Here is a 61,527-nt window from a genome sequence, read left to right as displayed (position 1 = left end):
AGTACTACATGGCAATGAGAGGGAATGACATATGGCCCTTTGTAGGAAAGTGGATGGACCTTGAGGGTGTCATGCTGAGTGAAGTAAGCCAGGCAGAGAAGGACAGAAACCATATGTTTGCACTCATAGGTCTAGCAGGAAAACAAGAGAGACCTAATGGAGAACCAGGGGGAACGGAGGAGGGAGAGAGAGTTGGGGAAAGAGAGGGATGCAGAACTTGAGAGACTATTGAAAGCTGAGAATGAACTGAGGGTTGGGGGGGAGGGGGGAGAGGGGAAGACAGGTGGTGGTGATGGTGGTGGGCACTTGAGGGGAAGAGCACTGGGTGTTGTATGGAAAACAATTTGACAATAAAATATTATGGAAAAAAACCAAAAAAACAAACAAACAAAAAAAATAAATACATACATACATACATAAAAAGAAGGTATGGGCACCCATTTCTTCATTATAGCATTATTCATAATAGGACTTTGAACTTTTGAGGTCATCACATTCAGCATTCATTTAGAAGAGAAGAAATAAAGGTGCATGGAAGTAATGTGACTCAACCAATAAAGTACAGTAAATTAATGACAGAACTGGGAGTAGAATAAGATTTTACCATTATCAGTTTAGGGATTTTTACACTGATAAGTTATAATTTATTAAACTATCATAAACAACTTTTTCAACATAAGTCCTTATGTTCAAAATACCCTATTTGAAGAAACTTATACTTAACCTAAACACATGGCACGTTGTTTTTTTTAGTTGATTTTTAAAAATTTTTTATGAGTTTATTTTCAAATTGGTTTCCATATAACACCCAGTGCTTCTCCCCACAAGTGCCCCCACCATGACAATCACCCCCTTTGCTCTCTCCCCCCTTCATTCCATGTTTTGTTTTCAGTATTCAATAGTCTTTCATGATTTGTGTCCCTCACTCTCCCCAGCTCTCTTTCCCCCTTCCTCTCCCTATGGTCCTCTGTTAGGTTTCTCCTGTTACACCTATGAGTGCAAACATATGGTATCTATCCTTCTCTGCCTGACTTATTTTGCTTAGGATGACACACTCGGGGTCCATCCATTTTGCTACAAACGGCCAGATTTCATTCTTTCTCATTACCATATAGTACTCCATTGTATATATATACCACATCTTCTTGGTCCATTCAGCAGGTGATGGACATTTAGGCTCTTTCCATGATTTGGCTATTGTAGAAAGTGCCATTATGAACATTGGGGTACATGTGCTCCTATGCCTCAGTACTTCTGTATCCTTTGGGTAAATCCCTAGCAGTGCTATCGCTGGGTCATAAGGGAGTTCTATCGATAGTTTTTTGAGGAACCTCCACACTGTTTTCCAGAGCAGCTTCACCAGTTTACATTCCCACCAACAGTGCAGGAGGGTGCCCATTTCTCCACATCCTCAACAGCATCTATAGTCTCTTGGTTTGTTCATTTTAGCCACTCTGACCGGTGTGAGGTGATATCTCAGTGTGGTTTTGATTTGTATTTCCCTGATGATGAGTGATGCTGAGCATTGTTTCATGTGCCTGTTGGTCATCTGGATGTCCTCTTTGGAGAAGTGTCTATTCACGTCTTCCATCCATTTCTTCACTGGATTATTCATTTTTCGTGTATGGAGTTTAGTGAGCTCCTTGTATATTTTGGATACTAGCCCTTTATCTGATATGCCATTTGCCACTATCTTTTCCCATTCTGTCGGTTGCCTGTTTCCTTTGCCTTGCAGAAGCTTTTTATCTTGATGAGGTCCCAGTAGTTCATTTTTGTTCTTGATTCCCTTGCTCTGGGGATGTGTTGAGGAAGAAATTGCTGTGGTTGAGGTCAAGAAGGTTTTTTCCTGCCTTCTCCTCTAGGGTTTTGATGGTTTCCTGTCTCACATTCAGATCCTTTATCCAGTTTGAGTTTATTTTTGTGAATGGTTTCAGAAAGTGGTCTAATTTCATTTTTCTACATGTTGCTGTCCAGCTCTCCCAACGCCACCTGTTGAAGAGGCTGTCTTTTTTTCCATTGGATATTCTTTCCTGCTTTGGCAAAGATTAATTGGCCATACACTTGTGGGTCCAGTTCTGGGCTCTCTATTCTATTCCATTGGTTCATTTGTCTGTTTTTGTGCCAATACCATACTGTCTTGATGATGACAGCTTTATAGTAGAGGATAAAGTCTGGGATTGTGATGTCTCCCGTTTTGGTTTTCTTCTTCAATATAACTTTGGCTCTTTGGAGTTTTTTGTGGTTTCATATGAATTTTAAGATAGTTTGTTCTACAACATCACTCATCATCAGGGAAACACAAATCAAAACCACACTGAGATACCACCTCACGCCAGTCAGAGTGGCTAAAATGAACAAATCAAGAGACTATAGATGCTGGCGAGGGTATGGAGAGACGGGCACCCTCCTACACTGTTGGTAGCAATGTAAACTGGTGCAGCCACTCTGGAAAACAGTGTGGAGGTTCCTCCAAAAACTATCCATAGAACTCCCTTATGACCCAGCAATCGCCCTGCTAGGGATTTACCCAAGGGATACAGAAATGCTGATGCATAGGAGCACATGTACCCCAATGTTCATAGCAGCAATGTCAACAATAGCCAAAACATGGAAAAAGCCTAAATGTCCATCACCTGCTGAATGGATCAAGAAGATGTGGTATATATACACAATGGAGTACGACATGGCAATGAGAAAGAATGAAATGTGGCCATTTGTAGGAAAGTGGATGGACCTTGAGGGTGTCATGCTAAGCAAAATAAGTCAGGCAGAGAAGGACAGAAACCATATGTTTGCACTCATAGGTCTAACAGGAAAACAGGAGAAACCTAATGGAAGAGGGAAAGAGTTGGGGAGAGAAAGAGATGCAAATCTTGAGAGACTATTGAATGCTAAAAATGAACTGAGGATTGAAGGGAAAGCTGGAGGGGGGAAAAGAGGTGGTGGTGATGGTGGAGGGAAGGCACTTATGGGGAAGAGCACTGGGTGTTGTATGGAAACCAATTTGACAATAAAGTAAAAAATAAAAATAAATAAGATAGTTTGTTCTAGCTTTGAGAAGAATGCTGGTGCTACTTTGATGGGGATTGCATTGAATGTGTAAATTGCTTTGGGTAATAATGACATTTTTAAAATATTTATTCTTCTGAACATGAGCATGGAATGTTTTTCCATTTCTTTGTGTTTTCTTCAATTTCCTTCATAAGTCTTCTATAGTTTTCAGCATACAAGTCTTTTACATCTTTGGTTAGGTTTATTCCTAGGTATTTTATGGTTTTTCATGCAATTGTGAATGGGATCGTTTCTTGATTTCTCTTTCTGTTGCTTCATTCTTGGTGTATAAGAATGCAACTGATTTCTGTACATGACTTTGTATCCTGCAACTTTACTGAATTTATTGATCAGTTCTAGAAGTCTTCTGGTGGATTCGATCGGGTTTTCCTTGTAGAGTATCATGTCATCTGTGAAAAGGAAAGTTTGACTTCATCTTTGCCAATTCTGATGCTTTTTATTTCCTTTTGTTGTCTGATTGCTGATGCTAGGACTTCCAACACTAACAGAAATTTCTTCTTCTATTACCTGCATGAAAACGTTTCTGTAGAGACCTTTAAATCATAACACCAACTGTGCCAAACAATTAGGTCATTTCTATGGCTCCACTTTTCTTTGGCATTATATCATATTGGTTATTAATATAAATATTAGAACCAGACATATATGGTTTTGAGTACCAACTCTGCTAGTTAAAACTGTATAGTCTTATTTATTTCCTTGTCTTTCTTGATGTTCATTAAGTACATTGTAGGCTGCTCATTCAATATACATTTTTAACAGTTATATTAAGATATAGTTCATGTATAAAACTTTGTATGTTAAAATTTAGGTTCAATTCTCAGGGCTGTGCAACCATGCCTTAAAAGAGTTTAAGAACATTTTTATCAACCAAAAAAGAAACACCATACAAGTTAGCAGTCACCTCTCCTTCCATCCTACCCATCTCCTCAGTCTTTGGCAACCACTAATCTGCTTTCTGTATCTATATGTTTAACTATTCTGAACATTTCAAATTAACGGACTTTTATGTTAAGTGGTCTTTGTGGCTACCTTCTTTCCCACAGCATTATGTTCTCAAGATTCATCCACATTGTAGCATTGTAGTATTACTTCATTCCTTTTACTAGCTGAATAATATTTCATTGCACGTATGTGCTACAATTTATCCATTCAGCTGACAAACATTTGGGTTTTTTACACTTTTTGGCTATTATGAATAATGCTGCTCTGAACATTGTGTACAAACTTTTGTGTGGATATATGTTGTACAACTGTCTGAGGTATATATTTAGGAGTGGAATTGCAAGGTCATTGTGTAATTCTTTGTTTTTATTTAAGGAATTCTGAAACATTTTTCAAAGTGGCTGTATAATTTTAAATTCCCAGCAGCAATGTATGAGGGTTCAAATTTTTCCACACATTTAATAATGTTCATTATTATGCCTCTTTTTTATAATAGCTACCTTTGCATGATAAAGTATCATATTGTGCTTTTGTTTTGCATTTCTCTGATGGCTAATAATAAGCATCCCTTAATGTGTTTATTGATCATTTGCATATCTTCATAGAACTGTATATTCTGTTCATTTACCTATTTTAATTTTTTTTGTCTTTTTACTGAGTTGTAAGAAAACTTTACATATTGCATATATAAATTTTCTTAATGTTTATTTTTTTAGAGAGAGAGCAAGAGAGAGAGCAGAGGAGGAGCAGAGAGGAAAGGAGAAAGAGAGAATCACAGTCAGGCTCTAGGCTGTCAGTGCAGAGCCTGAAGCAGACCTTGAACTCACAAACTGTGAGATCATGACCTGAGCCAAAACTAAGAGTCGGATACTTAACTGACTGAGTCATCCAGGTGCCCCGTAAATCCTTCATCAGGTATACAATTTGCAAATATTTTCTCTAATTATGTGAGTTATCTGTACAATGTTTTTGATGGTATCCTTTGAACTACATATATTTTTTAAATATGTATGAAGTTTTTGCTTTATTTCTTTAGTTACTCTGCCTTGGGTGTCATATGTAAGAAATTTTTAACTCAGGGTAGAGAAGATTTACTACTTCATTTTCTTTTAGAGTTTTCAAGTTTTGGTTCTTACATTTAAGTCTATGTTATATTTTGACTTAATTTCTGTCTATAATGTGAAATAAAGGTCCAAAATCCTTGGATATCTGGTTGTACCAACACTGTTTCTTAAAAAGGCTATTTCCCCATTGAATTGTGTTGGCACCTTTGTCAGAAATATGTTGACTCTAAATGTAAGGGTTTGTTTCTAGAATTTGAATTCTACTTCATTCATCTATATGCCTATCCTTATTCTAGTACCACACAGTATTATTATGATTACTATAGCTTTGTAGTAAGTTTTGAAATTAAGAAGTGTTGAGTCCAGCAATATTGTACTTCTTTTTCAAATTGTATTAGATATTATGGGTCCCTTGTATTTCCAAATGAATTTAGCACCTCCTTATCAATTTCTGCAAAGGGACAGCTGAGATTTTGATAGGAATTTTGTTGAAACTGTAGGTTACTTTGGTGAATATTTCTATCTTTACAGTATTGTCTTCTAATATTTGAACATGGAACCCCTTGCCATTTATTTAGATCTTTGTTGATTTCTTTCTACAATGTTTTGTAGTTTTCAGAATATAACTTTTATACTTCTTTTGTTTATTTTCCTCAGTGCTTTATTCTTTATGGTGCTAATGTAAGTAAGATTGTTTCCTTAATTTCATGTTCTGGGTTTTTATTGTTTGTGTATAGAAGTGAAATGTGTTTTTGTATATTAATCTTGTTCCCTAAAGTTTTAACTAGTTAATTATTTATTGTGTTTTTTTTAATTTTTGTGGGATCTTTAGGATTACCTGTACATAAGATTATGTTATCTTCAAATAGATTGTTTTACTTTTTCTTTTCAATCTAGATGCCTGGTTTCTCTCTATGTTCATTCTCTCTCTCTATCTCTCTCTCCCTCCCTCCCTGTGTGTGTGTATCTCTCTCTCTTTTCACTGTCTAGTACCTCCAGTATAATATTGTATAGAAATGGGACCAATAGGTGTCTTTTGTCCTGATCTTAGAGAGAAAGCCTAAATCTTTCACCATTAAATATGATAATAGCTGTACATTTTTCATAGATGTCCTTTATCATTTTGAAAAAGTTCCCTTCAGTTTCTAGTTTGTTGAGTGTTTTTTTTTTATCACAAAAGAGTATTGCGTTTGTCAAATGATTTTCATGTATCACTTGAGATGATCATATAGTATTTTCCCTCTTTCATTCTATTAATGTGTATAATGTATTACATTGATTTTTGTATGTTGGACCATTCTTGCATTCCTGAGATAAATCACATTTGATCATGGTGTATAATCATTTTAATATGCAACTGAACTTGCTAGTATTTTATTGATTACTTTTTACATCTGCATTCATAAGGGATATAGGTTTATAGTGGTTTGTGATTTCATTGTCTGGCTTTGGTATCAGGGTAATGTTAGCCACATAATATGAGTTGGTAAGTATCCACTGCTTTCTATTTTTAAGGAAAAGTTTATAAAGGATTGGTGATAATTTTTATTAATCATTTATAAAAACAATAACTTTCTTTAATATACAAGAAACACATGAGACACAAAGAAAGCCTAAGAATGTGCTCAGTTGCTGAATTGGTAGTTTAGGGGAATTGAAAGACAAAGACCCTTTCCAGTCTCCCAGAGAAAGAAGGGGTTGAGAGGATACAACATCACTAGGCCCCTGGTGAACCCAGTGCTGGTGCCACACATAGCCTAGCTCTCTACCAAGTTTTTAAAGTGCTCATTTTTCTTGTCCTGGTCCTGGCCCTCCTCCGACAACTTGACCTTCAGTTTCCAGAAGTCATCTAGCTCTCAGAATGACTCATTTCTTTAGTGCCCTAGTATTTTCATTTGGGGTGCAGTGGGGTGAGGAGGCCATTTACCCTGTTGTGGTGTCAGAGTTCCAGGGAAATTGTCATCCTCTAGGATGGTAAGTGTAGATCTCCCTAGTGTCTTTCCATTTGTCTTCCATCTATTGTCCTTAAGACCTGAAGATCAGGGAGTCTCAGGAGCTTTCAAGGGCTTGTTTGAGCCCTGGATGACGATGAGAGTTTCTGAGGGCTGTCCTGGTTCTTCCTTGGGGAACATTTGCTTGGAGGGAAGCCCAGTCTGGCTCTAGAGTGACATCTGGTCCTCAAGGGAAAACTAGGTTCCCAGAAGCAAGTCCAATTCAGAAGATGAATTTGCCTCTATGGGCAAAACAGGCTCTGGGGGATGATTTGATTTGGGGGCTTTGTTCTCAAATGCTTCACTCAGCTGTTTCACCAGTGGGTTTGGGAGCTCTCCACTGCTAGTGTTCATAGATGTCCATGAAATGTCAAGGGTAGAATAACAGGGATATGAGTGTTGGGCCTACATGGGAGAGCCCAGGATGCTGGCACTAGGTGAATGACAGGTGTGTGTGCGTTTGTGCATGAAAATCTGCCACTGGGGCCAGAAATGTGTCGTGCAGTAGAGGGACCAAACTAACTGGGGCACTCTTGGCTGATCCCCTCTTAGCCAGGAGGAATAAGGTGGTACTGGTCTATCCTTTGTGAGTAGTCTTTAAAAACTATCACTCATTCTACTTGTTTACTTTTTTTAAAAAATATAATTTATTATCAACTAGGCTAACATAGAGTGTGTAAAGTGTCCTCTGTTTTTGGGGTAGATTCCCATGGTTCATCACTGAAGTACAGCACCCAGTGCTCATCCAAACAAGTGCCCTTTTCAATACACGGGATCCATTTCCCTTCTCCCCCATACCTCCCATCCACCCTCAGTTTGTTCTGAGTATTTAAGAGTCTCTTGTGGTTTGCCTCCCTCCCTCTCTGTTTGTAACTATTTTTTCCCTTCCCTTCCCCCATGGTGTTCTGTTAAGTTTCTCAAGATCCATATATGAGTGAAAACATATGATATCTGTTCTTCTCTGACTGACTTATTATACTCAGCCTGATACCTTCCAGTCTATCTACGTTGTTGCAAATGGCAAGATTTTATTCTTTATCATTGCCATGTAGTATTGTACTGTATATAGAAACCACATCTTCTTGATCCATTCATCAGTTGATGGACATTTAGGCTCTTTCTATAATTTGGCTATTGGTGAAAGTGCTGCTATAAACATAGGGGTATGTTTTCACTCATAGGTCTAACAGGAGAACAGGAGAAACCTAATGGAGGACCATGGGGAGGGAAAAGGGGAAAGAGAGTTGGGGAGAGAGAGGGATGCAAAACCTGAGAGACTATTGAATACTGAAAACGAACCGAAGGTTGAAGAGGGAGGGGGAAAAGAGGTGGTGGTAATGAAGGAGGGCACTTGTGGGGAAGAGCACTGGGTGTTATATGGAAACCAATTTGACAATAAGTGTTAAAAAAAAAACATAGGGGTATATGTGCCCCTATGCATCAACACTCCTGTATCCTTTGGATAACTTTCTGGTAGTGCTGTTATTGCTGGATTGTAGGGTAGTTCTATTTTTAACTTTTGAGGAACCTCCACACTGTTTTCCAGAGTGGCTGTACCAGTTTGCATTCCCACCAACAGTGCAAGAGGGTTCCTGTTTCTCCACATTCTCATCAGCATCGGTAGTTTCCTGAGTTGTTCATTTTAGCCACTCTGACCAGTGTGAGGTGGTATCTCAGTGTGGTTTTGACTTGTATTTCCATGATGATGAGTGATGTCGGGCATCTTTTCATATGTCTGTTGTCTGTCTGGATGTCTTCTTTGGAAAATTGTCTATTCATATCTTCTGCCTATTTCTGTTGTTTACTTTTTATGTTTTTTTTTTGAGAGACAGATAGAGACAGTGCCAGCAGGGGAAGATCAGAGAAAGAAGGAGATACAGAATCTGAAACAGGCTCTGGGGTCTGAGATAGCTGTCATCACAGAGCCTGATGCGGGGATAGAACCCATGAACCGTGAGATCATGCCCTGTGCTGAAGCCGGACACTTACCTGACTGAGCCACCCAGGTGCCCCTGTTGTTTACATTTTTAAGTTTTATTTGGAACTTTTTTCTTGAGTTAGTTTAAGCAGATTTTTTTTCTTTTTAGAAATTTGTATATTTCATCTGGGTAATCTGATTTGTTGACATACAATTGTTCATAGTATTCCTTTATATTTATTTACTTGGGAGAGAGTGAGCACAAGTGGAGGAGATGGGCAGAGGAAGAGAGAGAAAGAATCTTAAGCAGGTTCCATACTCACTGAGGAGCCTGTCTCCGGGCTCTATCCCATGACCCTGGGATCATGACCTAAGTCTAAATCAAGATTCTGATGTTCATCTGAGTCACCCAGGTGCCCCCATAGTATTCCGTTGTAATCAATTCTTTTTGTTCCTGTGACATGTTTACTAATGTCCCTTCTTTCATTTAAGATTTTAGTAATTAGAGCATCACCTTTTTTTTTCTCAAAGTCAGTCTAGTCAAGCAAGGTTTGTTGATTTTGTTGTCCTTTCAAAGAACCAACTTTTAGCTTTGTTTTTTTTTCCTTGTGTGATTTATTTTTGTCCATTGGCTATTTAGGATTGTGTTGTCCTAATTTCACATATTTTGTGAGTTTATGGAGTTTTCTTTTGTTATTGGCTTGCAATTTTATTCCATTGTGATTGGAGAAGATGTTTTATACAATTTCAACCACTTTATATATATTGAGACATCTTTTATAGCTGTTACCACATCATCTCTTCTGGAACATGTTCCAGGTACACTTGAGAAGAATGTGTCATCATTTGTTCTTGGGTGAAGTGTTCTATAGGTGTCTGTTTGGTCTACTTGTTTTATAGTGTTGTTCAAATCTTTTATTTCCTTGTTGACCATCTGCATAGTTCTATCCATTTTTGAAAGTCTCCAACTAGTATTGTTGAATAATCCATTTCTCCCTTCAATTAGGTCAGTTATTGCCTCATGTATTTTAGAGATCTTGTTTCATGTGCATTTATGTTTTCATAGTTTTTATTTCTTGATGGATTGACTCATCTATCATTAGAAGATATCTTTTTTTTATCTCTAGTAACAATTTTTGTCTCAAAATCTATTATGTTTTGTATAAGTATAGCCACTTCAGCTCTCTTTTGGTTATATTTTGCATAATATATCTTTTCCATTTTTTTGCTTTTATACTATTTATGTTTTGAATCTCAGTCAGTATAATGTAGACAGCATATAATTAGAGTTTTTAAAGTGGTTATGCCAATCCTATTTTGATTAGAATGTTTAATCCATTTATATTCAATGTACTTACTCATACAAAGGGTTGTATGTCTGCCATTTTACTATTCATTTTTTTATTTGATATATTTATTTTCAATAATTCTCTATTACTGATTGATTCTTTGTTAAATAGATATTTTGTAATGTACCAGTTTAATTTTTGTCATTTCTTTTACTGGGTTTTTAAAAAGTTATTTTCTTTAAAAACATTTTTTTAACATTTACTTATTTTTAGGAGACAGAGACAGATCATGAACGGGGAGGGGCATAGAGAGAGGGACACACAGAATCAGAAGCAGGCTCCAGGCTCTGAGCTGCCAGCATGGAGCCTGACGCAGGGCTTGAACTCACAAACTGTGAGATCATGACCTAAGGCAAAGTTGAACACTCAACTGACTGAGCTACCCAGCTGCTTCAAAAGTTATTTTCTTATTTATTGTTCTGTGTTGCTTTCTGCAATCCTCAGGCCAAGGAATGAAAACTAAGAAAGAGTCAAGGAATGACAATTAAGAAAGACACAGACACAATAAAGACACAGACACACAAGAAGCTTGATGCAGCATCTGCCACCCAGTCTAACTGGGCTCCTCATTTATTCTCTCAAACTCCCCTCCTTACAAGCATGGAGAACACAGTAAATGTTTTAGTCAGCAGTAAATATTTAGCCAGAACAATAGATACAGATAGGAAAAGGACAGAGCAGGAACAGCTTGCAACTGCACGTGGGTATATCTCCAGTGCCGTGGTTTCTTGATGCACTTGGCTGATGACCAGGAAGGCTCTGTCCTGCACATCCTCCTGGGACTTCATCAAGTCCCAGGTTCCCAGGGCTCAGAGAGCAGGAGTCCGATAAAGATAGTTTATGGACAATGACAGAGCAGAGAACAGGAGTCTGATAAGGACAGTCTATTCTATTCCCAACAACCCCCAACAGCTCTGTGTATTAAAAATAACATTCCATACAGCAATCTAGTTTGGATTAATACAACTTAATTTCAATTGTGCATAATAAGCCTTTGCTCTTATATATCCCCATTCTCTGTACCCTCCTTTGTGCTATTATAAAATTCCATCTTTATGCCGTGTATACTTCTCAATCTAGATTTATAAGTATTGCTTTATGAATTTGTCTTTCAAATCAGAAAGGAGGAAATTGTTATAAACAAAATATTTTTATACCATCATTTATATTTACCTATGTAGTTACTTTTATCAATGCTTTTTATTTCTTCATGTAGAGTTGAGTTACTGCCCAGGGTCCTCTCTTTTCAGGTATCAGGACTTCATGGTGTTTGATGAGAAATCATTTATTAATCTTACTGAGGTTCCCTTGTACATGAGGAGTGTTTCGTCTTGTAGCGTAAGTATCTCTCAGTGTCTTTGGTTTTCAACACTTTGATTATGATTTGTTCAGATAGGGCGTCTCTTTGCATTTACACTATTCGAAATTTGTTGAGCTTATTGAATGTGTTGATTAATGCTTTATATAAAATTTGGCAAGTTTTCAGTCACTACTTATTTATAATATTCCTTTTGCATTTTTCTTTCATCTCTCTCCTTCTGCGATTCCAATCATGTATATGTTGGTATGCTTGATGCTGTTCCACAGGTCTTTGAGACTATATTTTTCCTCATTTTTTCCTATTTCTTAAATTGCATAATCTCAATGGATCTATCTTCAAGTTCTCTTATTCTTTTATCTGCCTGCTTAAATTGGTTACTAAGCATTTCTAGTTAATTTTTTATTTTACTTTATTAACTTTTCAGCTCCAGAATTTGCATATATTTTATAAATACTTTTTAATCCCCTAATTGATATCTTCTATGTGGTTAAAGTCTGTTCTCATACCTTTTTTTACTTCTTAAGCATAATACCCTTCAGTTCTTTATATACATTAATAATGTCCAATTTAAAATTTTGTCTACTAAATCCAATGTCTAGAGTTTCTGTTCACTTTGGCCTGTGTACATGACATAATTTGTTTCTTTGCATGTCACATATGTGTGGTTGCTCAATACTGTGCATTTTGGATAATATGAAAACTCTGGAAATTATGTTCTCCCCCCTCAAGGGGGGAAATTCCTAATTATTGTTTGCTGATTTAGTTACTTTTCTGAATTAATTCTGTAAAGTCTGTTATATGTGAGTTCTGAAGTCTCTGCTCAGTTCTTTTACTGATTAGCTAATGATTGGACAGAGATTTACTTAAATTTCTGGAACTATTGATACTCCCAGCCTTTGCTAAGTGGTTCTTTATGTCTGTTGAGGCCCTTCTTCAACATTTAGCCAGGAAGTTTATAACTTAATGTTAACATTCTGCTTATGCAGAACCTCAGGGTCATCTAGAAACGATGACTTATGGACTTGTTCGGTATTTCTTGAGCATGTATACAGCTTTGATATGCACATAGCCTTATGCATGAATGTGTTCTTATAGATTTATGGGAACATAGAGGAGCTTTTCAAAGCCTTCTATGGATATGTAGTTCCCTCATTTTTCCTTTTAAGCTTTTTGGTTGGCTATAATTTGTCCAGCTATTATCCACTGCATTAGGCAGCCTAGTGTTATACAATGGCTAGTAATAGTTTCAAACAAATTCCCCTCAGGAAAAGACTTTTCAAACTGAGTGATCTCTTAGGTCAATTAAAGACAAGGCTTACAAATGAGATACTTTAGAAAATCACCAGACAAGTCAAATAATGATAGTTCTCTGGGAACAGGTCTTTGATGGAAATCCTACCCCATCCTTGTCTCCCTCCAGTGGCTGTCCAGCTACTGATTTTTATTGTGATTATATATTGCTGGTATTTAAGGCTAACTGTGGGAGCTGGGGAAAGACGGATAGAATAGACTACGTTAAAACATCAAAAAGCTTACTGCTCTTATCAATATTCAATCATTTTTCTTAAGTAAATTCTCTTTAGATTATGGCAGCCATTTGCTTAATTTCTAGAGTTCTGAAAAAAATGATTCTTAAAATGTCAATGTTCTCATTGCTTTTGGAAGGGAGAAGATTTTCAAAGGTACTTATTTTGCTATTCCTGCTGATGTCATCTTTTTAAAATTTTAAAGTCATCACTAAACTCCACTTATGAGGTCTAGTCTATACAGTTTCTTGTTCATGTAACATGGTTACTACTCAGATGTTAATAAAAATAGATGACTTGGAATATTGACTATAAATAGAAGTTACATATTGTGTGGGTACAAGACATACAATATGATATGTAAAAATTAAATTATGAAAGAACAAGATTCATAGATGAAGTCTGCCAAAACTTCTTTCTAAAAACATAAGTCAAGGACACTAAGGCATGTGAATGAAGAATAAGGAAGAAAGAAAATTGAAGAAATAAAGCCACCTCCCAAAAAGTTAGTATCATTCAAATGTAAAGTTTCAGGATTCCTGGGTGGCTCAGTAAGTTGAGCACCCGACTTAGGCTCAGGTCATGATCTTGCGGTTCATAGGTTCGAGTCTCGCATTAGGCTCTGTGCTGACAGCAAGGTCAGAGCCTGGAGCCTGTCTTCAGATTCTGTGTGTCCCTCTCTCTCTGACCCTCCCTGGCTCATGCTCGCTCTCTCTCTCTCCATATATATATATATATAGAACATTGACAACACCCGAGAGATCCTCCTTGACTATTCTTTTCAGAGTGCATCACAAGTAATTTTATGAACTTATTTTGTATTAATTCAATAAATAAAGGTGTTTGGTCATAAAGGTTTCATATTATGAAACCAGATTTAGAAAATAGTATATTATAGAAGCTGAAATTGAGAAAAAAAACCTTGGAAACTTATATCTAGTGACAGAAAAAAATATACCAGTGTGTTGATAAAAGTGGCATAAAACGAAAGGAAAATCTTATATGCAACTGGGTATTGAATTTGCCCAATCCCACCCCAGGGAATAATAAAGATTCAGTTTCAAACTGTGGAAATCTCAATAGAAATGTGACAGATCAACATAAATTTACATTTTCTTAGTCTGAAACAAAGATAATGAGGATTTTACTGATACCTGTTAAAGTACAAGATGAGCAGTTGGCCTCTGTAAACTCATATCAAATGTCTCTAACAGTGTTGTGTGTGATACTCACACATGATCTCAATTTCAAATAATTTAGCAATCATATTAATAATTAGCACTGACATAGCACATACTGTGTGCCAAGCATGTTCTAAGCATTGTACATATATTAACCCATTTATTGCTCATAGCCCTTTAAGAAAATGGAGAAAATGAAGCCAAAAATGGTTAAGTACATTACCCATGGTCACTCTCGTAGGAGGTGTCCAAGATAGAACTCAAACCCAGGCTGGCTGGCAGCAGAGGCTGTTCTGGAACTATTAAGCTCTTCTGCCTCCATAGAAGAAATTTGAACACAGCTATTCCCTAGTATAAATATTGGCCTTTCTTTGGTCATTGTCCATAGCACATATGCACTGAATGGTTTAATTATGAATAGATCATTGTTATCATAGCTATGACTGTTAACTATACTTTAATGTATAGTAGGTGTCCATATAGAGAAGACTATATCTGAGATTCTTCTCATGGCATGAAAGATACATGGAATTTAAACATGCTCAACATGGGGCACCTGGGTGGCTCATCTAAGCCTCCGACTTCGGCTCAGGTCAGATCTCACGTTCGTGGGTTCAAGCCCCGCGTTGGGCTCTGTGCTGAAAGCTAGCTCAGAGAGTGGAGCCTGCTTCTGGTTTGGTGTCTCCTTCTCTCTCTGCCCCTCCCCCTCTCATGCTCTGTCTCTGTCTGTATCAAAAATAAATAAAACATTTAAACATGCTCGACAAAGAAACACTTGCTCATGGACATAAAAATTTTTAATAAAGAATAATTTTTCAAGAGATATTTTTTTGAAAAAGAAAGCATATTGATGAGCTTATATGAGCAGTACTTATCAATAATATTATAGACATCTCATAGTTAGCACACTACTAATAACAATTTGGTGCCATTGCCATGATTAATGTTAAGGGGTCAGTAATTTTATCACCATTGCTTTTACAACATCAGTGAAAATGTCAATGCTGGGAAAAATTAAAGGAATATCTTAGTATAACTGTGAAAATAGTTTTGACCTTGCAGATTCCAAGAAAAGATCTCAAGAATCACCAGGAGTACATGGACCATACTTTTAAAACTACTGCAAACAAAACCATTTATTTTTGTCCTGTTTGGGAACAACTACACTTTTCTGAAATCTTGTCTCACTTCTATCTCAGGATCATGATTGATTTGGAGTCACATGACTCCCTTGTTTTACAAATTTGGTTCTCCACATTGTCCATGCTCACATCCAGACACTATTTACATGTCCAAAACAAAAATGCTGCCCAAGTCCAGAGGTTAAGAGCTTTCTGACTCAAGGTTAAGTTCTTCCCTTGACTTCTTACATCAATTTCTTCTGGAAACTCTTGAATTCCTGCCTCAGTCTGGCCCTGCATCTAGTTAGTTATCTGTTAATTTTACTCTCTCCTTCACTTGAAGTTTGACAAGAAAATTAGGTCAATGGTGGGAGACAGTAGACAGAAAGAAGAATTAAATGTTTGATAAAATAGAAGATAGTAAAGGCATCTCCTTGGTCACTTGCAAGAAAGCAAATCCTTCAGTTAGGCGGCTGCTGTCCCACTATTGTGTCAAGGTGAGTTGAATCATTACTAAATTCTTGGCAATCAATGGTCATCTCCTGTGACTTTTAGGGATTAGAAATGTTTAGTCATTCTTAACAGCTTGTACCAATAATTGGGAAAAAACAATAAAAAAAAGAGACCCCAGTTTTTCCTCCTCCCTCAGGCAAGTTTCATGGTAGATAGCTTACTATGACAGATAAATTTGAGGCTGACATTTTCGTTCCCTTTCTTATTGCTCTCCACTGTGGCTGCACAATTCCTCTAGAAGAAGTTCCCTATTAAGTACTACTAAAGGACTGTATTTCATAGGAAATCTAACCCAGCTAATTCCGACAATATTAGGGGGCATAGTAAGACTTCAAGGTACAGCAAGCAGCACAGGGTCTAGGTGGGAAGGAAATCTGAGTCTTGGAAGATGATAAACTATCTGTGGCAGTCTTTTATCATCACCATTATAAGAATCTTTTCTCCATAAAATTTAAAAATTAAAAAAAACCTTTCTTCTCCTTTCTCATTATAAAAAGAATTCAAAGATTTCAAAGCTGGCTAAAATTTATTTTTAGATTACAGGAGATTTCAACTCTCAACCATCTTCAGAATACAGTAAAGGCACATAAAATATTTTACCTGATTTTAAAATTTTACTATGGCATCAAAACTTTTTTAGGGGTGCCTGGGTGGCTCAGTCGGTTAAGCCTCCGACTTCAGCTCAGGTCAGATCTCACATTTGTGGGTTCGAGCCCCGCATCAGACTCTGTGCTGACAGCTAGCTCAGAGCCTGGAGCCTGCTTCTGGTTCTGTGACTCCTTCTCTCTCTGTCCCTCCCCCTTTCATGCTCTGTCTCTCTCTGTATCAAAAAATAAATAAAACAGTAAAAAAATTTAAAAATAACTTTTTTAAACACTAAGTAAATACTTGCTAGGTGCAAAAGTCTATAGGGACTGTGGGAAACTAAAGAAATAACATATTCCCCTCTCCCCAAATCCCAAACTGTGGTAAGAGTTAGAAAATACAGATGGAGCAAGAAAGGTATTAATTACTTATAATAGAAACTAGTTAATGCATAATGAGATATGATAAAGACCCAGCATGGTACCAGTCTACCTCATTGTTCTAGTTAGAACACTAGTGGTGGAGAAGGGCCTGTCCTAGGAACATGATGTTCTCCTAATGAGCCCTCCACAGCCTTTCAGACACAGAGATTGGTGGTTGATGAGGAGACTGCTTTTCAAGCACTGACCCAGGTAGAGGGCATTCACTGTCAATGAATATCACACAGGCACTCATATGTAGGCAACCAGTCTGTAAAAATGAATTTTAGTTTCACCCACAACTCTCACTAAAACACTGCACTTAGAAGTAACAAGTTTCCTCTGGGAAGGAGCTACTTATCTCTCTTGGGCAAGACCATGGAAAAATTATTGCAAAAACATTGTTTGTTAGTTTTAAGGGAAGATCCCCAAATGTAAGAATACTCAGGCTGTGATCATTAATACCAAGAAATTTGCCAAAAAGGTTTTTGTTTTCCAGTTAGGTAATGAACAACATAAAGTGAGACAGGAATCAAAATATTATCAGGAGTGTTTCCTCCTTCTAGGAGATAAGAGGCAAGTTTAAAATCAAACAGAAATTTATTTTCTATCCCCCTCAGCTTTGTTTGGAAAGGAGGTAGTTAAGTTATAACATCAAGAAAGTCGCAGTTATAAAGCTTGCCTTCTATTGCATGCTTTTGCAGCAGCAATTACCTCAGCTACAAATCTCATTTACAGAACCCTTTGAAAGTGCTGTCTGAATGATGGCAGAATACACTGGAAATCAATGGAGGGTGATTTCATTCCCAAATTGAAGTTACCATTTAATAGGGAAAAACACATATGCACACCCCACCCTTCTCACTTATTAATAGGTTCCTCAGTAGCAATTATGAGGCTCAACTTTCACAAATTCAATTACTCCTCAAAAATATGAATTATAAACATCCTTTACCAATTGAAATGCAACAACATCCTAGTTTCCAGAGGGAAAATAGAGAGGAGCTGTTGACAGTGATCCTAATCATGATGCTAATAAGTAACAGCCCAGTACGTAGTCTGCAAAGCAGGACAGTGTCTGCTTCTCTGCACCTACCATTATGTGATATTTTCTTTCCCAATATATAGTATCCTAGCAACCATCATTCATGTTAGTACTAATGCACCTAAAAATCTGGGAAATCTGTCCCTACGGGCGTTATGCTCATGGAGGGACACTTTCTCCTTGGAGAGAGTGTCAATAGTCAAATAAATGTGTGAGGATTAGAGTCGTTTTCTTTGCTCAGAAATTTTGCTGCTCTTTCTGATACTGTGTAGTCAGAGAGAGTGTAATCTAAATAGATGACAGTGCTGCTATGATATCCTATGTCCACATGAATATTCAATAGCATAGCAGAGGAACCTGAGGATATTGTCTGCTGAATATGTCCTTAAGTCTAGCAAAAGTGTCACTGACAGTGGTCCTAAATTTCTACCTTCTTTACTAACCCTGGATTTGAGTTAAAACAGGAAGGACATTGTTAAAATTTTCATGTAACTGAGGATTGGTAAGGCTTTAAATCATTCTCAGCCATTCTCATTTTATTGTGAATTAGATTCGCTATCAGGTCCATTAGGGCCCTCTGATAGAGGTTGGATCTTTCTTGAGTATAGAAAGGACAGTATTTAAAACTCGGGATAGGGTGGGGAAAATACAAGTGAAAGAAAGCTAGAGAAAACTCCCCTTATCCTTAATTTTGGCCCAGGTCCTCAAAAAGTCAGTGATCAGGTGCTCTCAGAGACTCATCAGGATAAGCCTTGTATGATGAGCTAGACTTTACTTGAAGGAATAGAAGGTCCATCATAAAGTTGAATGGTCCATTAGTTTCTCAGTGTTGTCAAGGGTGCGATTTTATAGCTATGTAAGAAAGTTCTGAGTAATTGAGGGATCTTTTCATTGTGGCTCTGAACTAACTATCCCAACTTCATAATCCATTCATTTCAGTTATACATTCCATCATCACTGATTCATGAACCTGAATTCTGATCCTCCTCTTTGACTACAATCTCTTGTGCTTCTGTGACTCTTTATCCCTTATTACCCATGGAATGTCCTCTTTTTATTCCCATCATCACTTTCTTTTTTTAAAAATTGGGGTTTTTTTTTGTTTATTTATTATTGAGACAGAGAGAAACAAAACATGAGTGGGGGAGGCACAGAGAGAGAGGGAGACACAGAATCCAAGGCAGGCTCCAGGCTCTGAGCTGTCCACACAGAGCCCAATGCAGAGCTTGCACCCACCAACTGTGAGATCATGACCTGAGCCAAATTCCGCTGCTTAACTGACTGAGCCACCCAGGCGCCCCTCCTTTTCTTTCTTAATAGTTTATTGTCAAGATCGCTTTCATAAAACACCCAGTGCTCATTCCCACAATTGCCCTCCTCCATGCCCATCATCCCCTCCCCCTTTCACCCTCCCCCTTCAGCCCCAATTTGTTTTAAGTATGCAAGAGTATCTCATGATTTGCTTCCCTCCTTCTCTCTATTTTCCCCCCCATTCCCTCCCCCATGGTCTTCTGTTAAGTTTCTCCTCTTACACTTATGAGTGAAAACATATGGTATCTGTCCTTCTCTGTCTGACTTATTTCACTTAGCATACACCCTAAAGTTCCATCCATGTTGCTACAAATGGCCAGCTTGCATTCTTTCTCATTGCCATGTAGTATTCCATTGTATATATAAACCACATCTTCTTGGTCCATTCATCAGTTGATGGATATTTAGCCTCATTCCATCATTTGGCTATTGTTGAAAGTGCTGCTATAAACATTGGGTACATGTGCCCCTATGCATCTGCAGTCCTGTATCACTTGGGTAAATCCCTAGCAGTGCTAATGCTGGGTCATATGGGAGTATTATTGATATTTTTTGAGAAACCTCCACACCGTTTTTCAGAGCGGCTGCACCTGTTTACATTCCCACCAATAGTGTAGGAGGGAGCCTGTTTCTCCACATACTCACCAGCATCTATAGTCTCCTGTTTTGTTCATTTTAGCCACTCTGACTGGCGTGACGTGATATCTCAGTGTGGTCTTGATTTGTATTTCCCTGATGATAAGTGACGCTGAGCATCATTTCATGTGTCTGTTGGCCATCTGGATGTCTTCTTTGGAGAAGTGTCTATTCATGTCTTCTACCCATTTCTTCATTGGATTATTCATTTTTCGGGTGTGGAGTTTGGCAAGTTTCTTATAGATTTTGGATACTAGCCCTTTATCTGATATGTCATTTGCAACTATCTTTTCGCATTCCGTAGGTTGCCTATTTGTTTTCTGGATTGTTTCCGTTGCAGTGCAGAAGGTTTTTATCTTGATGAGGTCCCAAGAGTTCATTTTTGCTCTTGATTCCCTTGCCTTTGGGGATGTTTTGGGTAGGAAATTGCTGTGGTTGAGGTCAAGGAGGCTGTTTTCTGCTTTCTCCTTGAGGGTTTTGATGGTTTCCTGTCTCATATTCAGGTCCTTCATCCATTTCGAGTATATTTTTGTGTTTGGTGCAAGAAACTGGTCTAGTTTCATTCTTCTGCATGTTGCTGTCTAGTTCTCCCAGCACCATCTGCTAAAGAGGCTGTCTTCTTTCCATTGGATATTCTTTCCTGCTTTGTCAAACATTAATTGGCCATACATTTGTGTGTCCAATTCTGGATTTCTCTATTCTATTCCTTTGGTCTATATGTCTGTTTTTGTGCCAGTACCATACTGTCTTGATGATAAGAGCTTTGAGGTAGAGTACAACGTCTGGGATTGTGATGCCTCCCATTTTGGTTTAATTTTTCAATATTACTTTGCCTATTCGTGGTCTTTTGTGGTTCCATACAAATTTTAGGATAGTTTGTTCTAGCATTGGGTAGAATACTGGTGCAATTTTTATTGAGATTGCATTGAATGTGTAGATTGCTTTGGGTAATAATGACATTTTAACACTCTTTATTCTTCCAATCCATGAACATGTTATGTTTTCCATTTCTTTGTGTCTTCTTCAATTTCCTTCATAAATCCTCTATAGTTTTCATTGTACACATCTTTTACATTTTTGGTTAAGGTTATTCTTAGGTATTTTACTGTCTTTTGTGCAATTGTGAATGGGATCAATTTCTTGATATCTCTTTCTGTTGCTTCATTATTGGTGTATAAAAATGTAACCGATTTCTGTATATTGATTTTGTACCTGGCGACTTTCCTGAATTCATGGATCAGTTCTAGAAGGCTTCTGGTGGAGTTTGTCAGATTTTCTACGTTGAGTATCATGTCATCTGTGAAAATGAAAGTTTGACTTTATCTTTGCCAGTTCTGATGCCTTTTATTTCCTTTTGTTGTCTGATTGCTGATGCAAGGACTTCCAGCACTATGTTAAACAACAGTGGTGAGAATGGACTTCATTGTTGTGTCCCTGATCTCAGGGTGGAAAGCTCTCAGTTTTTCCTCCATTGAGGATGATATTAACTGCTGGGTTTCATAAATGTCTTTTGTTATGTTAAATAAGTTCCTTCTATCTCGGCTTTCTCAAGACTTTTTATTAAGAAAGGGTGCTATATTTTGTCAAATGCTTTATCTCCATCTATTGACAGGATCATGTGTTTTTTTCTTTTCTTTTGTTAATGTGATGTATCACATTATTGATTTGAGAATATTGAACCAGCCTTGTATCCCAGGAATGAATCCCAGTAAATCATGACGGATAATTCTCTTTATATGCTGTTGAATTTGGCTTGCCAGTATGTTGTTGAGTATTTTTGCATCTGTATTCATCAAGGATATTGGCCTGGAGTTCTTTTTGTTGTTGTTGTTTTTGGGTCTCTGTCTGGTTGGGACTCAGGGTGATGCTGACTTCATAGAATGAGTTTGGAAGTTTTCCTTCTATTTCTATTTTTTGGAATAGCTTGAGAAGAATGGTATTAATTCTGCTTTAAATGTCTGGTAGAATTCCTCAGGCAAGCCATCTGGCCCTGGGCTCTTATTCGTTGGGAAATTTTTGATAACTAATTAGATTTCTTCACTGCTTATGGGTCTGTTCAGATTTTCTGTCTCTTCCCATTAGAATATTGGTTGTGCATGTGTGTTTAGATATTTGTCCATTTCTTCTAGGTTATCCAGTTTGTTAGCATATAATTTTTAATACTACTCTCTGATAATTACTTGTATTTCTGAGGGATTGGTTGTAATATATCCATTTTCATTCATGATTTTGTCTTTTTGGGTGCTCTCTCTTTTCTTTCTGAGAAGCCGGGCCAGAGGTTTATCAGTTTTGTTTGTTTTTTTTTTTTTTAAATACCAAGTCTTGGTTTCATTGATCTGTTCAACTATTGATTGGATTCTATATTGTTTATTTCTGCCCTGATCTTTATTATTTCTCTTCTTCTGCTGGGTTTGGAGTGCTCTTGCTCTTCCCCTCCTAGTTCCTTTAGGTTTTCTGTTAGATTTTGAATTTGTGCTTTTTCTAGTTTCTTGAAATAGGCCTGGATTGCAATACACTTTTCTCTTAGGACTGCCTTTGCTGCATCCCTGAGAGTTTGGATTGTTGTATTTTCATTTTCATTTGTTTCCATATATATTTTTTAAATTTCTTCTCTAATTGACTGATTGACCCAATCATTCTTTAGTAGGGTTTTCTTTAACCTCCATGTATTTCAGACTTTTTCCTGTGATCGATTTCTAGTTTCATAGGAATGTATCTGAAAGTGTGCATGGTATGATTGCAATTTGTTTGTATTTATGGAGGGCTGCTTTATGACCCAGTATGTGATGTATCTTAGAGAATGTGCCATGTGTGCTTGATAAGAATGTGAATTCCATAGCCTCAGAATGTAGAGTTCTAAATATATCTGTCAAACCCATCTGTTCCAATATGTCAATCAGGTCCATTGTTTCTTTAGTGCTTTTTCTGTCTATTTGATCTATTTATTGCTATAAGTGGAGTACTAAAGTCCCCTGCAACTAGCACATTTTTTATCAATAGGATTGTTTCTGTTTGTGATTAATTGTTTTATGTATTTGGGTCACACAAATTTGAATTCAGTGTGTAGATGTTTATAATTATTAGCTCTTCCTGATGGATAGACCCTGTAATTATTACATAATGCCCTTCTTCATATTTTGTTACTGCCTTTACTTTAAAGTCCAATTTGTCTGATATAAGTATGGTAAGCCCAATTTTCTTTTGACTTCCAATTGTATGATAGATATTTCTTTGTCCCCTTACATTCAATCTGACGGTATCTTCAGGTCTAAAATGAATCTTTTGTAGGCAGCGAATAGATAGATTTTGTTTTTTTATCCATTCTGCTACCCTGTGTCCTTTGATTGGAGCATTAAGCACATTTATATTCATAAACTCACATAAAATATGGGTTTAGGGTCACTGTGTTCTCTGTAGGGTTCATGCTTGTAGTAATGTCTTTGGTACCTTGTATTCCTTGCAACATTTCCCTCATAGAAGCCCTCTTAGGATTTCTTGTAGGGCTGCTTTAGTGGTGATGAATTCTTTCAATTTTTGCTTATTTGAGAAAACCTTTCTCTCTCCCTCTATTTTGAATTACATGCTTCCTGGATAAAGGATTCTTGGCTGCATATTTTTTCTCTTCATCATATTGAAGATTTCCTGCCATTCCTTTCTGAGCTGCCAAGTTTCAGTAGAGAGCTCTATAACCACTCTGATAGGTTTCTCTTTGTATGTTAAGGCCCTTTTATCCCAACTACCTTCATAATTCTCCTTATCCTTATATTTTGCCAGTTTCACTATAATATGTTGTACCAAAGGTCGATTCAAGTTACATCTGAGGGGAGTTCTCTGTGATTCTTGGATTTCAATGTCTATTCCCTTCCTTAGATTGGGCAGTTCTTGGCTATAATTTGATCAAGCACCCCTTAAAGAACTTTTTCTCTTTCTTCTGCTTCAGGAATTCCTATGATAGGGATATTTTTCTGTTTGATTGTATCACTCAGTTCTTGAATTCTCCTTTTGTGCTCCTGGATCAAATTGTCTCTATTTATCTATAATTGTGTCTTCTAATTCACCTATTCTGCTCTCTGCCTCTTCAGTTTATACTGTGTCAGCCTCCATTTTATTATGCACCTCATTTATAGAATTTTTTTAAACTCATCACAGCTATTTTTTAAGGTCCCTAGTCTTTTTATTAATAGCTTCTCTGATGTCTTCCATGCATTTTTCAAGCCCAGAGATTAATTTTATGATAATTGTTCTAAATTCTTGGTCAGTTATGTTGCTTTCATCTGTTTTGGGCAATTTTGTAGCTGTGACTTCTTCCTGCATTTTCTTTGGAGGAGAGATCTTTGTTTGTCATTTTGGCTAGCTTTCTCTCTATTATCAGTTTTAAAATGTTTTTATTTATTTATTTATTTTTAAAAGACAGAGAGAGACAGTGTGAGCAAGGGAGGGTCAGAGAGAGAGGGAGATACAGAATCTGAAGCAGGCTCCAGGCTCTGAGTTAGCTGTCAGCACCGAGCCTGACACCACGAACCATGAGATCATGACCTGAGCCGAAGCCGGACGCTTAACTGACTGAGCCACCTAGGTGCCCCACTTGTAAGTTTTAAAAGCTTTTTATGAACTCTGCACCTGTTAGTTTTGCTGCATTAAAGGAGGCTCATTGACAGTCCAGGGCCTGTCCGTTCAGGAAATGTTCTTTAAATGTTGTCTCTTGGTTTCTCTTGTGCCTTTGGTTATTTATTTCCCTACTCATAGTGATATTTGGAACTCTCCACCATGTGTACTTTGGCTTGTTTCTTGAGGTAGCCCTTAAAAGGAAAACATATAGCCAAACACACAGAGATCAAAAGCATGCAAACACACAGACAAATCAAACAAACAAGCCAACCAATGGGGAAAGAAAAAAAAAAGAAAAGAAAAGAAAAAAAGGGGGGAGGGATAAAAACATCAAAAGATAAAGGACGGTCTAAAAGCATAAAACCAGAAATAGCTACAAATAAAGTGTAAGTTGGAAGCAGTGCTGTTGAAAGAGCATCTACAAAGAGAGAAGTGACAGAGGTGTGGAGGTAGTGAAATTGAACGTTGACCAGGCAGAGAGACTAAATGGAGTAATTCAGAGAGAGAAGGAGGAGAATATGGTAGGAGGCAAGGAGAATAAAATGAAGATAATGTTACCCAAGGAAACTGTATAGTCTGATTGCAGAGAGAGAGAGAAAGGAAGGTAGCATCAAGAGAATGAACTAAGTATGACTGTTTAGGCAATCCAATGTCCTGCTTGCCCAGTCCAGAAGAGGGGAGTGATATGAATGAGATAAGGGAAAATATATCTGATAAGCAAGACTTGATTTGATAATTGCAATGCATCAATGTTGGTCTTGTCTGGGCTCCGGAGTTGGGAGGGGGGGCTGGCAGCCCTCCAGCTTGGATGGGTGTGGTTTGGTGTAGTCATGTCTTGCCTCTGTGGTCCTGAGGGCTGCTCCCCAAGGCCTCACCTTGGTGGTTGGTGGGAGAAGAATGGCAGTGCCCCAGTCCCTTCTCGAACCAAGCATTGCAACCCACTCTTTTGAGTCTGATCTCTCTGTGCTGTTGGAAGGCCAAGTTCTATTTTCCAAGCACCACCTCATTTCCACATCCTAGGCCACCACTCCAATGATACCGTCTGATATGTACTCCTACTGACAGGTGGCTTCCTAGCCAGGAATCTAGTAGGGGGAATAGGAGAGCAGTTTCTCCTGGCACTGCCTGGGATCAGGGTGCTGAGTCCAGGGAAATCACCTCAGCTAGAAAGAATTTCTCTCCTTGTGCCCTGCAGTTATAGATGGGATGAGATGATAGGATCCCTCTCTGTCCTGGGCTGAGATTTTCCTCTTCTCTAGACACAGCTCTATGAACGTTTTCAGCCTCTCTTTCTCTTCCCCTGTCTCTCCCTGGCTCTGTGTGGCTCTCCATGGCTCTCCACAGAGGGGGCTCCCTCCCCTCTGAGCCTCCCGTCCCGGCCCATTTTTATCTTCCTCAGTTTGCACTCACACACCTATGAGGCTGTGTTCTTAGTGGACTTTGTCTCTTTTCCTCCCAGACTCTTGTGGATCAGAGTATTGTGGCTTCAGTCCTTCTTACATTGATAGATGTGGGAAGGCGAAACATACAGAGCTCCCCTTTTCTCTGTCATCTTGCCTCCTCCCCCCTCCCATCATCACCTTCAAACCCTCATTTAATCACAGTTCTCTCAATCCTTTACCTCCCACTGTGTTTCACCTTTATATTCATTCACCTGGGCTCTGGGTTCAGTTGCCTTAAGGATGTGCTCACTAACATCCTGGAATTCCTTAGCTCCTTAAACAATCTGGAAAGTTCTTGCTTTGTCAATCCAAACCCTGGATAACTCCATCAATTATATTTTTGCTTGAGGTGTTGAGTGTTTCTAAGGAAAGTGACAAACCCATGATCATTTTATTCATTATAGCCATGCTAGGTAATATCAGCTGAGTCTTCTTGGCTACTCATTTACAGTTATTTTCATGACTTGCTGATTTCCTTTGCCACTTATCATTCTTTTGACAAATCTTTATTAGGCAATTATTATATTTCATCTGTGGCCCAAACACTAAGGATAAAATGATGCTCAGGACTAATAAGAACCATTTACTCATGGAGTTTATCTTTTAATGAAGCAATATGGAAAATAAACATGTTTTTATAAGCAATTTCAGGGACACCTACGTGGTTCAGTCTGTTGAACATCCAATTCTTGATTTTCGCTCAGGTCATGATCTCAGGGACGTGGGATCAAGCCCTGTGCTGGTCTGTGCTCTGAACATGGAGCTTGCTTTAGATTCTCTTTCTCCCTCTCCCTCTGCCCAGCTATCCTGCTTGCTCTCTCTCTCTCTCTCTCTCTCTCAAATAAAAACAAGAAAAATAAAATATTAAAACATAATTCATTAAAACAAATTTTGTTCAGAAGGGTGAGTGTAAGATGACTGGAGACAAGAACAAGCTCAGCGTGTTCAAAGGACAGAATGAAAGTTGGTGTAAGTAGATTTCAAAGGGAAAGGAAAATGATAGGATGAAGGTCACAGAAACAGACAAAAGACCATTAAAAAGATGTAGGATTTTATTCCACTCTCAATGGAAAGTTCCTGGAGAGTTTTAAGTCAGGTATGTATTTTATCCTTTGAAAGGATGACTTTAGCTGCTGTGTGGTAGGTGTAAGAAGCAAAGGTGGAAACAAAAAGACCAGATAGGCTGATAAAAGATCCAGGTGAAGGATGATATTGGCTTGGACTAGGGTTGTAGCAGTAGAGACGGTGAAAAGTGCTTGCATTTCATTGCAGAAGCCAAAGGCTTAAAGATATGCTCAGCGTCCAAACAATATTTAAATTGTCATTTTACTTTGTATTAAAGAGAGAATGTGTATTTTCTCTTCTTCCCACCCTTTCCTACTTGGTTCTAGCCCTGGTACAATTGTGAAAAAACTGCTATAAGCATAGTTTTTCTCTTTGAGTGCCTTCTTCTTGTCATTTTCCTGGGCTTGCTCTCCTTTAATGCCCAGGACATATTTCTTGCTCCTTCGTCTCCAAACTATCCAAATCTTCCTACTTATGTTCCCAAAGGTGACAACCTCATTTACCACAAAACTCTGTAAGAAAAGAGGCTATTGAGCAGAGTTAGAGACCAAGAGCATCTCTGGAATCATTCAGAGCAAACCACATAGGACTGATTGCAGTGTCTGCTCTTGAGAAAGGCTTCTAAGAATTTATTTTTAACTCTCCTTTTATGGTCATAGAAACACAAGACTTCTTGGAAAATAATAGGTTTGCAACAGACCCAGCAGATCTCATCATGTTCTTTTATATTTGCTGATCACTGGAAAGGTTTATAAAGAAATAGAAAATTGATCTTGATCTGTGCATTTACTCTGAACTTATATCATCTCTTATTTAGTAAGCTCAACGCAGTGCCATTGCTAATGTGTATTACCTTGCTAATCTTGACATCTCAGCTGTGAGGCCACATCCACCAGTCAGATTCCTCATTTTCTAGTTCAATCAATCAACACAGATATTTTTAAAAATAGTTTATTGTCAAATTGGTTTCCATACAACACCAGTGCTCTTCCTCACAAGTGCCCTCCTCCATCATCACCACCTCTTTTCCCCCTCCCCCTTTCCCTTCAACCCTCAGTTCATTTTCAGCATTCAATAGTCACTCAGCAACATGCAGAAGAATGAAACTAGACCACTTTCTTACACCATACACAAAAATTAACTCAAAATGGCTGAAGGACCTGAATGTGAGACAGGAAACCATGAAAACCTTAGAGGAGAAAGTAGGAAAAAACCTCCTAGACCTCCACCGCAACAATTTCCTACTCTACACATCCCCAAAGGCAAGGGAAATGAAAGCAAAACTGAACTCTTGGGACCTCATCAAGATAAAAAGCTTCTGCACTGCAAAGGAAACAATCAAGAAAACTAATAGGCAACTGACAGAATGGGAAAAGATAGTTGCAAATGATATATCAGATAAAGGGCTAGTATCTAAAACACAGATATTTTTAAAAACATGTCTAGTTTGAGCAGCAATGGCCTAGGTTTTGACCTAAAATACAGATGTGTGAGCCATGATTCCTGTATCAGAGATACACGCTAAGTGTATAAGAAACAATTCAAGACCAAAACAGCAATTGATCATATGCCAACCTGTATCATATAGACTCTAATTTTAGCATGAGTTGTGAGATAGAAGCATCAATTTTGATTTAATGTTGAACATTAGTCTTTTAGACTTGGGGGGGAGCTTAGAGTCTCATCTGCTTATTTTATAAATGATCCAAGATCTGAGGCCCAGATTAAATAAACTAGCTATAATCACAAGAAAGTAGAGTCAGGACAGGAACTCAGGTGGTCTCTGAATTCTATTCCAGTGTTTACATTGCAAGAACTTCCCCACTAGTCATGTTCTTAGTGTGCTTCTCTTTTGCTGCATTTTATTGGCCATTTAGCTGTGATTCTGTTAATACAAAGGGAACATCTGCAGTTTCCTTAGGCATTTGAGCACTTCACTCAGAAATGACTTCATCATGGATATCCTAAATCTAGGGCCCAATGTTATGTGACACAGATCTCTGAGATACATATTCAGTTGCTCTCAGCATCTATCAGTAATCTCCAGGCTCTGCTCTATGCTCACATAATTAGTCAACAATAGATTGACAGTCACCAACATTTGTGGGTTAGACTCTGAGCTTGTTTGGAGGAGCTTTGGTCCTTGTTAAACAGGAAAGTTTAGTCTAACGGGGGAGACATACATGCTATTAATTGTAGGGGTCTTAGTGTAATAGGGATACTATCTCTGATCTCAAAACGTTTCTGGCCTGACTTAGGAGCAAGAAAAGAAAACCCAGAAAACATAATCCTATATATAAAACACACACATATACATATGTCACAGTTCATGTACACATATCAAAATGTCAGATATCTATAACAAATAACTAAAATGAGTAAATCTATGAATTGGGGTTTTATATTATCATTTTTAAAGTATTATATATTTAAGCAAACCCATATATCTTGGTTAAATTTAGCATCTAGTTGAACTTGAATTTCTTCTACGTAACATAGGGTGTGTTGCAATTCAAGTATTGTTCCCATTTGATGTGGAGTCTGATAATTTTGATGGAGAGAGATCATTTCACTTAAAGCAAATGTTCACCTGACAGTAAGGGTGTAAATGCGATCTTATTTTTGAATTTTCTCTGCATTGATATTAGTGTTTAACTTTGACAGAAGAATAAGGCTAGGTGTAAGTGGTAAAGAAAATGGTCTTTATTGAGTACTTATTATAACCAAACACTTTTCCTTACAACAACCCTGTGAAATACGTATTAACAATGAGATGACTGAGATGGGATTGGAAAGCAGACCTGTCTGAATCACTGTATGATCCTACCGTACAATAGTATACAGACACTTTGAAGTATTCTGTTTAGGTTCTGTCCATTGGGAGTAGAGTGAGGGAAATGGAGCTTTCTAAAAACCTTGAACAAAAATTCCAAAGAGTTCAACTATTTTTTAAACTATTTTGTATAAGACAAATATAGATAATGACTAAAGTTTAAGAGGTCAAAGTATTTAAGCAAAGTCAGAATTTGCTTTTAACGAGCTTGTCTGAGGTCTTTAGTTGCTTCTGATCAAAGAGTGGATATTTTGCCTGATTAGTATTCACCAGAGAGCAGTTCCTTTGCAGATTTAAACCTCATTTGGTTGAGTACATGTAATTACTGGACCTTTATCCAAATCAAGATTTTGGATAAAGATAAGAATAAGGGTGGGGGCACATAAAGTAGTTATGAACTAAGATTCAGAGAGATTTCTGATTAGTTTCAGACAATGAGAGTTCTAGTAAAATAGTAAAAATTTAGATTTAAAGACAAGTGGGGTGTACATTATAGCTTTTGTAAAAAGCAGCTATCAAGTGTTGACATATTCATCATGAATTATCCATTGGTAATGTACATTCTTAAGGGGTAATATGAGAGATGTCAAATCTCTATGAAGAATACATGTGTTATAACATTTAAAATGTTTTCTGCATAGGTGATTTTTCAGTAAACTCTCACTCATCTATGTTTTTCTGGTAAACATAAAGTACAAAGTTAGCCTTTTAGAAAGTTCTGATAATAAGGGAGTGAGGAGACTAGATCAAAGAGCAAAATATCCCCACTCCCTCCTGACAAGGGTATGGTGAAGACAATGGTTTCTGATTGAATATTTTTAACCAGATCTTCTCTTAGTGAGTAGATAATATTATCAGTTGATTTGAATAAGTTACATAGTTAGAGACTTATTTAAATTACAGTCCAATAAAGTCTCAATTAAATTAAATCCAATTAACTTGGACCCTGAGTTATACAGATGTGTCATTCATTGTCATTATCAGTTCCTTCCTGAAGAAAGAATAAAAATAAGTAAAATGATGTTATATCAGGTATTTAGAGAAACAAAAATATCTCTATAGATTGTCCCGAGCTCAATAGTTACAATACAGTGTCCTGTATTTCCTTTTTCTTCTATGTTCCTAAGGTTCTGGACAGAAATACTGAAGCTCAGATTCATGACTCTTTATGAGCCTGATGTCTCAAGAAGCAATGATTCAGTTTATTCTTTAGATTCTATGTTCTAAAGCAGAGTAGTGTACTGAGATATTATGGAAAGATTTTTAAACAAAAATAAATGGTGAAATTACAAAGCATTTTCACAAGATATGACAGAATGTTGGCAGGTTCGAGCAGTGGACTGAAGCTAACGAGATGAAGTATAATAAATGTTAATGAAGAGTTCTATACTCTACTTTCTTTCCACCTGCAAAAAGAAAAAGACTCAAATAAGGAAGCCAAGGCTGAAATGACTGCTTGTGAAAAAAGCCCAAGGTTTTTAGTTTACTGTATGGCAAAACCAGTCAATGCTGATGTTGTAACCAAAAAACTAATGTTATCTCAGAGTACATTGCATTTTAGGGGGAAGTTTACAGTCACATTTTATGTGTGTTAGTCATATCACTCACATAACACAGTTTGTGGGGGGCATTTTAAGGAGAATATTGACAAAGTGAAGTGGGATAAGCAAATGTGACCAGCATGGTTAAATTTCTATAAGAAAACGGAGTTTAGTGTCAAACATTAATATGTTAATAGTTTCTATAAGAAAACCAAAGTTAAGTGTCAAACCTCATTTGAGGGTAGAGGGCATCTAGTCTTTTGGTAACTTATTAAGTGCTGACATATAGAAGACAATAGATCATCTATTTTGTGTGGCTTCAGAAGCTCTCACTATGACCAGTGGACTTTAAAAGATAGAAACACTTATGGACTCTGTGAGTTGATTATGGCATTCTGCAGGGAGTTGTATTAGATGACCTTGCAGATTCCTTCAATTTAAACCTTTCAATCTACTAAAATATATTCAGCTGATTGTTAATCCTTTCCTAACCTCAAGCCTCACTGTACAAAATTCATTTGGCCGGAAGAGAATGAAATCATACTAAGTCAGCTTGAGCTGGATTCCTTCACACCAAATGTATGGGCTTTTCTGTAAATTTCAGGTAACTGTGTTACTTCATCTGCATCATTTTGATTTTTGTCTAATTCTTCGCCACTCTTTCTTTCTCCCCCAATTTTTAAATTATTTTTTGGAGGTACCATTTATCAAATTCAGTGAGACCTGAATTATAATACAGTTATATAGTATTAAGATTATCTCTAGTATTGTGGACTGACTATAGGGACATAAATCAATGAACTATGGATTTCAAAAGTTGACTACCTTTTTTTTCTGTCTGGAAATGAAAGTTTTAGTCCTGGAAGGTGCAGCAATAAACTTTGGCTTGATTTGAAAGATTTCTGAAAAAAATAGAAGTATAATTATGAAGCCTGAGAAAATAATTGTTAAAAAATTCAGTAGTTTACAGTTTTAAAGGCAGCAGCAGCAGCAGCAACAGTCTTTGCCTGGGTTAGGCACAGTGACCATGCTAAGAGGTTGCTTGGCAGAAGGGCATTAGGTCATCTCATAATCTCCATTAGCTTTGCCCTCCTCAATACAAAAACATTTCAGGCTAATAGTGTCTTGGCTTAATTGGTAGAAGATATGTGTGGTCTACCACTATAAAAATAGACCAAACTAAGCACATGGAAAAATGTTCAATGTCACTAGTCATCAGGGAAATGCAAATCATGTTTTTAAAATAGTTTATTACCAAGTTGGTTTTTGTATAACACCCAGTGCTCTTCCCCACAAGTGCCCCTCTCCATGACCATCACTCCCTTTTCCCCCTCCCTCTTCAGTCCTCAGTTTGTTTTCAGTATAGAGTCTTTCATGATTTGCCTCACTCCCTCTCCCTAACTCTTCTCCCCCCGACCCCGTTCCCCTTCCCATGGTCCTGTTAGGTTTCTCCTGTTAGACCTATGAGTGAAAACATATGGTATCTGTCCTTCTCTGCCTGACTTATTTCACATAGCAGGGAAATGCAAGTTAAAACCATAGTGAAATATTACCACACATCCACCAGAATGGCTAAAATTAAGTAGATTGACAGCACCAAAGCTTTGTGAGTATATGAAGCAACCAAGACTCTAGTACTTTGCTTGTAAGAGTATAAAATGCTGCAACCATTTTGGAAAACAATTTTGCAATTCTTTGTGGTTAAACATACACCTACCCTGTGGCCCAGCACTTTGGCTTCTAGACACTTTTCCCAAGAAAAATGAAAATACATGTCTACAAAAGAGACTTGTACACAATGTTTAAAACAGCTTTACTTATAATACCCCCAAGATGGAAACAGCCGAGATGTCCCTCAATAAGAGAATAGATGAACAAATTATGATATATCAATTCACCAGTATACTATTCAGCAAAATGAATGAATTACTAATACATGATAAAACATAGATCAGTCTTTTTATAAAAAATTTAGTTGAGGTATTATTGACATATGAAATGCTGTATGTATTTAAAAAGTACAATTTGATAAGTTTTGAGATATATATACATCCATGAAACTATCACTACAATCAATGCCATAAACATATCCATTGTCTCCAAAAGTTTCCTCTAGCCTTATCTATGTGTCTGTATATCTATCTATCTATCTATCTATCTATCTATCTATCTATCTATCTATCTATCTATCTATCGTGGTAGAAACACTTAACATAAGATCTATTGTGATAACAGATTTTTCATTTACAATTCAGCGTTGCTAACTATAGGCATTGTGACCTACAGTAGATCTCTATGACTTGTTTATATCATATAATCAAAACTTTGTACCCTTTCACCAACATCTCCTTGTTTTCCCTTCCCCTAGCTTTGGTTAACCATCATTCTGTTCTCTGCTTCTGTTAATTTGACTATTTTAGATTTCTCACATAGGTGTGATTATATAGTATTGGTTCTTTATGTCTGGTTTATTTCACTAAGCATAATATCCTATGAGTTTCATCCATGTTGTTGCAAATGACATTTCCTTTTTCTTTTTAAGGATGGCCAAGACTATACAATGGGGAAATGTTCTCTTCAATAAATTGGTCAGTCTTACATACACAACAAGGTTGAATGAAAGAATCCAAACCCAAAAGAGTATATACTGTATAATTTCATTTGAATGACTTTTTATAATAGACAAAACAATCAAAACAGTGGTTGCCTAGCCTGGCAGTTGTAGAGAGGGATTGACTGGAAAGAGGTAATATGGGAAATTTCGTCCTTTGTTGAGATAATAGAAATATTCTATATCTTGATTTGGATATGCTTACAGGGGTATTATACATTTGTCAAAACTCATTAAATTTATATCCTTAAGATGTGCATATCTCTATATATAAGTATTACTTTAATAAAAGCAAAATTTAAAAATAGAACAATGATTAAGAAGTAAAAACTTTCATGTAAAGAACCATGTGCTTAATAGTTTGATATAGAGATGCAGCTTCAGGACAGGCTCCGTGGGTAGGCCTTTAACCAGAACCATACCTATGCCTCTTACCACACCAAAATTATGGATTTGCCATTGAGTTGACTCATGGAAATTAATAGCTGAGAAGAGTACATGATCTTCAGAAGCCACGAGATGACTAGATGGTCTGCACATTGGGCCATCAAAACATGCACCCAATCTAAAAGGGGATCTAAAGAATAGAAGGAAATCTTAGAAAGGAACATTTAAAGAATAGGGAGAGATGGGGTGCCTGGGTGGCTCAGTTGGTTAAGTGTCTGACTCTTGATCTTGATTCAGGTAATGATCTCAAGGTTCATGAGAGAGGATTCTCTCTCTTCTTCTTTCCGCCTCTCTCTGTCTCTCTCAAAATAAATAAATAAGCATTTTTGAAAGGTAGGGAGAGGTCAAAGCCTTCCATGTGGCTTTGCATGGAAGCTATTTATTAAAGGAAAAAGTATAGCTTTAGAACCAGACAGGCCTTGGTTATAATCCACATCTTTTGGGGGCACCTGGGTGGCTCAGTCAGTTAAGTGACCAACTTTGGTTCAGGTCATGATCTCACAGTTGTGAATTTGAGCCTTGTGTTGGTCTCTGGACTCATAGTTCAGAGCCTGGAGACTGCTTTGGATTATGTGTTTCACTTTCTCCCTCTCCCTCCCCAACTTACCACTATGTCTTTCTCTCTCTGTCTCTCAGTTTATATATATTTAGAAATAAATAAATATATTTTTAAAAATCCATGCCTTTTCATATTCTCAAGATTTCATCTATGAAATGGGTCTCATACCATCTACCATAAATAATTTAAGTTAGAATTATAAATAATAGCTATAAGTCATCTAGTTTTGTGGGAAACATATAGTTCAGAGGCTTGTAAATGAAGCTAATATTAACATAGTTCCATCCTCTGCTATTGCCTCCAGAATAACCCCTAAACTTTTACACTTTTAAACTTTTACCTGATCTAACTATTGGGCCCTCCCTCTCCTTCCCTCTATAATATATCATTATATGCCCATCATTCAGGCTATGACTCTTTCATCCTTCTCTTTGAAGGGAACTACTCTTCCTTGTTAGGCCTGGAAAGTTCCCAAGAACATTTCCTTCTCCCTAGGCCTAAAGCTGCTACTCATAGAGTAGTACAAATTAGATGGACTTTGAAATTGAATGGGCTTTGATTTAAATCTTGGCTATGCCACTGAACAGTTGTGTAATTTTTGGAATATAACTGAACCTGAGGTTTAATCATCTATAAAATGAAGATGATAGTATTTACCTCATAGTACTAAATTATATTATGTATGTAAAAAGCACCAAGAGTGATGTCTAGCTCATAACAGGTACTCACTATGCAGTAGATATTACTATTAGGATCAAGGTTCCATTTGTAAGGTAGACCCACTTGCTTGCATTTGCCTTCCTTTTAAATATGTTATCTGTCTTCTTATTTTATTTTCATTATTTGTTGCCTGGTGCCCAGTGTGAACTAATTACTGCATTTACACTCAGTCTGTCCTATGCCTGAATGCTTTTGCCTAGTTGAGACTTCTGATTTGCCTCAGGTTGAATACCATAGCTGATTTACCTCTTCTTTTTTTAAGAAATGTTTTAATGTTTGTTCATTTTTTTGAGAGAGAGACAGAGCATGAGTGAGGAGGGGACTAGAGAGAAAGAGACACAGAATCCGAAGCAAATTCTAGGCTCTGAGCTGTAAGCACAGAGCCTGACGCAAGGCTCAAACCCACAAATTATGAGAAACTGAAATGAAGGGGGATACTTAACCGATTGAGCCACCCAGGTGCCCCTGATTTGTTTCTTCTTAAGTTAATGTCTAAAATTATGATATTGGATGCCTGGGTGACTCAGTTCGTTAAGAGTCTAACTCTTGGTTCCCACTCAGGTCTTCATCTCATGGTTCATGGGTTCAAGCCCCACATCAGGCTTTGCACTAACATCATGGAGCCTGCTTGGCATTCTCTCTTTCTACTTCTCTCTGCATCTCCCCTGCTCACTTGTTCACTCTCTGTCTCGAAGTAAATAAACAAACACTTAAAAAAATAAAATTATGACATGTGCTTTTCTTCTGTCAACCTGGTACCCTCTTGACCTAACTTCCTGGCACTCTGGCTATTAGCTTATACCTGTTTGCTAGGAACCTCACATAAGGTTCTGTGACTTGGCTCAGTGTTCTGACTTGTCTTGGCCTGCCTTCTCTTAGTATAACTCTCAATTTATCACCAACTTTGAATTGCTATTTACTCTTCCCAGGGTCTTAGATTATGGGAATTATGTTCTATTCTATTAGGAAGAAAATGCATTTGTCGTTCTTTTTAGTGACAAGTATATGTTTAGTCAACATCTATTTTCTAATTATTAAAGAAAAGCCAATGCAACTATGCTATCCAAGATAGTAATTACTGTTATATGTGGCTATTTAAATTTAAATGGAAAGTAATGAAAATTAAATTAAATTAAAAATTGAGTGACTCAGTTGTACTAGCACTAGTTCAGGAACTTAATAGCTACATGAGGCTAGTGGCTACTATATTGGATAGCTCAAATATTGGGTCTAGAATAGGACATTATAAGATTTATGTTCAATTATAGCATTTTGAAAGTCTGCTGGTGAGAGAATGTGGAATATTAAATGCATTTTGCCCTTTTAGTCAAAAGGGGACAAGTATAAAATAGTAGTTAAGGGTATGGACTTGAGAGTCAGATGGCCTAGGTTAAAAGCATGCCTCTGATACTTACTAGCTATGTGACCTTAAGTAAGTCTCTTAGTTATTCTGTGACCATTTTCCTATCAGTAAAGTTTGGGTAGTTCCTGACTCATAGGGCAATCTCACGCAAGGATTAGGTGAGAAATAGATATGTATGCATATGTACACAGACACACAGAATTTAGAACAGTACCCAGTGCATAGTAAGTTGTATATACTTGTTTGTTTTTGTTGTTGTTTTTGTTATTGTTCTTGTTATAAAATTGGTGTATAATGTTTTGGAAACCTGATTTTAGGGCAATCATTTACCAGCAATGTAGATTTTATAAATTATGAGCAGTGAAAGCAATGGTTTGAAAAACAAAGATTTGATGTTTATTTCAATACCAGTGATAAGGTGGAAGAAAGAGACAAAAATTAGTTTGCATGTTTTACACTTGGGACTTAGCCTGAATTTCCTGGGGGAGGAGGAAATGGATATATTGTATTTCCATACTGAGTTTCAAATCCTGGGGAGATATCCCAAGTGAGAGTGGAATAAAACAGCAAGAAAGTCAGGAATAGTCAGAGGGGAGTATTAGGCTAGAAAATTAGATTGAAAAATAATCTCTTTAGAGATAGCAGTTGCAGCAGGTGGGGAACACCCACTGCAGAATATGTTGAGAAAACAGCTGATTTTTCGTAAAGAGGATGAACAAGGAAGACTGTTGGGCAATGATGAAAAGCTTAAAGAAATTTTCAAAAAAGTACAAAGAGATGTTGGAATCCCTTGCTCTTCTCTCTCCACTTTTTAGAGCTAGCATACTACCAATAAATACAAAGGGCTCATTCCCATGTTTTAATGAGAGTTAGAAGCTTTTGAGCCTCAAATTTTTTATCTTCTAGGCCTAACTCTGGATTTGAATTCTGTCCCATAGAAGAATTTCTTTGGGTTAAAGTATTGAGTTAGTATACTCTAAAAATATTTGGGTAACTCAAGCCTAATCTAGTCTAGCATTTGTTGACTGTGCTAAAAGACATTCTGGGCTAAAAGACCTCCTGGACAGATGTGTTACCTTTGGTTCCCTTCCTCATCTCAACTCCATCTAACCAGTGATTTCCTACCTTCAGCAAAAACTCCTCAGGCTAATTTAGTCATTTCCTTGTAATGACAATGGGTCTGGCTGATAATAATGGAGATGGATGCTCCTTAAGAAGAAAATCAAACAATTTTTCTGGGTATCATTGTGTGGTCACAAACAGTATAGAGTCATTTTGGATTTAATTATATCCACTTAATACTTAAGCTAAATCTAAGAAAAAAAAACCCTTGATTATACTAAACAGTCTCTGCAAAAATCGAGAAGCAAGAGAACAGTAGTATTATGTATTTAGTGAGACATAAGTTAGTTGTTATGATTTAAGTAGGGAAGTGGCAAGAAGGTTGGATTAAGTTGAAATAGATGACATTACAGTAGGTGCCAGGGGTTAAATATGAAAGGCATGTTGACCATGTTTAGAACAGAGTTGTCAACACAATAAATTTTGGTTAAATAAATAAGCATTGGACAGTTGTGATAAGGATTTTGGATTTCATACTGGTGGTGATTAACTGTTAGTGGAGAGTGGAGAGTTTTAAACAAAGATAAGACTTAAGAGGTTATTAGCAGTTGGGGTGCCTGGGTGACTCAGTGGCTTAAGCGTCAGACTTCAGCTCAGGTCATGATCTCACAGCTCATGAGTTCGAGCCCTGTGTCAAGCTCTGTGCTGACAACTCAGAGCCTGAAGCCTGCTTCTGATTCTGTGTGCACCCCCACACCCCTCTCCTCTTTATGCTTTCTCTCCCTCAAAAATAAATATACATAAAATTTTTAAAAAGAGGTAATTAGCAGAGTTTTGACAAGACTTGACTGTGTTTGAAGGAATGAGATGGAGGATTCAAGATTAACTCCTTCATTTCTGTCACAACTACATGAATAGTGGTGCCATTCACTGAGAACAGGTAGGGTAGATAATAGGTCTAGTTTGAAAAATGCTAAGTATGAATTACCTCTGGGTCATCCAAGTGGAGATTTTCTGTAGGAAGCCAGATAATGAACCTGAGACATAAGAAGTATAATGTCGCAAAATATACCAATTTAGAAAATGATTAGCAAAGGGCAGAAGAGTAAATGGTAATTCCTACAATGATTTTAGGAAAGAGAGCCAAGGAAGAAACTTTTAGTGTATCAATATTTAAATAATGGATGAAGTGAAATGAGCCAGTGAAAGACAATGAAGAGAAACGGTATGAGAAATTTGATGAGAACCAAGACAAAAAAAATGGTGCTGCAAATATCACCAAAATAAAGTCTAAAAAAAAAAATAGGTGGTCAGTGGAAATATATGGCACATAGTAATTTTAATAGCAAGCGTTTTTCAGTAACAAGATTATTTATAAAATATATAAATATATATATGGAGAAGACTTGAAAATGTTTATTGACTAATGGAAAGACTCGATCTTCCATGGGAGGAGTTGAGAAAGTGGGATTGTTGCATCCTCCCGTTTACAGAAAGGACATAGAAATGAAGTTTTGACTGAGGTCACAAAAGTTATAGCACTATTGGAGTGAACCATGCCTGAAAATCTCATCTGGTGCATGAGTGATCATTAATTGCCTCCTCTATTGAGCATTAATGAGAAGGCGGTGATGACCATTAATTAGGAGATGTTTGCAAGATGAGAAAAAAAGTGTTTGCTCTTGGGAAATTCAATGGATGACATTAAAGGACACTGGTTCCTAATAGGATTAAAGAGTGGGAATTAATGACATGAAAACTTGAATAAAAAGGATGAAATGACATCCAATCAACTGAAAAAAATCAGAAAATTATCATATTGAAATGGCCACTAAATCTGTGTCTAAACAAACACAGGGGGAGTGGACAGTTGAAGTAAATCTCAAGGTCGTCAGGGGCACCTGGGTGGCTCAGTCAGTTAAGTGTTGAACTTTTGATTTATGCTCAGGTCATGATCTCAGGGTTGTGAGATCTAGCACCCCTGAGTCATGCTCTGTGCTGGGCAGGGAATCTGTATAATATTCTCTCTCTCCTCCCTCTGCCCTTCCCCTACATATTTATTCTCTCTCTCTCTCTCTCTCTCTCTCTCTCTCTCTCTCTCTCTCTCTCTCTCTCCCTCTCTCCCTCCCTCCCTCCCTCCCTCTCTCTCATAAATAAATAATTTAATTAATAAATAAATGAGTTTATTTAAAAATTTTAAGGTCCCCAAGACCATTATGGAGAAAAGAGAAATTTATAAGATAAGTTATGCAGTGCTTGGAGGCCATCTCTAGGATTTCTGAGACTAGAAACAATCACACTACTATGTATCTATCATAGTCTACTGATCTACTTCCCCCTATTTATCCAGAAGTAACCACATTACAAGGAACATAAAATAAAAAGCTCAAAGAAAAACCAATGAAGCAAATTCTTTACAAACGGCCTTCTTCTTGTGGGTGTAGTTACAGGGAGTTGGAGCAGTCCCTTTCACTTTACTTGGGTCATGAGCCTATTATGCATGTGAGCTTCTAACTTGGTTTTCTTTATTTTAACATCAGATGGGATCCATATTCTCCCATCAGCTCCAACCTTAAGGTCCAGCTTTCCTTATATTCAACTCTTTCCTTAAATGTTCCATGTCTGATAATTTAGAGTATAATTGGGGAATACTCATTTAGAATCAGACGAATGGATATGCAAGGCTTGCTGCTTTTTTTAAAAGTTCATTTATTTAAAAAATTTTTTTTAAATGTTTTATTATTTACTTTTTGAGAGAGACAGACAGAGCATGAGCAGGGTATGGGCAGATGGAGAGAGGGAGACACAGAATCTGAAGCCGCCTCCAGGCTCCCAACTGTCAGCACAGAGCCTGACATGGGGCTGGAACCCACAAACCACGAGATCATGACCCAAACTGATGTTGAATGCTTAACCAATTGAGCCAGACAGGTGCCCCTCATTTATTTATTTTTGAGAGATAGAGAAAGGGACAGAGAGAGAGAGAGAGAGAGAGAGAGAGAGAGAGAGCGAGCATGTGTTTGCACAAGTGGGAGGAAGGACAGAGAGAGAGAGAGACTCAGAATCTGAAGCAGGCTCCAGGCTCTGAGATGTCAGCACAGAGCCTGATGCCTCAAATTCATGAAACATGAGATCATAACCTGAGCTGACGTCAGACGCTTAAACATCTGAGCCATCCAGGCACCCCAAGGCTTACTGCTTTAGGTATCTTTTAGAGAAGTTCCTTCAGGACCTGGAAAAGCTCAGTTTCCATGTTTCATTTTTTAATTCTTTCAGCAAATATTTATTAAGCAGCAGCTATTTTCCAGGGACTCTGCTTGGCACTAGGGATATAGCAGTGAATGAAATAGGCCCTGCCTTCTTAGGGGATCATATATGACTGGAAATTTTGGCTGCAAAATTTCTTAAGCTCTCACCACTTGGCTGAGTCTCTGAAGTTACCAGACCCTAATCTGGACAAAACACCACTTTGTCTTGCCCTGTGACTTGACTACGTGCTGACCCATTCAATGTGCCTCCTCACTGGCTGGCTTATCCTCTTGGGTCTCAAACATGGGCCTTGAGACATAGGGCACTTTGTTACTGTGCTATGCAGACCACAGTACTATTTTGCATCAGTCTTGTTTCAGTAGGATGTATTGCCAATTTTGGGGAGAAGAAACCAGACAGAATTAGAAAAGTCAAAAAAAGACTAAGGCCCAGATGCTGGCTGTTGGTCACACTGTCCTTGATGCAGTATGAGATATTGGGAAAATCAATGCAGTCTCTTCTCTGTATCTTTATTTGTACAATAAAAAAGTTAAACTAGATAAGTGATTTTCAGCATTTTCAATGATGGGCCCTTTTTATTATCAAATAATTTCATAGACTGCCATGATAGTAATGCGTACTTAATGTATCTTTGAGTCAAATACTTAACAATAGTTAGACTATCATGTGAAAATGTTCTTCAATAATTATAGCATCATATACAGTTTTAAAATTGTAGTACTTTGTTCATGCATTTAGTTATTTATTCATCCACAATTGACTAGCATCTAAGATGTCAAAGGAGCCTTGCTAAGTGGTAAGGGAACAAAGATGAATGAGCCATGGTCTCTACTTTCAGACAAATGGTCCATGTGGCTGCTTTCATAGCCCATAGGACTAAATTTGTAATCAGGATTGCATAAAAGTCGTCTCTCTACTAGCTCTTACTTTCCTTCTGTATGGCCAGGAACTAGCTATGTGTCACTTCCTGCTCCAAGCAACAAATAGTATTAACATGTTTGCACAGTACATTCTAGGTCCTTCTGTGCCCAGAAAGAAAAAGTTTCCCATTATCTCCAAGTGACGACCAGTGGCCATGTTCTCATTTCCTCACCCAAGCCATGTAATTTTTAAGGATGATTTCTTTTTTTTCTTTTTTTCCCCAAGATTTTATTTAAATTATTAATCCATAGAATAAGTTACCAAAGAAAGTAGATTTTATATTTTCCCCAAGCAACCTAGGCTTTACCTATAGGAAGGGATAATTAATTTTGTGTATTCACTTCTTATGCAAGTGTAACACTGCATATTTTTCTTTATGTTTTGCACCTTGTTTTAAACAAAATTTAGACTTCTTTCCATATAAGCACATGTAGGTATCCCTTAAGCTTTTATTTTATTTTATTATTATTATTTTTTAAAATAGTTTATTGTCAAATTGGTTTCCATACAACACCCAGTACTCTTCCCCACAAGTGCCCTCCTCCATCACCAACACCTCTTTTCCCCCCTCCCCCTTCCCCCTCAACCCTCAGTTCTTTTTCAGTATTCAGTAGTCTCTCAAGTTTTGCATCCCTCTCTCTCCCCAACTCTCTTTCCCTCTTCCCCTCACCCTGGTCCTCCATTAGGTTTCTCCTGTTCTCCTGTTAGACCTATGAGTGCAAACATATGGTATCTGTCCTTCTCCACCTGACTCATTTCGCTTACCGTCTTATGTTAAGGATGATTTCTAATGAGAATGTCAACTCTTCTGAAAAGGCCACTCCCACTCTGAGTTGAAGCCTTATTGAATTGTACCCTTACTCTTAAACCCTAAAAGGACAGTGAAATTAGAAAGTGATTCATTTAGTATCAGTACATTTTCCTAAGTTTCAGTGATTTGGTTTCAAATTTAAAAGTACAATCCAGGGGTGCCTGGGTGGCTCAGTCAGTTAACCATCTGCCTGGCTCAGGTCATGATCTCACGGTTCATGGGTTCAAGCCCCAAGTCGGGCTCTGTGCTTACAACCAGAGCCTGGAGCCTGCTTCACATTCTCTCTCTCTCTCTCTGCCCCTCCCCCACACACTCTGTCTCTCTCTCTCTCTCAAAATAAAATAAAGACATATAAAATCAAATAAAATAAAAAGTACAATCCATAGAATAGTACCAATCCAGTACCAATTTAAGCCACATAAACCTGTTGTGGTTCTCCTTTTATAGGAATTAGAGTTAGGTAGCAAGTAAGATGACATTTATGCATCTTTCCTGTAGTTCTCTAGATCTCAACTAAAGTTATCCAGTTATCCAATGAGAAATTGCTGAACATTTCGACGTCTTCAAGTTTACAAGCAACAATCCAAGCACGTTGTAGTCTAAATTCATAGAAAGCCACCACCCTATCACCCCCAGAGCAATAAAGTCTGCAGATAATAGCCCTAATTCACAATTTACATTATGGAAGAAAACAGTTACTTCGGCATATAAAATGCCTATATTCAGATTACTTTATGGTTTTCTCCAAGAAAAATTAGATTTTTGAAATTTGTGTAACAGGGGCTGTTCAGGAGACTTTCCCCAAAGCATAAAGAAACTTGCCCCAAAGGTGCCTTGAGTTCTTATTTGAGAGAGAGAAAATGGCTGGCAGTTTTTACATGACAGTTTTCCATCGAGATTTTTTAAATCTTAGAGCCAATTTTCATTCAAAGTTACCCTGTTTCAAGAAAAAAAAAGACATAAGTTGCTTATAAGCCTGTCATCACAAAAGACTTTTGGAAGGTGTTTAGCATGTTGTATTTATTTTTTTACATTACTTGTTTTTTTTTTCTTATTAAATTTTAGTTAGTATACAGTGTCGTAACCCAGAGGCCGGGTCGGCGCTCGTGTCCCTGGCGTTCGGTGGTACCTGTTTTCGTCCGCCCCGACAGGCAGGGCAGAAAATCGTTGCAGGTTCTTTTCCTGAGGGAGGGAGAGAACAAGGGGGCAGGAGAGGGAGACTCAGAGAGTAAAGACACAACTCACGGTTTCTGATCAGGCAAGAAAGAGAGAGAGCTTTATTCAGAAAACTGTCTCTTATAAAGGTTTCAAGGCCGGAAAACAAAGCAGCTGACCTAGGTCAGTTGCTAGGAAACAGGGTTAAGGGATTAAGACTGGAGTAAAAGGGGAACCAGACTAAAGTGTTTTAGCACAGTGCCTGAGGGGCCAATACCACCCTGCCTGCAGGCGGTTGATCTTTGGTCTTCTGGCTTCTCCTCTGGCAGGGAGTGGCGCTCCCCTGCCTATTTTGCAACTCCCCTCAGGGAGTGACATATCCGGCTAGCAAACGGCCAAGGAGCTGAGTCTTTGCCGCTCCCCACATACAGTGCAATATTAATTGCAGGAGTAGAATTCAATGATTCATCACTTACATGCAACACCAAGTGCTCACAATAAGCGTCTTCCTTAATACACATCACCTATCGAGTCCATTACCCACTCACCTCCCTCCACCAACCCTGTTTGTTCTCTGTCTTTAAGAGTCTCTTATGGTTTGCTTCTCTCTCTTCTCTTTTTCCCTCCCCTTGCTGTATGTTCATCTGTTTTATTTCTTAAATTCCACATGTGAGTAATGTCACATGGTATTTATCTCTGACTTTTTCACTTAGGATTTTAATTTGAAATTATACAAAAAATCATGAATACATTCTAACCATAAATCCTTAATAAAGAATAAAACAGAAAATGAAAGTTCTCTTGACCCCCACACCTGCTTCACTTTCACACACTTCCCTAGAGGTAACTACTGAAAAGAGGTAAGTACCAAAAAAGATCATACTCTTTGATCTTATTTGATACATTTACATATATGTGAATGTATGAATATATGTAATGAGGATATCTAGAATATGAATTCTCAGAGTACACATATTTTTAAATGGTCATGAACACTGCTATGTTTCTCTCTAAAACAGCATGACCAATTCACACTATAGTGCACATGTGCACATAAGTGCCCTTTGCTCTGCATCCTTACCATAATTGGATTTTATTAATTTTTAATTTTTTACAATGTGTTTTTATAACCTCTGTACTGTCATAACTATTTTTATATAAGACAGCTAGTTCTGATATCTAGTTGGGCATGCTCCCTTCTCTAGCCTTTACTTTTCTCATATGTGAAATGAAACTAATAATGTTGTCTTCTTCATTCAGAAATATAGTCATGAGTCAGACCATGTACGGCCTTTTCAGGATTTGGAGAGGAATTTGTATTGTATTCTGATAGGAATTAAAGAGGGCAGTTTAAGCATGTGAATGATCTGATTTGATATATGCTTTCAAAGGTCAATCTGGCTAGGAATATTAATGCTTTTAAAATTAAAAAAGAGGTCCATATACTGATTTGCTGGCCTCCCTGTCAGAGGAGAGACAATCTTCCGGATTGTCAAAAATAGATATTAGGGAGTAAAGTTGTGAGCTTTAGCAAATAAAAATACAAGATGCTCGGTTAAATTGAAATTTCAGGTAAACAATAATTTTTTAGTATATGTTTTCCCACATAATAGTTGTGGCATACTTCTATTAAAAACAGTTGCTTGTTGTTTATGTGAAATTCAAATTTGACTAGGCATCCTGTGTTTTTTTTTTCCTGGTAACTCTAGCAGGGAAGTTGTTACTGTGTAAGCTATGATGGCTCCCTTTTCTCACCCTTTAAAAACACAGATGCTCTCATCTATTTTCTGAATTCTCAGGGCCTTTTATCTGTTCCTTAGTAAACTTCCTGACAATAGAGCTCATATCTTTCTTAACGAATTCTGAGAACAGGACTCATTCACTGCTATGCTGAACACAATGCCTGCAGGTAGTAGTTACTCAGTCAATATTGGTTGATTGAAAAATAAAGAGATTTCTAGAAATGTGAGGCAAAGGTGATTTGAACAGCCACAGTCTCATTATTTTTAAGTTTCTCTTCCATATTCCTGAGTCAGAGTAATCTGTGGAGTCTACTGAGAGATGATTCTAATTAATGCATATGATGATTTATGGAACCTGGGACATTAGGAGGAACTGGTCCCCTTTGATTAAACTTCTAGACCAAGGATGACACATATTAGTTTAAGAGTTCTATTAGTGAGATCTCTCAGGCCATATGGGTTGTTACCTTCTCTGCAGCAGTACCATTTACTCTCTGGCTGCCTCATTCTACTCTTTTTTCCCCAAAAGGAGACAAGCTTAACTTTTGAGTATAGGACAGTCCAGCCTCTTAGTTCTTTGCAGTTACTTGTTGAAGCTTTCTTCTTCTGAAAAGAGTGAAAAGAAACTTCCTGCCATCCCATGTATTTTGTGAAGTGCTGAATGGATTAGTGGATTCTTTTTGTCAAGTGGAGTCAAAAAGCCAATTCTAATAAAAGTGACTAAACCATACTGGGAGGAGGCAGAATGAAGTTTATTCCTTTGTTCCCTAGGAAAAGTAGTTAATACTAAATTTCTTGCTTTTAAACTTGGTATCAGGGAAAAATGAATCTGGGACATAGCGGCTTTCTCTGCCACTCCCATACATCACAATACTTATGTATAACATATATATATATAGTACATAATCCATTTTACATTATTTATTATATTAATATATTATATATTTAATGTATAAGTTTATATGTACATGTGTTTTGTCATATATATGTCTCTCTCTCTATAGATCTATCTATCTATCTATCTATCCATCTGTCTATCCAGGATGAACCTACTGGAAAGAAATGCTAAAAGCTATCTTGTAGGAGAAAAAAAAATGACACATGGAGCTTGGGGGATGTATGTAGAGAGGGAAGGAAAGTTGGAGATTGAGAAAGGGAGTGAGGATATATGGGTCATTTGAATACACATCAGCATTAACACCAGCAGGAGTTCCATCTCCATCTCCTTAGTATCTACATGAATTATAGAACTTGCCGTTCAAATCTGAATGTCTCTCTTTGGGATGAGAAGCTTGTGAATAATTTGAGGTTGCCAGTAGCTAAATATGTCCTAAAAACTGGGTTGCCTGATGTTTAAGCTGATGTTTTGACATATGCTTGCATAAGGCATTCTTTTTTTTATGAAAATCACCAACCAGCGTTTATTTTCGTCTTGATGTATTTTTAGATTTCTACATCAGTGTCACCTTAGTTTTCCTGGTTTATTTTGTTCTCTTTTTGTTTCTTGGATTGTTTGCAGCAGTTGACAAAAGAAATGTGTTATATGAAACAACACTGATTAAATAATGTGGAGTTTGCTTTGAGTTTGAGTCTTGAATTGGATTATAGCCAGGGATGTAGGTGACTAGTAGTTCTTTCTGTGGTTTATGAGGAACTGCTAAAACACCTTGATTGCTTACTCACTTGCACTGCCCTCTTCCAATATGGGCTGTGACATCCCACCTGCACATGTTTCAAAAGACACTGTTACTAGGCAAATAGACATTCTATATGTGGATCCCAGTTGTGATTGGCCTGGATCCTGTGCTTTAGAGGTTCTCTTCTGGATCACCTGAGTGGATAGCAACTTAAAAGTGAGCTAGTAAGAAGGATAAATTAATTCTTACAGAATTAGGAGAAATTGATTACTCCACCATTATAGTAAGAGTATTTTATATACCTCACCAATTGATAGATCAAGCATATAAAACTCATTAAGGATATAGCAGACACAAATAGCAAAATTAATAAGCTTGATCTACAATGTAGATCAGGAAACTGATCCCTTTCACAATTACACGAAAAACCATCAAATACCTAGGAGTAAACCTAACCAAGGATATAAAAGACCTATATGATGAAAACTATAGAAAACTTATGAAAGAGATCGAAGAAGACACCAAGAAATGGAAAAATATTCCCTGTTCATGGATAGGAAGAATAAACATTGTGAAATGTCATTGCTGCCCAAAGCAATCTACACATTCAATGCAATCCCCATCAAAATTGCACCAGTGTTCTTCTCAAAGCTAGAAGAAGCTATCCTCAAATTCATATGGAACCACAAGAGACCCTGAATACCCAAAGTCATATTGAAGAAGAAAACCAAAACGGGAGGCATCACAATCCCAGGCTTTAGCCTCTACTACAAAGCCGTCATCTTTAAGACAGTATGGTATTGGCACAAAAACAGACATATAGACCAATGGAATAGAATAAAGAACCCAGAACTGGGCCCACAAATGTATGGCCAATTAATTTTTGACAAAGCAGGAAAGAGTATCCGATGGAAAAAAGACTGCCTCCATACTAGTTTCCACAGTGGCTGCACAGTTTGAATTTCTACCAACAGTGCACGAGTGTTCCTTTTCTTATTTTTTAATTTTTTTATATTTTTATTTTATTTTTGAGAGACAGAGACAGAGAGCGAGCAGGGGAGGGGCAGAGAGAGAGGGAGACACAGAATCCAAAGCAAGCTCCAGGCTCTGAGCTGTCAGGAGAGTCATAGCGGGGCTCGAAAACACAGACTGAGATCATGACCTGAGCTGAAGTCGGATCCTTAACCAACTGAGTCACCCAGGCGCCCCAAGATGGTTCTTTTCCTGTACATCTTTGTCAACACATTTCTTGTGTTGTTGATTTTAGTCATTCTGACAGGTGTGAGGTGATATCTCATTGTAGTTTTTATTTGCATTTCCCTAATGATGAGTGATGACGAGCATATTCATGTGTCTGTTAGCCATCTGGATGTCTTCTTTGGGAAAGTGTCTATGCATATTTTCTGCCCATTTCTTCACTGGATTTTTTGGGGTTTCTTGGGTGTTGAATTTGAAAAGTTCTTTATGTATTTTGGATACTAACCCTTTATCATATATGTCATTTTCAAATATCTCCTCCCATTCAGTAGGTTTGACTTTCAGTTTTGCTGATTGTTTCCTTCACTGTGCAGAAACTTTTTTAATGTTGATTAGTCCCAATAGTTTACTTTTGCTTTTGTTTCTCTTGTCTTGGAGACATATCCAGAAAAATGTTGTTATAGCTGATGTCAGAGAAATTAATGCATGCGTACTCTTCTAGGATTTTTATGGTTTCAGGTCTCACACTTAGGTCCTTAATCCACTTTGAATTTATTATTGTTTATAGTACAAGAAAGTGGTTCAGTTTCATTCTTTTGCATGTAGTCATCCAGTTTTCCCCTACATCATGTGTCAAAGACACCATCATTTTTCCCATTTCATATTCTTGTCTCCTTTTCAAAGTTTATTTTTTAATTACAATTTTTTTCATTTTTCTCTTTTTAATTATTTTTATTTTGGTTTATTGTCAGGTTGGTTTCCATATAACATCCAGTGCTCTTCCCAAGTGTCCTCCTCCATAACGATCACCCTCCTTCCCCTTTCTCCCCTCTTCCTTCATCCCTCAGTTTGTTTTCAGTATTTAAGATCTCTCATGGTTTGCCTCCCTCCCTCTCCCTTATTCTTTTCCCCTCCCCATGGTCCTCTGCTAAGTTTCTCCTCTTAGACCTATGAGTGAAAACATGTGGTATCTGTCCTTCTCTGCCTGACTTATTTCACTTACCATGACACCCTCAAGGTCCATCCACTTTGCTACAAATGGCCAGATTTCATTCTTTCTCATTGCCATGTAGTATTCCATTTTATAGATAAACCACATCTTCTTGATCCATTCATCAGGTGATAAACATTTAGACTCTTTCCATGATTTGGCTATTGTTAAAACTGCTGCTATGATCACTGGAGTACATGTGCCCCTATGCATCAGCACTTCTGTGTCCCTTGGATAAAGCCCCGGAAGTGCTATTGTTGGGTCATAGGGGAGTTCTATTGATAATTTTTTGAGGAACCTCCACAGTGTTTTCCAGAGCAGCTGTACCAGTTTACATTCCCCCCAGCAGTGTAAGAGGGTTCCTGTTTCTCCACATCCTTGCCAGGATCTACAGTCTCTTGCTTTGTTCATTTTAGCCACTCTGACTGGCGTGAGGTGGTATCTCAGTGTGGTTTTGATTTGTGTTTCCCTGATGATGAGTGATGTTGAGCATTGTTTCATGTGCCTCTAGGACATCTGGATGTCCTCCCTGGAGAAGTGTCTGTTCATGTCTTCTGCCCATTTATTCAATGGGTTATTTGTTTTGTGGGTGGGAAGTTTGGTGAGTTCCTTGTAGATTTTGCATACTAGCCCTTTATCTGATATGTCATTTGCAACTATCTTTACCCATTCTGTCAGTTGCCTATTAGTTTTCTTGATTGTTTCCTTTGCAGTGCATAAGCTTTTTATCTTGCGGAGGTCCCAATAGTTCATTCTTGCTTTTATTTCCCTTGCCTTTGGGAATGTGTCGAGTAGGAAATTGTTGCAGTTGAGGTCACAGAGGCTGTTTCCTGCTTTCTCCTCTAGGGTTTTCATGGTTTCCTGTCTCACATTCAGGTCCTTCAGCCATTTTGAGTTTATTTTTGTTTATGGTGTAAGTGGTCTAGTTTCATTCTTCTGCATGTTGCTGTCCAGTTTTCCCAGCACCACCTGTTAACGAGGCTGTTTTTCTTTTCCATTGGATACTCTTTTTGTTTGTCAAAGATTAATTGGTCATACATTTGTGGGTCCAGTTCTGGGCTCTCTATTCTATTCCATTGGTCTATGTGTCTATTTTTGTGCCATCCTTTGTCAAAGTTTAATTGACCATTTAAGTGTGGGCTTATTTTTGTATATACCATTTTTGATCCCCTGATCTATATGTCTATTTTTGTGCCACTACCATAATGTTTTGATTACTACCACTTTGTAATACAACTTCAAATATGGGATTGTGATATATCCAGCTTTTTTTTCTTTTTCAATATTGCTTTGAGTTTTCAGAGTTTGGGGAGTTTTAAAAAATACCGGTGTTGAGCCCTCATCTCAGATCAATTAGATCAAAACCACTGAGTGAGTGACCTTGGGCATCACTGGTTTTTGAGATCTTTCTTATTTGATCCTGGTATAAAGACAAAATTGAGAACTACTGATAAAGAGGATAAACGGAGACAAAAGTCGTATTCCAGGAAGAACTAAATATGGCAATTCTTCGGCAATACTGATCCCAAACAAAGATAGCAGGCACACAGTATAATAAGAATAAAGAAAATGGGGCAAAACTACAATTCAGTAGATATTTAAATATAATTAAATCATATTGTGAATGATTTCATGGCAATAAATTAGGAATGTCAATGAAGAGAAAATTTTTCTTTAAAAATAAAACATTAAAACAGACACAGGTAGAAGTAAAAATTATAAATTATTAGTTTAAAATATTCCCCCAAAGAAAACACCAGACCCATACCATTATTAACTGGATCTATAGATTATCCAATCTGTATGCCACATCTTCTTTATCCATTTGTCACTCGATGGACATTTGGGCTCATTCTATAATTTGACCATTTTTTTATTCGACTATTTTTGATAGCATTGCTATAAACATTGTGGTGTATGTGCCCCTTAGAATCATCATATTTGTATCCTTTGGATAAATACCTACTTGCGCAATTGCTGGGTTATAGGGTGATTCTTTTTCAAATTTTTGAGGCACCACTGTTTTCCAGAATGGCTGTACCAGTTGGCACTCCCACCAATAGTGCAGAAGGGTTCCCCTTACTCACATCCTTGCCAACATCTGTTGTTGCCTGAGTTGTTAATTTTAGCCAATCTGACAGCTGTGAGGTGTATCTCAATGTAGGTTTGATTTGTATTTCTTTGTTAATGAGTTATGTTGAACATCTTTTCATGTGTCTGATAGCCATCTGGGCATCATCTTAGGAATAGTGTCTATTCATGTCTTCTCCTCATTTCTTCACTGGAGTATTTGGTTTTTTGGGGTGTTGAGTTTTATAAGTTCCTTATAGTTTTTGGATACTAACCCTTTATTGGAAATGTCATTTTCAAATATCTTCTCCCATTCAGTAGGCTGTCTTTTAGTTTTGTTGATTGTTTCCTTCACTGTGAAAAGCTTTTTATCTTGATGAGGTCCCAATAGTTCATTTTTGATTTGGCTGTGATTTTATTTGTATTGAGCTGTACAATAGGCAAAACTAATATACCGTGATATATCTTGGCTCAGTGGATATTACTAGTTTGGGATGAGGGGACTTGGGTGGGAACAAAGGAACAAAAGGAAACTTTCTGAGTCAATGGAATATTTTATTTCTGGATAGAGATCTGGGATACACGGTTGCATGCAGACATAAGGTCTGTGTATTTTACTGCATGAAAATTATTCCTCAATTTTAAAATGTCATGTAAATTCTTGGGGTGCCTGGGTGGCTTAGTCTGTTAAGCGTCTGACTTCAGCTCAGGTCATGATCTCACGGCTCATGAATTCAAACCCCATGTCAGGCTCTGTGCTGACAGCTCAGAGCCTGAAGCCTGCTTCAGTTTCTGTGTTTCCCTCTCTCTCTGCCCCTCTCCTGCTTGTGCTCTGTGTCTGTCTGTCTCAAAAATAAATAAACATTAAAAAATTAAAAAAATAAAATGTCATGTAAATTCTTAAAGTGATTATTTTGTGAAATAAAAAAAATAAAAAGGTTAGTTTAGGATAAAATTTTACCAGGGACAGCCTCATTTTCAGATTAAAAAACACTATGTTTTAAACAGCTTGAATAGAAGAAAATATAATGTGGTTCAAAACGTGGCTCTGGGGGAAAAAAAAATGGCTCTGGTTTCGGCAAAAAAACACATTGATGATGAATGTGAAAAGTTAGAGTAAATTACTTTTATGGGAAAATGAATACAATTTTAATCTCAGTCATCATGGAAATAAAAATTGTTTGTCTATCAGATTGGCAAAATTTTTGAAGCCTAATACTATCAAATGTTTGTGAATGCGTGGAACCATGGAGATTATTCATATATATTGCTAGTTGGTGTGTATTGATATGATTGCATTTAAAAATAATTTGCCATTTATTAGTAAGCTGAAGATATGCCTACCCTATGATCCGCAAATTCTACCATGGTATACTCTAGAGATACATGTACAGTAGTTTTTCACCTCTCCTAGAATAAAAGCCACTATTCTAACAAATTGCCTGTCTACCTGTTTGACTTCATATCCTTTCACTCTCATTCTTCTCCACTGAGCTCCAACCTTATAATGTTATTGCTGTTTAACACTCCAAAAATGCCCCTATCTTAGGACTTATGCATTTGTTGTTATCTCTATATGAAACACTCTTTACCCAGAGGAGAATGGCTTGCCCCCTCACATACTTCAGAGCTTTACTTAAATATCATGTTTTTAGGGAGCCTTCCTTGGACCATGCTATCCTCTGCCAACACTCTCTAACCCATTTTCCTGCTCTATTTTGTATCCATAGCACTTTTTATAATATTATATGTTAAATATTTTTATCTGCTTATTATCTGTCTACCTCCACTGCAATATAAACTCTAAAAAGCAGATATATTTTAATAAAGATTTTATTTTTAAGTAATCTCTATACCCAATGTAGGGCTTGAACTTATAACCCAGGATCAAGAGTTGCATGCTTTATCAACTAAGCCAGCCAGGTGCCCAGAAGACAGATATTTTTGACTGCTGTTTTACTATTAAAATCCAAGGGCCCAGATCTGTTCCTGGTCCATAGTAAGTACTCAGTAACTCTTTGTTTAATGAATGCATGGATTTTCATAATAACTTTATGTATGTATGTATATTATTAATTTATGAATTATCCCCTTCACCTATTTCATCCATTATTCCCACAAACCTCCCTTCTGGCAACCACCAGTTTATTCTCTGTATTTAAGAGTGTATTTCGTTAGTTGATTCATTTTGTTTTTTAGATGTATACATACACAACACATCTTTATTTATCCATTGATGGACAATTGAGTTATGTCCATATCTTGGCTATTATAATAATGCTGCAACAACATAGTGATGTATATATCCTTTTTGAATTTGTGGTTTCATTTTATTCAGGTAAACACAGAGGAGTAGAATTACACTATTGTATTTTTAATTATATATAGTATGTGTATGTGTGTGTGTATATATATGTGTGTGTGTATATATATATATATATATATATATATATATATATATACATACATATATAAAGTTTTTTCTTGTATTTTTGATACTGACCCTTCTCACTGGTATGAGATGATATCTCATGGTTGTTTTGATCTGCATTTCTCTGATCATTAATATTTTTGAACATCTTTTTGTGTGTCCTTTGGCCACCTGAATGTCTCCCTTGGAATAATGTCTTGGAATAGTGTTTCTGCCATTTCTTAATCATATTGTTTCAGGGGATTGTTTTGGGTATTGAGTTATGTGAGTTTTTCATATATCTTATATATTAGCCTCTCATCAGATATATCATTTGTGAACATCTTTTACCTTCCAGTGATTGCCTTTATGTTTTGTTGATGGTTTCCTTTGCTGTGCAAAAGCTTTTTATTTTGGTATAGTCCCAAAATCATTATTTTTAAAAATATAATTTATTTTTCAGAGCAGTCTTAAACTCACAGCAAAACTGAGCAGAAAGCACTAAGTTCCCATGTACCTTCTGCCCTCACACACTCACAGCTTCATCCACTATCAACATCCCACCAGAGTGGTATATTACAGTTGATTAACCTACATTGACACATTATTATCACCAAAAACCCATAGTTTACATTTGGGTTCACGTTTGGTGTATATTCTATGTGTTTTGAGAAATGTATCATGGCATATAATCATCGTTATATTATACAGAATATTTTTGCTTCCATAAAAATCCTCTGTGTAACAGCTTTGTTTTTAATGGCAAACTTTGGGAAATAACCCCACTGTCTATTGACAGGAGAATATTAAATAAAATATATTGTATTCATAGAAGGAAAGACTATAGAGTTGTGAAAAAGAATTGACTACGACTGCACATATCAGCATGAATGAATCTCACAAATATGACATATAATAAAAAAGAATCATAAGACTTATGGTATGACCCATTTATTTAAATTAAAACATGTAAAACTAGAACTATATGCTTTAGGGCTCCATATGAATTTGGTAAATCTATAAAGGAACATTAAAAGTATAATCAACATGTTTTGAGATAATGGTTACCTCAATGTGGGAGGGGATATGATAAAAGAAATTTTTAAAGTTACCGGTAATATTATTTTTTAAGTGTATTTTTCTTTATTTTGGGAGAGAGACAGTGAGAGATAGCAAGTGGAGGATGGGCAGAGAGAGAAAGGGAAACAGAATCCTAAGCAGGTTCTGCGCTGACAGAGCCCCAACATGGGGCTCAAGTTCATAAACTGTGAGGTCATAACGCGAGCTGAAGTCAAGAGTCAGACAGTTAACTGACTGAGCCATTCAGGTGCCCTGGTAATATTCTTTTAAAGTACATGATGGTAACATGCGTTTTGTCTTATTTTATATCTTTACATTTTACATATAGGTTATATGTATTATTTTGTATGCATTAATATCTCAAAATTTTAAAAAGTATGTAACAAGAGGTTGCTACTTTAGGTGGAATGACCAGAAACATTCTCTATGAAAGTAAGAGAAAGACAAATGACATATGATTTCACTAATATGAAGAATTTTAGGTATAAACAAAGAAACAAACAAAAAAAGATACAAAAAAAGACTCTTAAATACAGAGAACAAACTGATGGTTGCCAGAGGGGAGGTGAGTGGGCAGATGCATAAAATAGATAAAAGGGATTAAGAGTATACTTACCTTGATGAACACTGAGTAATGTACAGAATTGTTGTCATTATATTGTACACCTGAGACTAATAACACTGTATGTTAATTACACTTGAAAAAACAAACAGGGAACAGTCTTTATGAGAAAATGACACTTCAGCTGAAACCTGAATGATGTGAAGGAGTGAGCCATGCAAATATCTAGAAAGGTAGATCATAGGCAATGAGAACAATTTTTAAAGACTCTTAGGAATGACTGAGGGAAGCACAGAGAAGAAAGGAGTCAGAGAAACTGAATAGGAAAAAAATGATTTAAATATCTAAAGGATTCAGGTAAAAGAGAAAGATTTCTTTCTGGATAAGCACAAAGGTAGAAATATGGCCAATGGGTGAAATGCTACAAAGAGACAACTCCGTATATAATAAGGAAAAAATTGTAAGAATCAGAGCCTTACATGAAACTACTTCCAGAGACAATGAATTCCCCATCACTGAAGTGGTTCTCAGTAGCTTGGTTTTTATGTGTCTTTTTGTGTGCATATTTTTATTTTATTGCCCCCTCTATATTCATTTCCAACTCTTTGAAAAATAGGTCTCCATTTCCATTAAGGGAATAGGATTTTCTACCTCCATGTGCAATGCTGGTTCAATTGTTAAGATGCCCTGGCTTTCTCTTGCCAAGTGGTGAATTGGAAAACCTAACTAAATATCTCTCTTTCTCTTTCTCTCTCTCTCTCTCTCTCTCTCCCTGTGTCTCCCTCTTGTCCCATTTAAGGCATGGTAGGAGACAGAAAATCCATTCCAGAAGGTATTCTAGTAATTAATATCTGTACTAAAATTGTTTAAAAATTGTCACATTTGATGGCATGGGCTTAAAGCTGTGTTTGCATAGCGTTTTATTTCACATATGATTGACCTGACATACATTGCCTATGTAAAAGAACTCTGATGGCACCCATTGGCCCACCCTGAAAAGATGTTACTTAGCTTCTCTTTCTTACCTTGATCCCTGGAACTAACTCAGTTCCTGTCCCTTTGGTTCCAACTTCTTTGTTTCTTTCATTTTAAGATACACTGTTCCAATAAATTCCCTTTTGAAAATTGGTTTCAATTCAGTTCTCAAACCCATCATATATATTCTGCTTTCTTTATATTTATGACACACGCAGAATGGTGTGGTTTTATCTGCTTCTGACTGTAAGATATCAGAAAGGATGAAAATACTCACCAAGCATGAAACCTTTCACATGGCCTTTAGTGACCGTTATGAATGGTGAAATAAATTGAAGTGAGATGCTGTGATCATATTCTCCCTTTATTTTGGTCGTTGAAACCATTCGACATAACTGCATGAATCCCAGCAGGCAGTGCTAATAATTTGAGATAGTCTTTTAGTTAATTTAGTCTAATTTTGCAGGTGCTCTTAGGAAAATCCAGCTGGCTTGAATAAAATTGCCCTCTAGATGCTAGATAGCCATGATATTATTGGCTTCTTGAGGGTTTTCAGAATAACTGATGAGATAATAGTAGGTTTCTAAAATCCCAGTTTAGATCTGATTTTGCTGCATTTATCTTCAACGATTTTGCAGAAGTAGTTGATTCAGTTCTTTCCTGAATGAATTCCCCTTTCTCCTCTTCTTCCATTTTCTCAGCAAAGGAAATCTCTCCCTCTCCCTTTTTCTCTCCTTCCATCCATCCTTTCCTCCATTCTTCCCCACCCCCTTTTTTGTTTCTGTTTTACACACAGAGAGACAAGCTTAGAGATAGTTATATAGGTATTGGAGAGACCTCAAACCATTCTTGGTGCAACAGGAATGCCCAACTTCCAATGTATGGACTGCAGATTGTAGAAATGGATGACATACCTGTGTTAAAAGTTATTCAGGGCAAGGCAACATGATGATTACTTAATCATGTAAGTGTTGAACTCATTCAAAATTCCAACTAATGTTGCCAAAGTAGCTCAAATATTGGAGAAAATGTTACCAGTCTCTTCTACTTTTAAGATCTATAGAGAAAGTAAGCCACAATATATCCATGCATTCTTGTTGAAATAAACTCTTCTTTCCTTTGTCATATTTCCTGACATGTCTATAGTTATTCCTTTGCGTTAAAGTCCTTTTTTAAAGTAAAGATAGGCTAGGTTTTAGACTTTTTGTTTAGGGGAAATATATGTGAAAGAGATTCATAACCTCTAAAGAATTAAGAGATGAGATATTTTTATCATGAAGCTATTATTATTCATCATTAAACCCTTTATTGTGATAGGGGATTTTTTTTAAACTAAGGATGAGAATCAAGAGTTTAGAAATGGTCAGTAATTTGGATTGGTAATAGGAATGTCAGAACTTCATGTTTCCTTGTACAGCTTCAAATAGACTAACTCCACTTTTATGTATTATGCATCTAAGGCTTCTATATAAGACTTTGTTAGAAAAAAGATTCAACTGAGGATTGAAACATGTTTGATAATCACTGCTGTAACAGGAAAGTTATATAATTTTGGCAATAGAAAGGATTGTAGAGATCATTTATTCCAAACATTTTATTTCATAGATAAAGAAACTGAGGCATAAACAGAGTATGTAGTTTACTCTAGGTCACATAGCTAGCCAGTGGCCATAATCTCATGACGTTAGCTCTGCGTATGTTGTTCTCATTTTCCAGAAATACTCTCTTTCTGTGCTTCTTTTCTTGGCGCACTTAGGTTATTTTTTCTAGAGCAGAGGTGGTCAAACTATGGCCCATGGGCTAAATATGGCCTGCAGGCAGTTTTTATAAATAAAATTTTATTGAAATACAGCTACATCCATTAATTTTTTATTGTCTGTGAATCTTTTTGTGTTATAATGGCAAAGTTGAACAGTTATAACAGAGACCATATGGTATGCAAAGCATGAAATATTTCCAATCTAGCCCTTTTGGGTAAAGGTTGCCAACCTCTAACGTGGACCCTAAAGTCTGTTCTAACCTCTAATATCCCACCGAAAGGAATCAGAAAGAAGGGGGAAAAATGAGATTGATAGCATGTTTTGTGACTTCATGCCAGGAGAGTGAATATTGAAATGGACCTTTTCCAATTAGCCCTTTCTTTGCTTGCCAGCTTCCAAGTTACTCCAGGCTGCTAATGCTAGCCCTCTACCCACTATTTGCCAAGCTATCTGTGTACAATTGGTCTACCTCATAATTCTAGTACTATTTCTGTACCTTCTCAGCCTAGCTTCTGATTTTTTAAAGGTTCCATATCCAATTTCTTATCAGTAGACATTTTGTAAAACAAATATATTCAAAATACAGCAAGATTTTTTAATGGAGGGAAGTTGCTTCTACACCAACAGCCAAACTCCATATAATGAACTGCCTCATTTGCCTTGTGCCTGTGGGATATTTTCCACTAAAGGCAGAGATCAGCCTGATGACACTAATCAGAATTTCCCAAAGAATGTGCAAGCCTCCATACAAATTATAGGATTGTTTGTTCTAGCTCTGTGAAGAGTTCTGGTATTATTTTGATAGGGATTGCATTGAATATGTAGATTGCTTAGGGTAGTATTTACATTTTGACAATATTTGTTCTTCCTATCCAAGGGCATGGAATATTTTTCCTTTTTTTGTGTGTCTTCTTCAATTTATTTAATGAGCTTTCTATAGTTATCAGTGTATAAAATTTTTCCACCTCTTTGGTTAGATTTATTCTTATGTATTTTATGGTTTTTTGTGTAATTATAAATGGGATCAATTCCTTGATTTCTCTTTCTGTTGCTTCATTTTTTTGGTATATATGAATGCAACTGATTTCTGTGCATTGATTTTATATCCTGCCACTTTATTGAATTCATGGATCAGTTCTAGCAGTTTTTTGGTGGAATCTTTTGGGTTTTCCATATAGATCATCATGTCATCTGTGAAGAGTAAAAGTTTGACCTCCTCCTGGGTGGTATGGATGCCTTTTATTTCTTTGTGTTGTCTGATTGCTGAGGCTAAGACTTCTACTACTGTAGTGAATAACAGTGGCGAGAGTGGCCATCCCTGTCTTCTTCCTGACCTTAGAAGGAATGTTATCCGTTTTTTCCCCCATGGAGGATGATATTAGTGTTCAGTCTTTCATATATGGCTTTTATGATCTCGAGGTATAATCCTTCTATCCCTACTTTCTTAAGGGTTTTTATCAAGAAAGCATGCTGGAAGGGGAAGCGACAAACTGGCTGAGAAGTAGGGAGCTCTGAAATCTCTGTACGCCCCCAACTATCAAACTGAGTAAGACCAAAGCCACTATATACTGATCTCCAAGAACAGAAGGTGCGTGCACAGAGTCCTTATAGATGACAGCTTCATGGATGCCTGAGTGAGTGCGAACTGAGACCAGAGATGCTAAGGGGAGGGAGTGCCAGAGCAGGGAGAGAGAACACCAAAAATGGTGGCACGGGGCCGCATAGGGCCTGTGTTCAAAAGCAGCACAGGACCATGGAGGGCCTTGTGAAGTGGAGCACAGCTTGGCCATGCAAATAGTGCGGGGCGTGGCCCTTTGGAACTAGCGTGCAAAACCGCAAAGTGGTGCATGGAGCAGCCATTTGAAGCTGAGCATGAAACACCTGGGAAGCAGCATACAGAGAGGCCATTTGGAGCCACATGCAATACAACCATGTAAAGCAGCAGAGAGTCGAGTGGAAGAGAAAGAGAGACTGAAAACACTCATACAGTGGATGCTGGATAGGGAAAGACCTTGGCCTGGGACTGAGAGACACACCATCACATATATAGCCTCTGGGTGCGGGGAGAAAATTCATCCTCCTCAGCGGCCTTGTTCTCCTTTGGACTCGGCTTGCCAAATCCAGGCATGGCCAGGGAAAAGCTGACTCCCCAGTCCCCTTACTCAATCCCTGCTAGAAAGCCACCTGCCTGCAGGAAGACATTTTATTTCATTTCATCTGAGGCAATAGCATTAAAGTGCACAGACTAGGATTTGGAAAAGTGGTGGAGTTTAGGGGAAAAAAAAGCAATTTGACAGGAAGATGAGACTTAAAAAAGTGGCTTGCAATGCATAGTCTGAGAAGGGCTTGGGGTGCTGCCATTCTTATCCCTGCAACCCCTAAGGTGGGGCTTCGTAGAGCAGCCCCTGAGACCTGACCTACAAACACCAAACCACACCCATCCATGCTGGACCACTGCTTTTTTTCTTCTTTTTTACTTTTAACTTATTTTTATTTATTTGTTTTTTATCTCTTTTCTCTTTCCTTTTTGCCTTCGTTTCTCCTTTTCCCCCCTGGAGCCTGGGAAAGACCAACATTTATACGCTGACTTGATTAGATAAATTCCTGTGATCCAGATATATTTTTCATTATCTCATTCTTAACTCTCCGCTCCACAGGTTTTAAACTCTCAGACTGTCCTTTGTCATTTCTGTTCCCC

At 37.3% G+C, this 61,527-nt stretch overlaps 1 pseudogene; it reads right to left on the bottom strand.

Annotated features, from left to right (window-relative positions):
* Window positions 1-6,838: 6,838 nt before the first annotated feature.
* On the bottom strand, window positions 6,839-7,444 carry LOC115283265 (annotated as a pseudogene).
* Window positions 7,445-61,527: the final 54,083 nt, after the last annotated feature.

Source organism: Suricata suricatta, chromosome X (assembly GCF_006229205.1).
Source record: "Suricata suricatta isolate VVHF042 chromosome X, meerkat_22Aug2017_6uvM2_HiC, whole genome shotgun sequence".
NCBI classification, from domain to species: Eukaryota; Metazoa; Chordata; class Mammalia; order Carnivora; family Herpestidae; genus Suricata; species Suricata suricatta.
Note: the sequence above shows the minus strand (reverse complement) of the source record. Positions and strands in the feature narration are given on the sequence as shown.